Here is a 72089-nt window from a genome sequence, read left to right on the forward strand (position 1 = left end):
TACCTTGTTTAGTATCTACCTTTAGACCCAAAGCTTCCATGGCTTTAAAAGGCATGATGGTGTTAAATGCTCCTAAATCTATCATGTAGTTCTTTAGGGTTTTTCCTTTTATAATCAAACTAAGAAAAAATGGGTCAATATCTTCTATGTAGGCTATTGATGAATCATCCAAAAACATTTGTGGGATTTGGGATATAATACCATTATCTTCTACCATTACTAGAGTTTTCTGAATATTACTTGGTTCAACCATACTACTATTATTTCCTATCCCACCCAACCATGATAAGGACTTACTCTTATGCTCCTCAATTCTAAATAATTCAAACAAAGGTACTTTGACAGTAATTTGTGACAACATAGATATCATATCAATAGGTTCTGACACAATGGGCTCACAAGCATACCTAGAGTGGAAGTCCTTTGAATAGTAGGCACTATAATCTACTTGGCTAAATCAAATGCTAAATTCTTTTCTTGCACTATTGTTCAACGGGTATCACTTGTTTGAAATTGCACTTTCTTTTTAGGCTCCCACTTCATGATTTTATTGTCTTTCACCTTTTTTGTCTCAGCATGAGTTTTGCTACTTTCATCCTTCATCTTGGGTGAAATATCCTTGATGAATATACCAGAATATTTGCCAGCATCACTTCCAGTTGTCCTATTCCTCAGGTTATAGTTACTGTACACTTGAGAAATCATTTTTGCAGTGATTTTGTTAATCTCTTCCTTTGAAGGCATTCTCAAGTTTATATTATCAACATTTGAAGATACATTACATACCTTGTCTTTATCGTAATTTTCATCATTTGAGAATACTTGTTGATGATGTAGCTAGTAAGAAATTCTCTAACTAGTAACATCATCCTCATGTTCCTCTAAAATTGAATCTACACAATCATCAAACATACCTACCATATTACTGCTCACCTCATAATGGCTCTTTTCTTCTTCTTCTTCATGTTGTGTACTTTGATCTAAAGAAAATGACTAAGCAACTACATAATAATCTGCATAGTGGGGTGATTGACATATGATGCACCATTGTACATCATCATTCATATTAATAGAACTTCTCTGTAGAGGATCCGGTGTACCCTTATCTTTTACATTCTAGGTTTGGTTGGGAATTGGTTTACCATCCTTCCATTGAGAGGTGTAGGGGTAATTCTGCATTCTTGGCTATCTATTGAAATGGTTATTATTTAACAAGGCCTTCTCACATAAAATGGGTTTTTTTGAATTGAAAGTTGATGGATTCATCTTTTTTAATAAATCCATTACTTGACCTATTGAGGATTCTTTAGGTTTCTTACCTACAGGAGTTTTATCAACTTCCCTTTTGTTGTTATTCTTGGGATTGAATAGCTTTGGATCATCTCTTCTCCCAAGCTTACCAGATGCTTTTCTATTATTTTCAATATTTACTACAATTTTGAAAGCATCCCTCAAAGTCTTAGGTTCCTTATCCCTCAACTGATAAGCCATCTTGCTATCAAAAGCATTAAAATATGTTGTAAGAAAACATCCTCATTCAATCTCATAACCTAAAACAACTTGTACATTCCTTTCTATAATCTTACATTGAAATCAAATGTAGATTCATTAGGGTTCTTCTTAATATTATTGAAATCATTCAACATAAAGCTAGCATTAGTATTGCCACCATATTGTTCTTTAAATGATTTTTCCATATCACTCCAGGAACTAATGCAATCATCTAGTAATCTCCTAAACCAATCCCTAACATCTTCTATTAATGAATGCACAAATAGTTTCATCACCACATCTTCATGCTCAACTTCAAAGTCATTCAACATGTCTACAAAGACTCTCAAGTGTTCCTCTCTAATGACATCATTATTCTCAGAGAACTTAACAACTTTATCTCTTAGATCCAAAGATATGGGATGAGGGAAACTAGGAATCCCCAGGAATGATATTTATCTAAATTTTTCCATATATATAGGCTTCTTCTAAAAACTAGTAGCATTTGATGTGCTCACTATATTGGCCTAATTTTGAGCAATATTGGCTTGAGATTGTTGTATTTCGATAGTAGGGAGCAGGATACTAGATGTGGATGAAGAGACAAGGGTAGAATGATACATAGCTTGACTAGATATTACTAGTCCACCAGTAAGCACAGAAGTTGTAGTTTGAGTAGACAAGCTGGGCCAAGCAGTTAAAGAAGAGTTAGAATTAATTAACTAAATCTTTCTCCTAGTTTCTACTACTTGGGCTTCATTCTCAACCTTCTCAAGTTCCTTTGCTAGATCCTCTTTCTCTTTTCTATCCTTTTCAAGATCAAGGTCCAGTTTAGACATGGGAGGATTTATAGATTTGCTTAATGCATCTTGGGGTTCATTTATTTGAATTCCTATAGATTTTCCCTTTCCTTTATTTGTAGATTTCATAGTAGGTTCTATAGGATCTACTTGGATAGGCTTGTAGGCTTGGACTTGAGAAATGACAGGTTCTTGCCTTTGGCTCATGAGCTTTTCTTGTTATAGAACCTTAGATCTTAAACTATCTACATCCCCAAACACATTATCATGAAGGACTGAGGTCCTTTCTTCCAACTTTTTATTTTGTTCTTTCAAGGTAGCCATCCTTCTAAGTAGGTTATCTCTTTCAATAATGGCATTTAAGGTGGCTTGATCTATTTCTTTCTCCAAATGGACACACTTGGCCTCCTCTTCTATGACCCATTTCTTCAAAACTTCTATCACTGAACATACTTCCTTAGGATCTATAGAAGTGGCCTCTGAATCAGTAGGGTCATAAAACATGATAAACTTGGTCTTCTTGCAGTGGAGTACTAAATATTTCCTCCAAAAGCCTTGTATTTTCTAACTCACAACTTAATGAATAAGACTCCCTTCCTTCCACTGGTTGATATTGAGGATATATTGATGTATTACTTCTAGGTTTCTAGGTGGGATTTGGATATGCCTTCTTTTTGCCTTGATTCTTTCTACTACCTTGGGGAAAATCAATAGATAAGGGTATATTAGGATTGGCCCTAGCATAAGCTCTTGTATTCTTCCTTTTATCAACCATTAAAGAGGATTTCTTATTACATATGCATTAGCTTCAAAACCTTGACTGAGTCGCCACCCTATTTAAGGGACAATATGACAGTAAAATAGCTTTTGATATCAAAAAAAAAATTATAGGAAAATACCAAATATCTTTATAACATAAGGGACCAATCACAAAAAACACATGACTGCAATTCTTGCTTGATAGATAAGACACTTCATAGAGGCTGTGTATGTCAATGTACACCTATGGCACAAGGGTTGTTTCTCTCCCTTTTTAAATTCTCAAGGTTTGTCACTGAAACAAGCCAACTATAACCACAAATAGTACTACAAAATTATTCGACACATACGTACACAACAGGATCAAATATATTGTCGTACACTTTACACACACATGTGTGTTAAGCAATTCCCTAGTAGAGTCACCATTTTGTTGGAGTTTTTCAACTATTAAGTAACAAGATACTTAATACCAAGATAATAAAAGCACAAACAATCTAAGGATCAACTACTTCCTATAAAGAATTGAATGTGTTTCTTATCTAGACCCAATTGCAACAAAATCTAGATAGATTTCCTACTCTTTAGGCTCTGCAGAACCAAGGTGGGTATACCTGAGGGATGATTCAAATGAATGCTACTAAATAAGAATCTCTTAGTTTCATTTCAATTCTCATCTTCTATCTTTGACATATACATAGTTTGTTCATTCCATGACACCTTAAGACAATAAACATCCCTTATAAGCATATTTGGTCACAATTCTTCTCAAATTTGCAAATATTTATAGCAATTGTAGCTAACTAAGGCTTATAAATCAAATGCAAAGAAGTGCTGACTAGCATTGAGATCTTTTGAACAGTGAAGTAAAAATTGATTTTGAGTTTGAGTTTGATGCTTGTTTATGATTTCTTCTCATATAGATTAGAAATAATAGATTAGTGCCTCATCCATTGGGATTCAAAGTCCATTCAATTGCTAGATCTGATTGAATGCTTTACAATCAACATTACCAACAATTCTCACTAAAAATCATACTTGCAGACATCCTTCCTATTATCATGGAGACCCTATCAATACTACTAAAGCATTTATTTAATTCATTGAACTAATAGCAATGGTGAATTGATATACAATTTCATTCAATTACATTCAATTGGACAAGCTTTGCTTATACAACTTCAAAATAATGAGGTAAAAGAAATGGAGACAAGATTTAGCCAGAAAAGATGTAGTGACAGTTCATCTTTGTATTGATTTCATTTTGAAAACAAATTTATACAATTGAACAAGACTCAGAATGACTCAAGACAAAACATCTAAATCCTATCATATTGATGCATTCTCATAAACCTATAGAGAAAATATATCATAAAGTATTCACATCAAGAAATTGGACCAAAAAGACTTAAAAGTAGACTTAACAGAAGCTAAAAATGATACAACTATTCAGACCCTTTCTCTAGCCCTGGAATCTCACTTATATAGTGTGAGATGCAACAAGCTTCAGGCACAAAGAACTGATAGTTGTCCTTTTGACAAAAGATATTTATATTTTGTAGCTATCACAAAAAGAAAAAATTGTGTGTAACAAAAAACCTTTACATCAAAATTTTCTTTAGGTGGGACACTTTTCTATTACATTTCCAAAGCTATGAATTCCATGATCTATTCTTTCGTTATTCTGACTCTTCAGAGTATGTGGCTATCAGGCTTGCTAATGATGTGTCTTATTTTGGTACCTGCAAGCTAACCTCAATTTGGGGATTTTCACTATCTTCATCATGAACTATTAAGGTAATAGTTACTTCTGCATCCTCATCTACCCCATCATCTTCTGCCACCTATTCTAAAGACACAAATTCTTCTTTCCACTTGTTCAAAAATAGTGTCATCAAGCCAATCAAAATTTAGGATTTTCTGTTGCACTTTTATTACAAAATTTCCAACTTTTTCTATTTCAACAAGATCTTTTTTGATAACATTGTAAAATAGTTGCACTTTGACTAGCTCTTCATTGGTCATTGCCCATAATATATGCCCCTTTTCATTTATAACATTATTCATTCTATGACATAGTAGTTCATCTAATTCCTTTGCCCATTCTTCTTTTTCTTTTCTCCTGTTAACCCTTTTAAGGGCACTAGGAAAAAGGTCAAACTTCTTTGTTATGTACTTGGAAAAACAAATTGTTATTCTCTTCTAAATAGAAATCTATTTCTCATCAAAGTCCTTCAAATTACTAAGTATATAAAAAATCTTCTCTATTTGATGGCAAGGTAATTGGATGATAGAAATACACATAACAGTAATATTCTCATTTCTTTCACTCCATTTCTGCACAATGGGCTTCAAGTTGTCTTCGTCCCTCTTTATTTCATCCATATATCTTGGATTCTTTCCAACTGGTCATAAAATGTTGGCCACTCAATTCTATCTACCAAGTATAAAATTGTTTGCCTAACCTTCTCTTCATACTGATTATTCAATTCAATATGCAATTCATATAACTTGGTTTTTTCTTCTTCAAACTCTTCAACAGTATAGAATTTAGGCCTCTGTGGGGTATCTGGTAACTCAATAATGGGGGTGGATTTAAATGGCTCAACTAGGGGGTGAGGATATGCAATTCTTGGCCTACTGGATTCTCCTACTTTATTCTTTCTAAGTTATTTGTCCATCTAAGATATTTGATTTTCCAATAATTGTATCTGTTTTCCTCTCTCCTCATATACTCTAAGTATTTCTTCAAACTTGGCATTGAGTTCTAAGAATCTACTTTGTTCTTTTCCTACCACCACATCCCCAAATTCTTATATTTCTTTGGCCATTCTTGTAACCTATTGACTACCCACTTCATTAGCCACGTATACTGTAAGAGCACTAGTGTGTTTTGCACTTGAAATTTCTTGCATTCTGGTCTTATTTCTTTTTTCAATTGACCATGACTAGGGCTTGATGATCATTACTAAATTTAATCCCCCTATGTGCTTGTGAGATCTCTTCCTCTATTTTATATTGCACATCCTTTTCTTTTCTAATATAATAAAAAATCATAGCATTAGTTATGTCCCACTTAGGAAAAACCAAGATTCCTGACTCCCTAACCAATTGCCTTCTAACCTCAAGTGTTAATTGGGAAAAATCCTTCAAAAATTTAGCCTTCACCTCTTCCTCAATGTCAGAGTTTGATTTATTTTGTTATTCTGCTTTTATTTTCTTACATTTTTCCTCAAAATTTCCTTTACTTTGTCTCCACAAAAATTATGCAAAAACCCTAGATTTAACAAAATTCTCATGATCTATGAACTTCTAAGAGGCTTGAGCAATAATAGGATCTATCTCCTCACCTCTGTAATCAGAAATAGTGAGGTTAAAGGAGGGCATAAGAAGCTCCTGCAACACTCCTCTTTCCATATCAATAGTAGTAACAACGACATCTCCTTCCCCACTCATTTGTCTTAATTGTTCTCTTAAAGATGCTTTATCTTCTATTCAGAATGAGGTTTGAGTTGGTGAATATTCTTCCACACAAGAAGAGGATCCATGTTCTAGTTCTTGTCTTTTGGGTGCACTGGTGGTAGGTGGACTCTCTGGTCTTGGCCTTCTATGAGGGGAAAAGATATTTCTAATAACATCTTTAGGGAAGTATACATTTTGTGTAATAGTCTTAGCTTTAGTCCTCTCCCTTAGGAGGTCATAGAATCCTTCTAGATCAATGTATCTTGCATGGGATTTTTCCTTGTGATATCTATTCAAAAATAAATTGAGATTCCTCCAGCCTTTCTTAACAAAGACAAAATCATGAGCCACAGTGACAACAGGAAAGAAAGTGCCTTTACCTTTGTTGATCATATCCCTTTCTTTAATGGTTCCAATTCGACACAATAATTCTGCAATTCTTATCTTCAGAGGTACATGGAAAGGTAAAACATAAACCATAAACTCTAATCACAGTAGAAAAATTGTATGGGGTTATATCCCCCCAATTATGACTAACCAGAAGTCCCTTAACATGGTCCTTAGGTCTAATTAATTCTAGTAGAGGCTATGGAGTTCTTGGGCTATCCTCTCTCAGGAGCAATCTGAGCCTTGATGCAAAATATCTGTCAAATCTGACATAACTGGCATCCTTGGCTTCCCAAGTCATATCAACACTCCATAGCTAGACTAGTAGCTTCTCATCATTCTTTTCTAGCTCTAGCCCTATTCCTTTAGAGAAAAAGGTGACCCCCTTATAGAGACATATATGCATTAGCAAGGAGTACCAACAAAAAGGTCTATTTACCTTACCTTGAGATATTCCCACCAAACCATTATGAATTTCTTCTGCAAGGAAAGTGGCAAAATCAAGAATGGTGCTCATTCCAAACTACAATGTTTGAGCCATAATAAGAACAATAGCACCTTGGATGTATTCCTCCTCATCCATCCCAAATATCTTATAAAGAGTGATAAATAAAGCTTGGGCTCTAGGATTGAAGTATTTCTTCATCAATGGCTCTGGGGTGCTTGGTGTAACCAAGGGTAGTGACCCAATCTTAGCAATATGTTGTTGCAATGGACCTACTCTTAGATATACTTTTTGTGCATCATATCTTTCTTGAAGATCATACATATCAATTGGCTCATGAACTGCATGGTTAGGGTTGAGCTTAAAAACCTCACTAATCAATTCAGGCAAAACCCTGAAATGATTTTCTCCAGCATAATTCTTCACAAATCTAGTGATATGGTCATATTTTTTGGCTATATCATATAATAGATCACCATCAAAGAAAACATGTAGTGATATGGTCATATTTTTTGGCTATATCATATAATAGATCACCATCAAAGAAAACCCCAAGGACCACCAATTTATCGATATCAAATTCCCAAACATTACTCAGAGGGGTGTCTTGGTTGCATTTGGAAAACTATTTTTTAAACAATTCTAACCCTCCTATAGAAACTTGGGCATCTCTCAACCAATTAGCTTTATCATAAAAACCCTCACCCACAACCAACCTAGGGTTTTTTGAAATAAACTCCCTGCCTACTATTATTTCATGTATAGACATCAAGAATTGTTCAAGGGAACCATCATGAACAGATGTTTTAAGATAATCAGTGTGACTAGAGAATTCCTTTCTTGGAGGCATTTTTGAAAAAATTAACTTCACACAGTTCTAATTCCTTGATTTTCAATAGTTACAGACTAGTTACCTGCTGAATTGTCCTTCCTTTTCTTTGTAAATTGTATTGTAATTTGCTGAATTTTTTTTGGGCCCTAGCTCTGTAAACCCTTGTGCTCTAAGAATTCATTGCGATTGTGTGGTTCAATAATTGAAAATTTACAAATTATACCAGGGCATTAAGATCACATGAAGGAGTTTTGAGTAGTATTAATTTCCTTTAGCCATTAATTTTATGTTACGTTTCAAGTTTGAATTTAATCTGTCGATTTCACGATATCGGGTGGCTTTGTTTAAAAAGAAAAACTATTTTAAAGCTTTGAATATCTTGGACATGTGTCAAGTAGGCACTTCCTCGCTTTGCTTAAAGTTTGAGTATTTTGATAATGTGGGTAAGTGCCAGTCATCAATCTCCTAAAGATTGATGGTGATGAAAATGCACAACATATTACAAATAAGACATTTAATATTATGACCAAACTGACATTCCATATCAACACCTTTTTCCAACCTGGCATAAGTCAGCAATTGTTCATCATATTTGGTCTCACCTCGCCATATGGTAGAATACCACTTCCCCACATTATTTAAAATTCTTGCAACTTCATATTGTAGGTAAGTGCCAATCATCGATCCTGTGCAAATCGAGGATCACAAAAATTGCATCTTTGTTGAGCCAAATCAGTTAAATTGACCAATAGTATTTCATTTTTTTAGCCAACATGTTCTGATAATTTCCATGTTAGAGAATTCATTATTACCTTTGAAAAGGGTGGGTCCATGATGTCATTGTATGCTACATGTCTCAATGGTGCTTCCCCACATTATTTAAAAACCTTGCAACTTCATATTGTGGGTAAGCACCATTCGTAGATTTTACCAAGATCAATGACTGGCCAAAGATGATCATCTAAAGCTTAAAAAGGTTCACATTAATGGTTTTGAGATAGGACCATGGTTAAGGTAAGCTTGAAAAATAAAATTTCTATTCGTGGAAGAATAAAAATAAAGTAATCTTTCAAGAAAATTGAACTAGGGTTTTTCACTAAGGACTACCAATTTTTTTCAAATATGACCCTAGGTTTTTTTATTGTGAGGTTCAACATATGGCAAGGATGAAAAACTAGACCAACATATTCTACCTAGATCTAAGTGAAAGTTCATGTTTCATTGCTCAAGTAGAAGAAAGTTGGTTATGACATAAAAGGTTGTGTCATGTGAATTTTGATAACTTGATCAAAATGAGAAAGAACAAAAGAGTAAGAGGTATTCCTAGTTTGAGAAAACCTAATATGGGCATGTGCAAAAATTGTCAAATTGGAAAGATGGGAAATACTAGTTTCAAAAACAATAACTGTCATTATGAAGAAATTTTGGAGCTAGTTCATACAAACCTTTGTGGACCTATTGGCATAAAGAGCTATAGTGGAGATAAATATTTCATTGTATTTATTGATGATTACTCTATAATGATGACAGTGATGTATTTGAAAGATAAGTGTGAAGCTTTTCAAAAGTTTAAGTGGTATCTAGCTAAAGTTGAGAAAGAAACAAGAAATAAGAGAAGGTGAATTCATCTCAAATGAATTCTACACTAAAAGAGGAATCAAGAGACAAGTATTCGCCCCTAGTACACCTCAACATAATGGCATAGTAGAAAGAAGGAACATATCTATCATGGATTGTGCAAGAACCCTAATGATAGAAAAGAATGTTGGAATCAAATACTGAAAGGAAGCAATAAGTACAATAGTGTATACCTTGAATAGAGTACAGTTGAAGAAAGACTCAAATCAGACCCCCTATGAACTATGGTATGGCTACAAACCTAATGTAAGTTACTTCAAAGTATTTGGTAGAAAATGTTATATCTTGAAGGAAACTAGGAAAGGTAAATTTGATGTCAAAAGGGATGAAGGCATATTCCTAGGATACTCTAACAGAAGTAAATAATAAAAATGTTTGAATCTAACCACTCATGAGATCATAGAAAGTGCACATGTAAATATTGATGAGTTTGCAGAAAAGAGTGAAAAAGAAAGTAGCAAAGAACCTGAAGAATTTAGAAAGTTTGTTTACTTTGAACTTGATATGTTGCCTAATTCAATTGGAAGTCAACAAACTTCACCTCCTGAGTCCTCAAAATCTCTTGAAGTACCTGAGTTGCAGCTAGTGCAACCCGAGTCATAGTCTAAAGGACCTGAGTCACAATTAGAAGAAGTTGAGTTGCAATTAGAAGCAACTAAGTTGCAACAAGTGCAACCCGAGTCAGAGTCTGAAGGACCCAAGCATGATGTAGAAGATCATGGCGAGGCAAGTGGAACAAGCTCTAAATTGTAATGTCCCCACTTTAGTAGTTAAAATATTTTCTTATAAAGTCATTAAATAAATTAAAAATTAAAAGGTGACTTTATATTTAATTAATTTAATTAATTACTATATTACAAGGGAGAAGCTTCTGGAGTGTGTATTAATTATTGGAAAGGGGGAAGCCTCTAGTAATTTAATTTTCTAGAAGCACAATTAATTATTGTATTACCAGGGAGGAGTTTCTAGAGAATGCATTAATTATTGGAAGGGGGAAACCTCTAGTAAATGCAATTAATTAATGTTTTAGTTCCTTCTAGAAGGGTAAAGGAAAAGGATAAATAAGGGTGAGAGTCTCATTGTTGAGCATGGGATGATTGTATCGGATGATTGTGAATTGCATTTGATAAGAGCTTGGATGTGTCAGTCATATATCTTTCTTGGCATTAGAGGATGTTCATCCTCTCTTGTAACATTCTAGACATCATTCCCTTGGGGTTTGGCCTTTGGAATACATTGCTATGTACTTGATTTTATCATTGTGAGAACTAAAATTATTTTAGTAGCAATTCAATCTTCAATTTGCATAAATTCCTTCTTGCTCATGTTATGTGGATTGAAACCTATGCAAAGACATTAAAATCATTTTCAGCAATTGGTTAGTTCTTGGGCATTTCTAGGGTGCCCATTACAGTGGTATCAGAGCTATAAGTCTTGCCATCTTGTGGAGATCTTATAGGGAATTTGGGACAACCAGATAGAAGGAAAAGTGTTTGACAAAATGTATATTGGTTCAGATTAGGAAAATGTAATGTTCAGGTTATTGGGTACATTAGAGGAGTAGAATAGGTGAATGGATATGATGTTGCAGCTTATGGCTAGACAAATGGGCATCAACATTGACGATTTGTATGTTGCTCTAGTGTAGGAGGTAGTTGATTCCTCAGGTGGGTTTGAGACACATATAGAGCCACCCGACTATGATGTTCATGATAGTTAGGATCCCACATATGAAGCTTTGACAGGGGATGGCAATGCAACAATAGTTGGATTAGGAGAATGTGAGGATATTGTCATATCAACAGCTACTTTTGTGACAGTTGAACCATCCAATGAGGAGTTTAGCAGTATGCATGTAGTGGTTGATGTGTGTTCTAATGATGGTGCACATGTTGATTATGAGTTTTCATCAACTATAGACTTAGTTCAGTTTTCTGTTGCAGTAGTTAGTGTTGTTCCTATGTCCATATATTTCGATGTGGCTACACTTATTGTTGATACAGTTAGCATGAGTGCATATGGTTTTCCTATAGCTACATCTTTTTCAATGCATGTTGGTGATAATTACATTTTGACTTCTACATCATCAACACAAGTTTTGGGTGCTAAGTTGCAAGATATGTGGTTGGTCTTGATGATGCTGGTTTGTAGTTGGTTTAGTGTCCATAGGGATGTCACATACTACTTCATTTGGGATCTAGGTGGAGGTTGGAGTTCACTGTGTTGTTGGATTGCTTGAGGACAAGCAATTTCAAGGAGGGTAGACTGTAATGTCCCCACTTTAGTAGTTAAATTAATTTTTTATAAAGTCATTAAATAAATTAAAAATTAAAAGGTGACTTTATATTTAATTAATTTGATTAATTACTGTATTACAAGGGAGAAGCTTCTAGAGTGTGTATTAATTATTGGAAAGGGGGAAGCCTCTAGTAATTTAATTTTCTAGAAGCACAATTACTTATTGTATTGCCAGGGAGGAGTTTCTAGAGAATGCATTAATTATTGGAAGGGGGAAAACTCTAGTTCCTTCTAGAAGGGTGAAGGAAAAGGATAAATAGGGGTGAGAATCTTATTGTTGAGCATGGGATGATTGTATTAGATGATTGTGAATTGCATTTGATAAGAGCTTGGATGTGTGAGTCACATATCTTTCTTGGCATTAGAGGACATTCTTCCTCTATTGTAACATTCTAGACACCATTCCCTTGGGGTTTGGCCTTTGGAATACATTGCTATGTACTTGATTTTATCATTGTGAGAACTAATATTATTTCAGTAGTGGTTCAATTTTCAATTTGCATAAATTCATTCTTGCTCATGTTATGTGGATTGAAACCTATGCAAAGATATTAAAATCATTTTCAGCAATTGGTTAGTTCTTGGGCATTTCCAGGGCGCCCATTACATAAATCCAAAATACCTATACTTCCAAGATATGTCAAAAGGCACCATGCACCTGAGTAGATCATTGGAGACAAATCAGAAGTAACAATGACAAGGAACAAATTGGAAGGTACATGTTTTCTTACTGAATTTGAGCCTAGAACTATTAAAGATGCTTTGGATAATGACAATTGGATTGAAGCAATGAATGAAGAGATTTACCAAATAGAGAAGAACAAAACTTGGATTCTTGTTCCTAGACCCAAGGATAAGAATTTTAGTGGCACAAAATGGGTATTCAAAAATAAGTTGAATGGAGATGGAAAAGTTTCAAGGGACAAAGCAAGGTTAATATGCAAAGGTTATTCTCAAGAGGAAGGTATTGATTATGGTGAAACTTTTTCTTCTGTTGCAAGATTAGAAGGTGTTAGGACTCTACTTGCTTATGTTGCACACATAGGATTCAAAGTGTATCAAATGGATGTGAAATATGCATTCTTGAAAGGAATTCTAGAAGAAGAAGTCCACATTGAACAACCTAAAGGTTTTGTAGATCCTAACAAAAGGGATATAGTTTGTAAATTACATAAAGCTTTGTATAGTCTCAAACAAGCCCCTAGAGAATGGTATGAAAGATTGCATAATTATTTGATAAAGGTTAGTTTTCAAAGGACTAATGATAATAGCAACCTATACATCAAAAAAGGTCTAGAGAAGAAGATTGTGATGGTAGAAATATTTGTGGGTGATACACTGTTCACTAGAAATGATGATTTGTGCAAATATTTTTTAGAGAAACTGAGTAATGAATTTGAGGTGTAAATGTTTGGAGAGATCAAATTCTTTGTTTGCTTGTAGATTCAATAGAAGAATGATGGCATCTACATTACTCAATCTAATTATGTCAAGGAAATACTAAAGAAGTTTGGAATGGAGGATTCAAGACCAGTTGGAACACCTACATCTATTGGAAATAAGCTTTCCAAAAATGATGATTCCAAGGAGGTAGGTTAGGCCACATATAGATCCATGATTGGAAACTTCAATATGTAGTGCATACCAAACCTGACATTTTTCTAGGAGTTGCTATGGTAGTAAGATTTTTAGCTAATCCTAAAGAAAATCATATGATGGAAATAAAGAGAATCATGAGGTATCTTAAGGGTACTGAAAATATTATGGATTATGATACAAGAAAGGAGGCGACTTTGATTTGAATGCTTGCACTTATGCAAATTGGGTAGGAAGTATTGATGAAAGAAAAAGCACCAGTGGTGGAGAATTTTTTCTTGGAAATAGGTTGGCATCTTGGACAAACAAGAAGCATAATTGCATTTCTAAGTCTATAGTAGAGGTAGAGTATGTTGTAGCAACAACCAATTGTTCCAATATTGTTTGGTTCAAGCAACTATTTCCAGGTATGAAGGAAGAAATCAAGGATCCAATTATTATCTTCTGTGATAACACTAGTGCAATTAATATATCAAAGAATCTTGTGATGCATACCAAGACAAAGCACATTACAATAAAGTATCATTTTCTAAGAGAATTGGTGCAAGGCAAAGAGGTGAGATTAGAATATGTGAATACAAAAGAGAAACTTGCAGACATATTCAACAAGCCTTTACCTAAGGATGCATTTTGGTATCTAAGAGGTAAGCTAGGGGTCATTCCCCTATCTAAAGCTCACTAAAAAGAGTTTGAGCGATGCATTAAATGAGTATTCTAAAGATCAGTCAAGTTGATGTAGTAGTCAAAGGGAAGATTGCATATGAATCTATACACTAGGTACATTAAAAATCACTGAATGTTGTCTTTGGCATGAGACGCCAAAGAGGGAGAGTTTGTATACTGTCATAATACAAAAAAAATTGTATCTTTGAGATGTCAAAGAGGAAGAATGATTAAGATATGAAAAAGAAGAAGAACTTATGCATAAAATGCCAGAGTTTGTTGAGATACTAAAGTTAGAAATGCAAATAAATCATTCCAAAGGGAGAGATTGATGTAAGAGGGAGCTCACACTGATAGAGGGAGTTCTCATGGATGAGAATAAGAAAATTTCATTATAATATGCCATATTGTGTTTTCATCAATGCCAAAGAGGGATATTGTTGAAAAAAATTTATCAATTGTATATTATCTTTGATGTTACATGAAATGTCATATCTTCACCACTCAGTGTCTGTTGAGCTCACTCAAGTGATGAAGACAATTTTCAATATCTGCCAAGCATTCTAGTGTAAATCAAGTTTAGGAAGATAGTGTCTACCGAGTTCAATTGGGAGACAAAGAAAATATGACAAGTAATGAATGCTAATCCAGTTGACTCAGTTACCAAAGAGAATTCGTAGAAGACAGTCTCTACCGAATTCACTCAAGAAATTAAGGAAAGTTGGCATGGAACTAATGTTAACCGAGCTGACTCAGTTACCAAAGGAAATCAACTTAAGATGTAGTGTTAACTGAGCTCACTTAGTTAACACAGAAAAATCTATTTTAAGTTAGTGTCTACCGAGTAGGGTCAGCTAACAAAAGATTTTCTTGTTTTAACATATTGAGTTTAATGAATTAATTTGTTAGTTCTAGCCGACTGAAGGGATGCATATTAATTATTTTAAGTTGTATTCAATCCAACTTGACTATGTTTATGATATAAATATAAGGTCAAGTTGAGGATTGAAGCAACGTGTGAAAGTGAGGAAGATAAGAAAATGTTTAGAAGAAGCGAATTGGAAGGATAAACAAAATATACTTGTTGAGCCACAAAGATTTATTTGATCAAGAAGGATCAAGTATTTAAGCATGAATTGACATTTGAAATTAGAAAAGATAGTTGCATAATCCATTAGGTCAAGTCATTGCTACTCTCTAACCATTGTAGTAGTGAATCAAATCTCTTAACAGAGTTCGCTTAACAACTATTTGTAAATCCTCTAACAAGGTTGATTTTCTAGATTGAAGTACCTAAATACCTGTAACAAGGCCACTCCTAAAAAAGTGATTGAATCCTCTAACAAGGTAACACCTAATAGTGTGTTTTTTAACCTCTAATAGAGTTGGCTCCTAATAGGGATCACTTTAGAAGAGTGAAAAATAGTAACTAGTTGCAATTGATGGTTTTCCCAAATTGGTGTCTATTGTGTTCATACTATTTTCTTTCTGTGTATGCAACTAAGTTAATTAAGGATAATCACACCTAATATCTTAAGATATGTACATTTAGTATTTACCAAGTTACAATTGATATTTCAGTGTTTGCTGAGTGACAGTAAATTGCTAGTGTTAACCGTGTGCCTATGTGTTAACTGAGTTACTGCAGTAAACTTGTTTCAACAAATTTTTCATTTTGATTTGTATTGACACCTAAGGGATCTAGGTTTTATTTTAGTGGTAACTAATTCACACCCCCCCCCCCGCCCCCCCCCTCTTAGTTACTCCTCTTATATTTCCAACAATTTTATAATATTTTTGTAGTTTTTTAGGATCATAATGTATGTAGAAAGCTAGGTAGCAAGCACTAAGCATAGAACTTTTTAAGGGGAAATATGTTGATGGGTTTAGGAAGTTATTCCCCCTTAGGTGTAGAGAGATGATATACACTAGATCTAAAGGTAGTAGTAACAATATAAGGTCCTAGCCACTTAGGTTTGAATTTACCCTTTTGTTCTCTACCTTGTTGATTCTTAGGATTCTCTCTAAAGACTAGATCTCCAACCTGAAACTCTCTAGGATGAACTTTCTTAGTATAGCTGGTAGACATACATTTTTGATAGGCCCTCCTATGGTCAAAAGAAGCCTTATGATGTTCATCTAAGACCTCAAGCTCATATTTTCTCATAGCCCTATAATCTTCATCAGTGATCAACCCTTTCAAGGAGACTCGTAAGTATGGAATATCAACCTCAACTAGTAAAATAGCTTCAGAACCATAGACTAGAAAAAAATGGGGTAGATAAAGTGGGAGTGTGTATGCTAGTTTGATAAGCCCAAAGTAAAGGATTAACCTATAGATTCCAATCTCTTCATGATTTGTGTACAATCCTATGCAAGATTTTCAGAAGTGTTTTATTTGATGCCTCATCTTTCCCATTCCCTTGGGGTTAATAAATAGAGGTCCAATGTTGTTTGATCTTGAAATTCATATGAAGCTGTCTAAGGTCCTTATTTTTGAATTGTCCCCCACATGAGTAACTATGGATGAGGGAATGCCATAACGACAGATGATGTGATTTAGAATAAATAAAGAAACATGCTTCCTAGTAGTAGTAGAAAGAGGCACAAGTTCAACCCATTTTGTAAAATATTCTATATCCATAATGATAAACTTGTGTCCACTTGAAGAACTAAGGTGAATATTGCCAACAAAATCAAAGACCACTGAAAAGGCCAATGTTCGATGGATGGAATCAATTCTTCTTCAAGAGCATGAATTAGGTTTCCATGTAGATGTCATTCCTTACAAGATTTAGCATAGCGCATGACATCTTCCTACATAGTAGACCAATAACAACTAGCCCTAAGAAGATTTTGAGCAAGCGCAAGGCCATAAGAGTGAGATCCACAAATGTCTTCATGGAATTCAATTAGTGCTATTTTAGACTCATTTATTTCTAGAAACCTAACAAGCGTTCCATCTAGGCCCTTCCTATGAAAATCACTAGAGATGAGGATATAGTGGGAAGCATTGTGGATCTAAGTTTGCATTTTCATTGTAGATGATATTTTCAAGAAAAAATTGATCACAAAGGTAAGAATAAATGGTGGCATGGCGAGAGGAATTGTGACCAACAATAGTGTAGATAACTCCATCAGGGGAATCATAGGAAGTGTAATATAGATCTTCCACCACAAATTCAAACTAGGATTCATGCTCTTGTAACAATAGTATAGATGCCAAAGTAGCCATAGCATCCATAACCTTACTCTCAGCCCTAGGAATTTGTTATAATATGACAAAAGTGACATAGTTTCTTATGGCATCAATCAATTTATTTTATGGTACCAAATTTTCATCCTTTATTTAATAATCATTAATAATCAAATTTATAACAAGTTGAGAATTTCCATAAATATGTATCTCATTCATCCTCCATTCAATAGCTAGCTTGGTATCATTAGTAAGAGCCTCATATTATGCTATATTGTTGGTGCAATGAGATAAAAAATTTGTATGACTAAAGAATTGTGTAACCATGAGGTGTAATGAACAAGATACTAGCACTAGCCCTATTTTGAGTGTGGGTTCCATCGAAGAACATTTTCCAAGTTCTCTCTATCACATACATAATCGAGGAATTTGGAAAATCTATCTTCATGGGATCATTATCATGGAGTGGAAAATTAGCTAGTTGATCAGTAATGGCTTGCCCTTTGATATCTTTACATTCAACATTCTAAATGTCAAATTTCAATAGAATCATCATATATTTAGCTAGTCTTCTTGTAAGAACAACTTTATTTAAAAGGTACTTTAGAGGATCAATCTTAGCAACTAGTTGTGTAGAATGTGTTAGCATATAGTGACAAATATTTTTTGATGCAAATATCATAGAAAGAAAAGATTTTTCAATGCTACAGTAGTTGATCTCATAAGAAACTAATATTTGGCTGATATAGTAGTTAGTCCACTTTTTTCCATTATCATCATGTTGTGCTAGGAAAGCCCCTAGAGAAGTGTTCGTAGATGAGATGTATAGTATCAAAGGTGTTGGAATTCTTTAGAATAATTGAGAGGGGGGTGAATTAATTATCCAAGTTCTAGATGTACAATTAAAACTTTTCACAACTTAGTGAACCCATAAAAAAATTATCATCATGCATGCATCCATAAGATTATACAATCACTGAAAACTTGTAGGTTACTAGCAAATCAATTTGTAGAAATGTAAACATGAAACATAATAGATTCAATAACACACTTGACACAATGATTTATGTAGAAACCCAATTTGAGAAAAACCACCAGTAACATGCTACTCTTTCTCACTCTTTTGAAGTGATGCCCTATGAAAGGCCAACCCTGTTAAAGGTTACAATGCACACTCTTAAATGTGACCTAGTTAAAGGATTTTAATCACCCTATTAGGAGTGAGCCTTGTTAAAGGACTTTAGAACATTCACTTGGAATGTCACCTGGTTAAAAGATTTACAAATGATTGTTAGGTCAACCTTAATTCAAAGGATTTACCCTAGACTAATTACAATTATTAGAGAGTAATAGTTAGGCTTGATTAGATAAAAACTTACAACTCCATTTGTAGATTACATATCTTTGTTTTAGTTCTCCATTCTTCTTGGCTTACACACACTTCAACTATGACAGCTTGTTCACCCTTCAAGCATCCATACCCTTAAGCCTTCTTTCTTAACATGCCAATGCAAATTCTTCACTTAGGTCACTAAACGGAGCAATACCCTAGACTCTTTGTCTTCGTTAGGTTTTCACACATGAAAACCTTTGCTTCTGATCAACCATCCCTATAAATAGAGAATTAAGATATTTTATCATTCATTCTTCATTGTCCAATTTAGGGTTAGGATAGATTAGGTAGGATTCAATGAATCTACCCCTCATTCCATTTCATCCCTTTCTAGAAAATTCTCTTTCAATCCTCTTTGAATTTACCTCAAACCAATTTATCATGAATTTTGTGCCACCAGCTCATCAACCTTATCTTCTACTTGGCTAACAATTCAAAAAAACAAACTTGTCAACTCAGATCCATCAAATTCACACTCAGCATTAACTTGCTTCTAATGCTCAGCACACATTGCATTGCTTGACATCCTCTATAAAATCACTCGGCATGAACTAAAGTTTACTAGTGCTTGGCATCAACTAAACTTTACTCATCATCAACTGTTTTACTTGGCATACACTAAAATAGACTTTTACTTGGCTCCAACTAATTTTATGCTCGACATGTACTAACTTTTCTCAGCACCTATTTTCCACTCAATCAATCTTTGCAGACAAACTTTGTTTAACTTGTTCTTCTAAACTCACTTAGCATAACCAACCTTTTGAAAATCTTAAGTAGATTGTCAATGCATTATGATATCATTGTCTGAGTTGATTCTTGTACTCTTTTTCATATCATAACTCAACCTTTCCTCTAGGTGCTATTGTTACATCTTTTGATCAAATCCTCTTCATCAATAAAATAAGTGATAGTAATTAAATCATGTAAGTAGATGCCTTACCAAAAAAAAGTAGGTTTGACATCAGTGACAAAAAAATGATTGAAACACATTTATCATACTCGTATCTATATGTTATCAACAATCTCCCTCTTTGGCATTGATGGCAAACCATACTGATCAACAAAATTGAATAGGTTAAAATAGTAAGACCAAAAAAATACCAAAAAGAAAATAATTCCTTGCATTGAAATCTCTCCCTCTATCAACAACTTTCATCTTTTGAATAGGTTACAAAATTCTATTATGTTCGGATTAACAGAAAATCAACTCATCCTTATGACTCCTTCTAAATTACTTCTTATATCTCCATCTACATTATCATCCTCTTACTAGGTAGATATAATCAAAATTTCTCCCTCATTCTTTGAGTTATGATTTCTCCCTCTTTTTTTAGTGTCTATCTTCCATATCTCTTTTAGTTTTGCTATTGTATTCTCCCTCTTTGATAACAATGCTAAAGACTTGTCATCTTAATATGCACATATGAACTTTTTTAGTTTCTCCCTCTGTCACCTTTCTTGTGACTGATTTGTAGTTTTAGCTCTTTAATTACTTTAGATAGCTCCTAAAGTAAGATCCACTGCATCAATTTTTAACATATGGCAGTCAACTTGTTTGATGCATGGAACTCCTTTTGTTACTTAGATAGCCTTTGATAGGGGTATCACCCCTAGTTTACCTCTTAGATACTCATGAGCATCCTTAGGTAATGTCTTTGTGAAGATGTCAACAATTTTCTCTTTTGTGTTAACATATTCCATCTTCACCTCTTTATTTTGAACTAATTCTCTTAAGTAATGATACTTGATTGCGATGTGCTTAGTCTTTGTGTGCATCATAGAATTTTTTGATATATTTATAGCACTTGCATTATCACAATAAAGTATCACTGGTTTATTAATTTCTTCCTTCATACCTTTGAGTAGTTGTTTGATCCATACAATATTTGTACAATTAATAGCAGCAACAACCTATTCCATTTCAACAATAGATTATGAAGTGCAATTTTATTTTTTGCTAGTCCATGTGACCAACCTCTTACCTAAGAAAAATACTCCTCCAATGGTGCTCTTTCTGTCATCAATATTTCCAGCCCAATCATTATTAGTATAGGTTCTTAATTCAAATTTCTCATTTTTTTTATAGTATAGACCATATTCCTCTATTCCTTTCATATATCTCATTATTATTTTTACAACTATCAAATGATTCTCCCTGGGATTAGCAGAGAATCTTGCAACTATCCCTACATATACATCAATATCAGGTCTGCTATGTACTACATATTGCAATTTTCCAATCATAGACCTGTATAGTGTTTGATTCACCTTAGTTGAATCATCATTCTTTGACAACTTATGTCCTATCACCATAGGTGTACTTACTAGCTTGGAATCTTCCAATCCAAAAGTTTTTAGTATTTCCTTGACATGCTTTGACTGAGTGATGTATATACCATATTTCATTTGGTGTACTTGCAAACCCATAAAGAACTCCATTATTTCAAAGCAATATTTTTCTCCATCATGAGTGTCCCAGCACAGTTCATTATAGACCTATTCCTCCTTTCAACAATTCCATTTTGTGGAGGGGTTCTGGGAGAAGATGGTTTCTTTTGATTCTTTTATCATTACAAAACATCTCAAACTCATTTAATGTAAATTCTCCTCCTTTGTCAGATCTCAAACATTTCAAACTTTTACCTGTTTCTTTTTCAACTCTTGCTAAGTACCACTTAAACATTTGGAAAGCATTAGATTTATGTTTTAGAAACATAACTATCATCATTCTAGAATAATCATCAATATGCATCATAATGTACTTATCTCCTTTGTAGCTTTGCACTTCAATTGGTCCACACAAGTCAATATGAACAATCTTTAGTATTCCTTTAGAGGTATGAGTTTTACTATTAAAACTTGACTTTGTCATCTTGCCTAACTGACATTGTTTGCACATTATATTGTTAGGCTTCTTCAACTTAGGCACACCTCTAACTCTTCTCATGTTACTGATTCTAACCAAGTTATCAAAATTAACATGACACAACCTCTTGTGCCATAGACACACATCATCAAATTCTACAACTAAACTATTGAAATTTACAAGTGGGAAGAATACTTCTAAGAGGGGGGTGGGGGGGGTGGGGGGGTGGGGGTGAATCAGAAGTACCAAACTTTAAGCCATAAAACTTTTAACTGAAATAAATACATGCATGAAACATTTCTAATTAACATGAAAGTAAAGGCATGCATGAAAATATACAACACAATATTTGATCACTCAGAAACCCTCCAAAATGAGAAGGTAAAATTGGGGTGGGGATGACACCCGCAACTTATCACTGCAGCAATATGTAACTTGTCCAGATTACAAAGTTTGACCATCATCAATGTTCTTCCCTATGAGAGGCCTACCCTATTAAAGGCTCCAACACTTTGTTAAAAGTGTACCTGTCTAAAGGATTTACAAAACATTCACTTGGAATGTCCCCCTATTAAAGGATTTACAAAATGGTTGTTAAACCAACCTATCTTCATAGGATTTTCATTCTCTTAATACAATGGCTAGAAAGTATAGTAGAATGTGTTGACCTAATAACTTACAATCTTCAATTGCTGATTTTAGATTGATGTTTAGTCCATTCTGATCCTTACTGATCTGGTATGAAACTATTGTGATCTTGATTCATTGTTCTGCTAACTGATACTGCAATGTTGTCCTTCTTCTAAATCTTTTCACCCCTTTCACTTCCTTCAAACTTTGCTAGTATTGTCTCCTTGCATGCATTCTTTTCTCGCATACTCTCTTGTACATTATTAAATTATGGGGTTTTGACCTCCTTAAAAAGTTTTCATGACTTAGGGTTAGGTATGAATCTACGATTGAGATTTATCCATCTTTCCCACTCAATTATTTCCATTTTTCTAATTGGTTGCATGTCGATTTCATAGGGAATCAAATAAATTTGATCTTATCTTTTAATCCTTCGAGATTCACCATATGTTAGCTCAAAAATGGTTTACATCTTAGTTTGTGAGGGAACAAAATCTTATGTTGATTCTGTGTTACTTGACACTTACTAATTACTGATGCTCGACACATATAGAAATTTTGTCTTGCTCAGCACCTATAGTTTACTCTGCACATATACTAGCTCAACATCTATATTATGCTTGACATCAACTTAAAAAATTTCTTAAGTGTGTTGACACTCAATTGTCAAAACCTTTCTGAGATCAACAATCTCCCTCTTTGACATGAGTGTCAAAAACACTTAACTATACATGATGAATCTAATTTCTTTGAGTATAATATACATTTTTTTCGGCATATATACAAAATTTTAAAATTGTTCTAAATTTTGTGAAGGACTTTATACCTCAAAATTTTTAACTCCCCTTGAGTTGATGTACCTTTGCTGTATCCAAAACTTCTCATGTTGGATTTGTCTCGTGCTGATTTTGATACTCTTTATCTCTACCTTTCCTTGTCATTCTTTCTCTATCTACCTTGTACTGACTCCCCCTTTCACACATCTTCCCTTGCAGTTATTGTTTCCTTTTGGCTTTTCTATTTCTCCCCCTCAAAATTTATTTCCCCCTTTTTGATACTTATGTCAAAGGGATCTATACATTAACTGAATATTTTGTCAAAAAGGATTTGTTTACCTCCATTACTATCTTGAGAGCAACATTAGCATCCCAGTTTTCTAGTGCAATTTCTAGTGATTTAAGTTGGATGGCTGACTCTATTGCAAGGTGAACTAGGCCTTCCAATGTAGAAAGATTGGGGTCTTTCTTTAACACATTTTCAGCATAGGCCATTTCTTTCTACAAAATTTTCATGTGTGGGGTTATGGCAGATTGAATCTGTATCAATTTGGCCTTTGTATTTTCCTCATCTGCTATTAACACAACTAATTCCTTTTGTGTGTGAAGCGTAATGTTAAAATACTTCTCACTCTAAGCTGGATCTTTGGGTAGTTGCATGCTTGATATCTTTAAATTCCTCTCCAAGCTCATTATTCGTTGGCTGGTTTCCTGTGTAAAAATTGATGGGTCACAAAATTTTGAGTACAATGAGAATATGTTCTCAAGTACTACCTTTACCTTTTCAATCTTCTTGGCCAGCTCCACCTATGATAGTGCTATTTCACTTGATATTCTTTCATTCACCTTTGTTTGAAACTTCTTTTCAGACCATTCTAACAATTTTGCATTTGTATCAAGGTCTTCATTTTGTACCTGGTCCACTATACTGGATAGTTGTTACGTAATGGGCTTAGTTTCATTAGGTACCTACAAGCTAAATGCATCTAGAAAAATCTCTTTTATCTCAATTAATACTTGCCTTTTTTTATACTCATTTTTGAGTATCTCCTGCTTCTTTTTCTTGTCTAGTGCTTCTTGCACTTCATTTATCTGTTCAATGTTCATAGTTTCATAGTCATACTTGGGAATGACTATGTCCTCATCTAATGTAGGGTCTCCATAGTGAAGTACCCTTGTAACCTTTATAGAGCTCAATCTTGGTGCTTAAATTTGAAGTGGTATTGCTTCAGTGTTGGGCTTTTGAGATGTTCAAGTTGGAGTCCCTATTGTAGGCAAATGTATCAATGTTTGTATTGCCTCTTGCTCCTTCTCCTTAGGACTTTCCTTGTCCTCTTCAGATCTTTCCTTATCAATTACTGTGATCTTTGGGAGTGTACCTTGTTCTTGTGCTATAGAGGCAGAGGTATCCATCTATCCTCTTTGATCCTTTATAGGCTCCTCGACAATTATAGTGACTAGTACTATGGAGTTAACCTTAGCTGATGTATCTTGTGTAACTTGCTCTTGGGGTTGTCCACTTGTATCTAAAAGGATGTGAGAAGGTGGTTCTTGTGGATTCACCTTATCCCTTATTATATCTGCTATAGCCTTTTGTAATTCTTCCACACTCACCAAGATTGGATTTGTACACAATTGTGCTTGTAGTGTAGTCTGGTAAAGAATCTTTTTGAGATCCTCTGTAGTCAACGGACTAATGTTCTGACCAAATTTGTTAGGGAAATCCTTTACAGTTACTGTATCTGTAGGTGTGGTGGTATCATGTGGAGGGCTCAAGGGCGGCAATTGCGTGTCTTGCACACTCTGTTCTTGTTGCTGCTCCTTAGTAGTTGCCACTTTATTTGTCTTTTGTTGTGTCTCCTCTACTGTATCATCTGCCTTTTCTTTTTCACCTTCTTCTTCCTTATCATTTTCCTCTTCTTCTTCATTGTTTCTTCCCTCAAAGGGATCTACCTCTCCATCTTTCACAATTCTGAGGCCATAAATTAATTCCCACATTTGAGTGGACTATTTGACAACATCTTCAATTTTATTCTAAAGTATACTAAATGCTCTATATTTGGGTTTAAATTTTCTCCCATGCTTCTTATTTTCCTTGGTAATTTTCCCTTTAGTGAGTTCAGGCATTACTCGAGCCAATGTTGACTCTCTTATTTCTTTTTCCATATTAAGGCAATAATGCCATTTATTTTCTACAATGGAATATAACTCCTTAGGCATTGAATTGTCAAGTTCAAGTGGAGTGTACTTGAACTTGGCCATCATAGTGTAGACTGACTCTTCAACTATGTTCTATTCTTCTCTAGTCAACTTATTAAAATCAATGCTTTTTAAGCCAGATAAGTCCACATTGTCTCGAATGTTATCACATATATTTTCCAAATTAGACTTGCTGGTGTGACTTACCACTCTAAATTGGCTTATGTCCTCAGACTTTGTTCTTTCTTCATTTGATTCAGGAGGTACAACATACTTTCTTCTCAGCTTCTTCTTGGTTGGACCTTCTTGTTCAGTAGCCTTCTTCTTTTCCTGCTCCTTGGCCTCCTTTGTTGTAGCTCTTGTATTTGCCCTTGTAGTAGGCTTTGTTGGGCTTGGCTTAGCTATTTTCTTACCTTTAGGCTAAGTTGTAGGCTATTTTTGAGCTTTTCCCTTCTTTGGCTCAGGCTTGGTAGGTGCTTCCTTGGCTTGCTCTTCCTCCTTGGCACCTTCTACCTCTTCTGCATCTTCTCGCATGCCTTGGGTCAATGCAAGTGGCTCTTGGCCCTATTCTTCTTCTTCTTCATCTTCTTCATCTTCATCTTCTTCTTCTTCTGTTGTCCCTTCTCCAAATCTAATCTTAAGATTTTCACCAATCTATCCTTTTTCTTTAGGGTAGAGGTAGATTTCAACTCCATTTCCACTTTAGACTTAACAACATCAAAAGTGCCAAAAGGATTTGCACTTTTATCAATATCTTCTGCAAGTAAAGCTGTTATTATTGTAGAAGCTTCATCAATATTGATTTCATATCCAAGTGGCCTTAGCCATCTCACCCTTGATACTACTGCTTGGATATATGTGAAATCAATGTCCACTAAGAAACAAATGTCATTGATGTGCTACTCAACAAGAGAGACACGTATTATGAGTCTCTATTTCATTGACTTCCTAAAGTCTTCGAAGTAGCTGGTCATTATAGTTTCAAAATTTGCCCCATCTGCTCTATGTATTCATTGACCTATATGCTATTGACCTATTTGTTTTCCAGCTTACCTTTCCAAAAGAGGGAAATTCATTCTGAACATAGAAAAATAAACATATCAAAATTGATCCAAATTTACATTGAGCACCCTTGGATCTCCTTATTGCTCCCAAATTCTCCATAATATGTTGCAATTTTAGTTTAGCTAGATCATATGTATGATCCTTCTTGACAATTTTATATCCAATGTCAACAATAATGCAGGGTACATAGTTCAGTTGGCTTGACTATTAGAATTTATGGGATATGACCCTAATAGAAAATTCTACAAGAGAATATATGATTATGTCAATTTTCATCCCTCTTTTATTCCACTTAGTCTGAATGTTCTTCTCTATGGCTTCTTCTAAATCACTCCTTAAGGTTTTTGGTTGTTCTAGTGTTGGATACTTGGTGACTCGGTGAATGATTCTCTTGGTTATCTTCACTGGTTCTCCTTCTAACCATAAGCAACCATCATGAATTCTGCTTAGAACAAGTTTGATCCATTCTGATTTAAAGACAATAGGAAAGTCTAGGGCACGGGTAAGTCCCTTCCTTTCAACAATTTGAAATTCTTCCTTCAATACCCCATTCTCACAAAGTTTATTATATGCTTCCCTAATCTCCATGTCTCCTATCCCACCTACTTTGCAATTATAACATTTTTGGACATCTTGAACCATCACTACTTTAGGGGGAATGATGGATAGGGCACCGACTGGATCATTCTTGTAGGCTACCTCAGGGATTGGTCTGAATTTTGGATGTCTTACATCCCTACTAACTAGTTGAACTTAAAATGGTTCCTTGTCATTGGGGTTTCTAGAGCTAGATGCCATTTTTACAAACTAGGGTTTAACAAATTCAAATATTGCATAGCTCAGCACTCAAATAAATACGTTAAATCAATGAAATGATATTGAATCTTGGCTGGAATCTTTGCAAAAGCTTCAATCTCTGCTTGGAAATCATTTATGTGCTCTTCTTGCTCTTGCTTTGTGTTCACAATGATGAAAATGATAGAAAACTCAACCTTATACCTTTCATTCCATAGCATTAAATGCTTAGTGCTCATATAGTTGTCCACTTGGTTTGTATGCATTTTCCTGTATTACTTGGCAGCTAAAGGATTTACCCTTACTCAACATCTACTAGCACAGTTTTACTCAGCAACAACTAATCACTTAGCTTCCACTAGTTCTGTCCAACAACTCGACACATACTATGATTTCTCTTGGAAACTGAAGATAACTTTTGAGGATAAACTTGCATCTTTATTCATGCTATTTATATCCTTTGCAGTACTAACTTGTCTTGGAATTGATGTATGATAAAGCATTGTATATCAATTCCTCATACCTACTTTTGCTTAGTTGGATGAAGTGTGACCACTTGACCTTTTAGGTGAAGTGATCCCTCCATTGGATGTGCTACTTCCATCTCTTTTCTTCCATATCTTATTCATCTCTCCGCCGATGTGTTCAACATCAACTTTCCCTTTTCCTTTGTTAAACTTAGAGTTGGGTGCCTTTGACCTAGTTGGGCAATACTTTTTGATGTGTAATGTCTTTAGATAGCTGAAACAAGAGGTTTGACTCAGCAACCTATTGTATTTGCCACTAAATTGTGCTCTTATGCAATTCTCAAGAATGTGTCCATATTCTTGACAGTAGTGACAACTCTGCCTAGTGTTGTAGTCCCAATTGTAGTGATGTCCATGACTATTTGTCTTTGCTGCTTGGTTTGGTATCCACATAAGCTTGGATCTACATTCAAAGGCTCTATGTCCATACTTCTTGCAATTCTAGTAGTATCCTTCAAATCTTGGTGTCTTGGTGGTTCTATTCCTACAGTCATGTGCCTGATGACCTTGCTTATTGCACTTGTGATAGTGACCCATGTTTTTAGGTTTGTCATGTCGATTGGCATTCTTGCTCTTGCATACATTAGAGGTATGTCCCTTTTTACCACAAAAATGACAAGTGGGTTTAGTATTCTTACCTTTTTCACTTCTTTCTTCTACAGTCTTAGATGACTCTCCTTCTTCAATGTTGGTGTATCCTAGTCCTGAAGTGTCATTGATGGATCTTGGTGATTTTAGTAGTTGTTCAAAGTACTTATTGACTTCATTAGGTTTGTTGAAGCTTTCTACAATTTCTTTTTCTCTTCTCAAGTCATTTTGCAGTTGTTCATTTTGCATCTTTAGTGTGGAGATCTCAATGTCCTTGACATTCAACTCATGATGGGCATTCATCATTTGGCTTAGGGTGTCTAGCTGCATATTGGAAACTCTTGCAAGCTTAGTTGACTTCTCCTCCAATCTGTTGGCTAGGTTTCTCTTGTCATCTTCTATCATAGCTTTATCTTCAATGACTCTGTTCTTCTGTTCAGTCACTTCACAAAGCATCATGGCTTGAGATTCTTACTCAATCTTGAGAGTTCTGATCTCTTCTAGTTGAGTTTTGATCTTCTCCATTAGGTCTACAATTTTTGCATCAAACTCCTTAGAATCTTCATTGGTAAACACCTTTGAGGTGTCAATCTCCTTGTACTATGTATCATTCTCAGCTCTGGTGATTTCTTTTCTTCTCTTTAGGGATTTCCTCAATTTTCCCCTAGCTTCTTCCAGAGAATATAGAATGAGATGTATTTCAATCTCCTAATTCTCTATAATCTTCCCAGGCTTGTAGACCTCCATTTCTAGATCTTTTCTTCAAGTTTTAAGGCTTCTCCTTGTAAGAACTTGACTCTAATACCAATTGTTGGAATTTACAAGTGGGAAGAATACTTTTGAGAGGGGGGGTGAGTGAGAAGTACCAAACTTTAAGCCATAATTTTTTTAACTAAAATCAATACATGCATGAAACATTTCTAATTAACATGAAAGTAAAGGCATGCATGAAAATAGACAACACAATATTTGATCACCCAGAAACCCCCCAAAATGAGAAGGTAAAACTGGGGTGGGGATGACACCCACAAATTATCATTGCAGTAATATGTAACTTGTCAAGGTTGCAAAGTTTGACCATCATCAATGTTCTACCCTATGAGAGGCCTACCCTATTAAAGGCTCCAACACTCTATTAAAAGTGTACCTATCTAAAGGATTTACAAAAAATTCACTTGGAATGTCCCCCTATTAAAGGATTTACAAAATGGTTGTTAAACCAACCTATCTTCATAGGATTTTCTTTCTCCTAATACAATGGCTAGAAAGTATAGTAGAATGTGTTGACCTGATAACTTACAATATTCAATTACTGATTTTAGATCGATGTTCAATCCATTCTGATCCTTACATATCTGGTATGAAACTGTTGTGATCTTGATTCACTATTCTACTAACTAATATTGCAATGTTGTCCTTTTAAATCTTTTCACCCCTTTCACTTCCTTCAAACTTCACTAGTATTATTCTCTCCTTACATGCATTCTCTTCTCGCATACTCTCTTGTACATTACTGAATTATAAGGTTTTGACCTCCTTAAAAAGGTTTCATGACTTAGGGTTAGGTATGAATCTACGATTGAGATTTATCCATCTTTCCTACTCAATTCTTTCCATTTTTTTGATTGGTTGCATGTTGATTTCATAGGGAATCAAATAGATTCAATCTTATCTTTTAATCCTTCAAGATTCATCATATGTTAGCTAAAAAATGGTTTACATCTTAGTTTGTGAAAGCACAAACTCTTATGTTGGTTATGTGTTACTCATCACTTACTGATTACTGATGCTTGACACATATAGAAATTCTATCTTTCTTGGCACCTATAGTTTGCTTGGCACCTATATTGGCTCGACATCTATTAGTCACTCAGTAGTTGAAACTTGCTCGACACTATCTATCTACTCGGCATCTGAATGACTCGACACTTGATGAATTTTTGGCTCAGCATCTATATTATACTCTGCATCAACTTAAAAAATGTCTTAAGTGTGTTGACACTCAATTGTCAAAACCATTCTAAGATCAACACTAAACAAGTAGCATTCTCTATATCAAGGTAGAATAGATTACTCCTAGTTTGATCACCCTTTCCAATCAATTTTCCATCAGTATCATATATCTTAGCAATATTTTTTTCAAACTCAACCTTACATCCTAAATTATTTGGTTGTGACACACTCAATAGATTATAGTTAAGTCCTTCAACATAGTAAGCATTGTCACATAAAATCTTTTCTATGAATTTGATAGAAACTTTTCCTTATCAAACATGGTGCATCATTACCAAATCTTACACTATTTCCATAATAAAAATTCAAGGTAATGAACTTACTTTTATCTCCAATCATGTAAGGTGAACACCCACCGCCAATGATCCATCTTTCATTCTTGTTCACACAAGTCACAAGTATAGTTGCATCATCTTCATCAAATTCATCCTTCATTGCAACATACGCCACTTCATCATAATGTTCATCAGATTCATCTCTTATTTCTTTTTTAGCAATGTAGCAAGACTTGTTACCTTTGTCTTTTTAATCCTTGATGTCTTCATCTCTTCTACTTTTGTACTTGTCACCACCTTTGTAGTTCTTCTTCTTTGGACACTTAGCAACAATATGACCAACCTCATTACAATTGAAATAAATGATAGGTAATTTATCTTTAAACTTTCCTTTACCTCTATGAAATATTCTTGCCAATAGTGCTTCAAGTTGATCTACATCCTCCTCATCTGTGTCACTATTACTAGACACATATTTTGTCTTTTTCTTCTTCTTCTCATCAAGTTCCTTCAATGACAACTTAGCTTTGAAAGTAGATTCAATATTTTTAGGTTTATAATTATCAAAGTTAGATAACTCACAAGTAGTGAGCCTACCTACCAGACCTTCAAGTGTTAGATAATTCCCTGGTACACATCTTAGTTCTTGTATTGCAAAAACTCTAATATCATAGATGGGTAGCAATGTTCTTGCTTAGTATAGTATGATCATCTATTTTACCAGTAGCTCCTCTTATTGTATTAACAAAATCTTTTTATCCTAGAGCAATACTGAGCAATATTTTCACCTTCTTGCATTCTCATATCATCAAACTTACCTCTGAGACTTTTAGCTTTGGCTCTTAGAACATTCTTGTCTCCTCCATAGATGGTGTATAGAGAATCCCACATTTTCTTTGCACTGTCAAGACTTTTGATATCATCAAACTCAACATAGATTAGGGTAGAGGCAACCTCCAACATTTCCTGGTTGTGTTCTTTTTTCTTTTTTAAATCCTTAGCAGTTTGTTGGAATATTCAAATGGGAAGAATACTTCTGAGAGGGGGGCGAATCAAAAGTAATGCATTTTATCCATTAAAACTTTTAACTAAAAGTAAACTGCATGTATGTAAACATATCAAATAAACATGAAGTAAACAAATGCATCAACAACACATAACACCAGAATTTTGGTAACCCAGAAACCCTCCAGGAATAAGAAGATAAAATTGGGGTGGGGATGATACCCACAAAATCACTGCAGCAATAATGTTTGACCACTTCTGATAGTTTTCCCTGTTAAAGGCTTTACACTATGTCAATAGTGACCTGGTTAAAGAATTTAAAACACTTTACATGAAGTGTCACCCTGTTAAAGGATTTAGTCACCTCTTTAAAGGACCTACAAAGTAGTTGTTAAGCTAACCTATCATCATAAGATTTTCACTATCTAATACAATTGCTAGAGAGTATTAGAAATCTTTGACCTGATTGCTTAAAATCTTCAATTGCTAATTTCAAGCACTTTTTTTGCTCATTTGTATGTTATCCTTGCTTGATCTGATATTTGTTTGTATCCCTTGCTCTGTTTTGATCAACTGGATATGCAATTGCTACTCTATTCCTCTAAGTCTTTCACACTTCCCACTAAATTTTGCTATAGTTTACCCATATACTACTCTCATCCACTCATACAATGGGGTTTTTATTCTCCTTTTAAAGATTACGAAGACTTAGGGTTAGGTATGGATCTACGATCCATATTGAATCTTTAATTCCCCCTCATTCCTTGCACTTTTCTCATTGGTTGCAAGCCTTCTCCATTTTTCTTATTGGCTACATGCTAATTGCATAGGAAATATAAAAGATTCATTCTTATCCTTATTATCCTTCCAAATCCTTATATCTCAGCTCAAAAAATGGTTTACATATGAGTTTGTGAAGCCACAAACTCATATGTTGATTCTGTGTTACTTGGTACATACTAGATTACTGGTGCTCAGCACATGTTTGATCCTAGTTTGCTTGGCACCTATTACATTTTGTCTTGCTCGACACTTATATTGTTCTGGCTCACTCAACACATGAAGCATTCTAACTTGCTCGGCATCAATTGTGACTCAGCACCTATATATCACTCGACACCTATATAATGCTCGACACCTGAAGTCACTCAGCACCTGTTGGAATTCTAGCTTGGCACATACTATGGCTCGACTTCTATGTGAAAAGTGATTAAGTGTGTTGACACTCAAATGTCAAAACCATTCTAAGACCAACAATCTCCCCCTTTGACATGAGTGTCAAAAACACTTAACTAAACATTATTGATCTGACCTTATGAGTACATCAATCATTCTGCTCTGCATATGTACAAAATTTCAAAATTTGTTCAAAATGCCTTATAACTCCCCTTGAGCTGATTGTACCTTGTCTTCTCTTGTAACCAAAATTCTATGCTGAATGTACCTGATATTCTTTGCCTTTGCCCTATTTGTGTAATCTGTACCTGTGTGCTGAGTTGTTTTGTCTTTTGGCTATCTATAATCTTTCCCCCCTTTATTCTTCAAAGGAATGAATGAAAGAATGTAATCAAAATGCTTAGTATTCTCCCCCTTAGTTATATCTTCCTTATTATTTCTTCCCCAAAACATTTTAAATATATATATATATATATATATATATCTTATCTCCCTTATTGTTATTTCTCCCCCTTTTTGACACTTATGTAAAAGGGTTCTAAGGAGTAATAGCATATTTAGCCAAAAATGTACTATTTACCTCCATTATCATTTTTAGAGTTGCATCTCAATTTTCCAAAGCAATTTCAAGTGACTTATGCTGAATGGCAGTCTCTGTAGTAAGATGTACAAGTCCATCAAATGTAGAAAGATTGGGATCTTTCTTTAAAATAGTTTCAGCAAAAACTTTCTCTTTGTGGAGGACCTCTAGATGTGGGGTAATGGAGGACTGTATCTGCATCAATTTGGCCTTTATAGTGGCCTCTTCACTTGCTAGTGTAGCTAATTCTCTTTGAGTGTGAAGTGATTGAGCAAAATGCTTCTCACTTTGAGTTGGATTAGTGGGTAGTTGTATGCTAGAAATCTTAAGATTTCTATCCAAGCTCAATATTCATTGGCTGGTCTCCTGTGTGAAGAATGTGAAATCACACAACTTTTTGTACAATGAAAAAATATTTTCAAGTATAGTTTTGACCTTTTCAATTTTCTTGGCCAATTCTACCTGTGCAAGTGCTATTTGATTTGATATTTTCTCATTTACCTTTCCCTGAAATTTTCTTTTAGACCTCCATAAGTTTAAAATTTGTGTCCTGGTCTTCGCTTGTCACTTGGTCAACTATATCTGATAATTGTTCCATTATAGGCTTTGACTCATCTGGTGGCTGCAAGATGAAGGCAACCATAAAGATGTCCTTTATCTCAAGTAGTGCTTGCTTGTGCTTATACTCCTTTCTGAGTATTTCTTGTCTTCTCCTTCTACTTAATGCATCTTTCATTTCTATAATCTGTTAAATGGTGATAGTCTTTGAGTTTTTGGCAGGTATGAGTATCTCTTCATCTAACTTAGGGTCTCCATAGTGAAGTACCCTAGTCACTTTAGTTGAGCTCTAGCCTGGTGTAGAGATTTGCAAGGGTATGGCTTCAATGCTCGACTTCTGAAGAGTTTTTGTAAGAGTGCTTGTTTTTGGTAATTCTATCAATGTTTGAATGACAGTCTACTCCTCATCTTTTGATTTATCCTCCTTTTCCTCATCAAACTTCCCTTGACCAATCTGTCTTGTTTTCTCTATGTCTTTCTCTACTTCTACACTTGGCTTTTGCTGCACTGTGGTGTTAACTATTGCAGATGTATCAACAATTGGAAAAGGTGGTGGAAGCATTAGGATTTTAGTGCTAGTAGTTGTAAAGATGGAAGGTGGTTCTTGTGGTTTCACCTTGTCTCTTATTGGTGCTAGTACTGCCTTTTTCAACTCATCCACACTCACCAATACATGTTTTGTACATAATTGTGCCTATAAAGTTGATTGGTGAAGGATCTTGGAGAGATCCTCTGTAGTTAGGGGATTGATGTTCTGAGTTGAAGTGTCAGGAACATCCTTGATAGTTGTTGTGTCTTGCACACTTTTTTCTTCTTGCTGCTACTGCTCAGCTATTGCCATATCTTCTCCTTTTTGTGTCTCCTCCTCCTCTTTTTCCTTATCCTCTTCCTCTTTCTTCTCTTCTCCTTTTGTTTTTTTCTCCTCTTCTTCCTTCTCTTTTGTTTTCTTTTCCTCCTCGACTGCTTTGGCTTCCTTTTCTGTCTCATTGGCTTTAGCCTTATTTGCTTCTTCATCCTTGTCATTAGTCAATTTGTATATTGACTTCCACAATTGTGTGGACTTATTCACTACATCTTCAATGTTATTTTGCAGAATATTGAAGGCTCTATATTTTGGTGCAAATTTTCCACCATGTTTCTTAGCAGCCTTAGGAATTTGACCTCTTGTCAGGTCAAGCATCACTTGTGCTAAGGTAGATTCTCTAATCTCCTTCTCCATTTTGAGAAAATAATGCCATTTGTTTTCAAATATCTCATATAACTCCCTAGGCATGGTATTGTCTAGCTCTAGAGGTGTGTTCTTAAATTCAGCCATCATGGCATATACAGATTCCTCTATTTTGTTTTGATCCTCTTTACTTAACTTGTTAAATTCAAGGCTTTTCAAATTAGTCAAATCAACATTCTTAATATTTTCACAAATTTTATCTATGGAAGATTTGGGAGGATGGCTTACCACTCAGAATTGGCTGATATCCTCTGATTCTGTTCTCTCCTCATCATCAGAATCTGGTTGTGCAACATACTTTCTTCTTTTCTTTTGCGCTTCATCAGTCTGTTCAGTGGCCTTTTTCTTCTCTTCTGCTTGCTCCTTGGCCTTTTGAGTAGAGGCCCTTGTGGTAGCTCTTGTTACTAGTGCTAGCTTGGATTGGGTTGTTTCTGTAGCCTTCTTTTTCTCTTTTGGCTTGGCTGGAGGCTAAGTTTTAGCCTTTCTCTTCTTTGACTCAGCTTGTGTAGGTGCTTCCTTAGCTTCTTCTTCCTTGGCACCTTCCTCCTTATCTTCTCCTAAGCCCTAGGTCAATTCCATTGGGCCTTGCCCTTGTTCTTCTTCTTCACTCTCACCTTCTTCTTCTTCTTCCTCTTCAACACCTGCTACCCCTTCAATATCTGCACCAAATTTCTTCTTTATTTTCTTCACCAGTTTATCCTTCTTCTTTAAGGTGGAGGTTGTTTTTAGTTCCATATCTACCTTGGAATGCACAAAATCATATGTTCAAAAGTGAGGTGCCTCTTTATCAATCTCTTCTACAAGCAATGTTGTGATTGCTACCGAGGCTTCATACACATCAAGTTCATAACCAAATGGCCTTAGCCATCTCACCCTTGGAACTGATGCTTGTATGTAAGTGTAGTCAATGTCTACCAAGAAGCATATGTCCTTGATATGTTCTTCCACTAGGGAAACTAGTATTCTCACTCTTTGTTTCATGGATTTCTTAAAATTCTCAAAATATCTTGTCATTTGGGCTTCAAAGTTGTCAACCATCTATTCAATGTACTCATTGATTTGAGTGATTGCAATTTTTTTTGGATTCCAATTCACCTTTCCAATTGAAGGAAACTCTTCCATGACATAGAAAAATATGCAGACAAGAACTAAACCAAACTTGCATTGAGCACCTTTTGGCCTTCTTATTGCTCCTAAGTTCTCATTTATTTGTTGCAACATCAGTTCTGCTAGATCATATGTATGATCTTTCTTTATAAGCTTATAGGCTACATCAACAACAATACATGGTACACTGTTTAATCTATTGGATTGGTAAAATTTGTGAGATATCACTCTCACTACAAAATCTAGAAGAGGATCTGTTACAGTATCAATTGTCATACCCCTCTTATTCCCCTTGTATTCCTTTCAATGACCTCTTTTGAATCACTTCTCAACATCTTAGGTCGACCTAGGGTTGGGAAACCTGTAACCCTATGTACTATCCTCTTTGTTATCTTCACCAGTCTTATTTCCAGCCATAGACAACCATTATGTATTCTATTGAGAACAATCCGTATCCATTCTGTTTTCAATCCTGTGGGATAAACTAGGGCATGGGTTAAACTCTTCTTCTCAACTGTCTAAAACTCATCCTTAAGAATCCTATTGTCACACAGCTTGTCATAGGCTTGGAATATCTCAAGGTCACATATAACCCCTATCTTGTATTTGTAACACTTCCTTACATCCTACACCATGACAACCTTGGGTGGAATTATGGACAATGCGTTGGCAGGGTTGTTCTTATAGTCTACCTGGGGAATGGGTCTAAACTCAGGTTGTTTTACTTCATTACTAACTAGTTGGACCTCATGACTTTCCTTTCCCTTGGGGTTCTTAGAACTAGAAGCCATTATACCTATCTAGAGTTTCAATATTTTAAAACTTTAACACTGTGTAGCTCGACACTTGATAAATACCTTAGATTGACAAATTTTATGTTGAATCTTTGTTGAAATCAATGCAAAAGGCTTCAAGGTTGTTGTTTGATTGCTTCTACACTCTTCTTATCTTTTATCTACGTTCGAATGGTGTCAAAATGATCAAAATTTGACCTTATACCTCTTAAAACCTAGCATTAAATGCATAATGCATACAACTGTAAACTTGGCACTTGAAGGTTTCAACATGACTCGGCTTCCATTTGAGTTTGTTCACTCGGCTTCCACTAGATTTCTACTTCACTCGGCTTCCATTGACATTTCTCAACTCGACATCAACCATCAACTTGGTTGCTACTGACTACTCGACATCTGAGGACAATTTGGCAGTATTTGCAAAAAGTTCAAATTTTGACTTGGCATCTTTGCTCATGCTGATTTCTTCTTTGCAGTACTTCTTTGTCTTGGGATTGATGTATGATATAACTTTGTATATTAGTCCCATACACCTATTCATGCTTAGTTGGATGAGGTGTGATCACTTGACCTCTTGGGTGAAGTGATTTGTTCATTTGATGTGCTGCACTCATCTTTCTTCTTCCAAGTCTTGTTCATTTTCCCTCTAATTTGTTCAACATCTACCTTCTCTTTTCCCTTGTTGACTTCTAACTTGGGTGCCTTTAAATTTTTTGGCCAATTCCTGCTGATATGACCAGTCTTCAAGAAATTGAAACATGTGGTTTAGCTTAACCACCTACTGTAGTTCCCTCTAAAATGTGCTCTTATGCAATTTTCAAGAATGTGTCCATATTCCTGACAGTAGTGACAGCTATACCTAGTGTTATAGTCTCAATTGTAGTGATGACCATGGTTACCCTCTCTGGTTGACTGGTTAGGTGTCCACATATGCTTTAATCTGCACTCAAATGCTCTATGTCCATACTTCTTGCAATTATAGCAGTGACCATCAAATCTTGGTGTTCTGATAGTCCTAGTCCTGCATCCATGTGCTTGATGTCCTTGCTTCTTGCACTTGTGATAGTAGCTTGCATTCTTAGGCTTATCATGTTGATTGTTCTTCTTACTCCTACATACATTAGTAGTGTGTCCCTTTTTACCATAGAAATGACAAGTAGGTTTAGTGTTCTTACCTTTGCTACTCCTTTTTTTTGCCATCTTGGATGATTCTCCTTGTTCAATGCTGGTGTAACCAAGTCCTAAAGTATCATTAATGGCCCTTGGCGATTTCAATAGCTGATCAAAGTACTTAATAGCCTCATTGGGTTTGTTGAAACTTTTTGCAACTTCCTTCTCTCTTTTCAGGTCATTTTGCAGTTGTTCATTCTATATCTTTAGTGTAGAGATCTCAATATCTTTCATATTCAGCTCATGATGTGCATTCATCATCTAGCTTAAGGTATCAAGCTGCATGTTTGAGATTCTTTCAAACTCAATTGTCTTCTCCTCTAGTCTATTGGTAAGATTTCTCTTGTCATCTTCTATCATAGCCTTGTCTTCAATGGCTTTCTTCTTCTGTTCAGTTACTTCACAAAGCATTATGACTTGTGATTCTTGTTCAAGCTTGACTATTCTGATTTCTTCTACTTAAGCTCTATTCTTCTCCATCAATTATGTTATTGCTGCATAAAACTCTTTGGAATATCCATTGGAAAACACTTGTGTGGTGTCAATCTCCTTGTAGTGTGTGTCATTTTTAGCTATGGCTATATCCTTCCTTCTTTTCAAGGACTTTCTCAATTCCTCTCTTGCTTCCTCCAATTTTTGTAGGGTGAGGTGCACATCAATCACTTGATTGTTTATGATCTTCCCAAGTTTGAAGACTTCCATCTTCAGATCTTTTCTCTAAGTTGTTAGGCTTTTCCTTGTGAGTACAAGGCTCTGAAACCAATTGTTGGAATATTCAAATGGGAAGAATACTTTTGAGAGGGAGGGTGAATTAGAAGTAATGCATTTTATCCATTAAAACTTTTAACTGAAAGTAAACTGCATGTATGTAAACATATCAAACAAACATGAAGTAAACACATGCATCAACAACACATAATGCCAAAATTTTGGTAACCTAGAAACCCTCCAGGAATAAGAAGGTAAAACTAGGGTGGGGATGATACCCACAAAATCACTGTAGCAATAATGTTTGACCACTTCTGATGGTCTACCTTGTTAAAGGCTTTACAGTTTGTCAATTATGACCTGGTTAAAGGATTTTAAACACTTTACATGAAGTGTCACCCTATTAAAGGATTTAGTCACCTCTTCAAAGGATCTACAAAATAGCTATTAAGCTAACCTATCATCATAGGATTTTCACTATCTAATACAATTGCTAGAGAGTATTAGAAATCTTTGACCTGATTGCTTACAATCTTCAATTGCTGATTTTAGACACTTGATCTGCTCATTCTGATGTGATCCTAAACTTGATGTTTCATGTTTACATTTAGGGTGACACTTCATGTAAAGTGTTTAAAATCCTTTAACAAATTGATGAGCAGATCACTAAAAACTTGTAGGTTACTGTCAAATCAATTTGCAAAAATGTAAACATGAAACATAATAGATTCAATAACACACTTGACACAATGATTTACATGGAAACCCAATTTGTGAAAAACCACTAGTAATATGCTACTCTTTCTCACTCTTCTGAAGTAATGCCCTATGAAAGGCCAACCCTATTAAAGGTTACAATGCACATTGTCAAATGTGACCTAGTTAAAGGATTTTAATCACCCTGTTAGGAGTGACCATTATTAGACAAATTTAGACCATTCACTTGAAATGTCACCTGGTTAAAAGATTTACAAATGATTTTTAGGTCAACCTTAATCCAAAGGATTTACCCTAGACTAATTACAATTATTAGAGAGCAATTGTAAGGCTTGATCTGATAACAAATAAAAACTCCATTTGTAGATTACAGATCTCTATTTTAGTCCTCCATTCAACTTGGCTTACACATACTTCAACTTTGATGTCTTGTTCACCCTTCAAGCATCCATACCCTTAAGCCTTCTTGCTTAACATGCCAATGCAAACTCTAAATACAGAATTAAGATATTTTTCCATTCATTCTCCATCATCCAATTTAGGGTTAGGACAGATTAGGTAGGATTCAATGAATCTACCCCTCATTCCATTTCATCCCTTCCTAGAAACTTCTCTTTCAATCCTCTTTGAATTTGCCCCAAATTTTTTTATCACAAATTCTATGCCACCAGCTCATTAACCTTATCTTCTACCTAGTTCACACAATCCAAGAAAACAAACTTGTTAGATCAAATCGATCAAATTCATGATCTTTAAGATAATGCTGACACTTGGCATTAACTTGCTTCTGATGCTCGAAACACACTGCATTGCTCAACATCCTCTGTAAAATCACTGGGCATGAACTAAAGTTTATTGGTGCTCAACATCAACTAAACTTTACTCAACATCAATTGTTTTACTCAGCATACACTAGAAAAGACTTTTACTCAGCTCCAACTAATTTTTTGCTCAGCTTGTACTGACTTTTCTCAACACCTACTATCCACTCGATCAAGCTTTGTAGACAAACTTTGTTTAACTTGTTCTTTGGAACTCACTTAGTGTAACCAACCTTTTGCAACCTTAAGTAGATTGTCAATGCATTATGATATCACTGTCTTAGCTAACTCTTGTACTCCTTTTCATTTCATAACTCAACTTTTCCTCTAGGTGCTATTGTTACATCTTTTGATCAAATCATCTTCATCAATCAAATAAGTGATAGTACTTAAATCATGTAAGCATTTGTCTTACTAGAAAAAGGCAAGTTTGACATCAGTGACAAAACAATGATTGAAACACATTTATCATACTTGTGTCAATATGCTTTCAACAAAGGGTTTCCCAGGAATAAGAGGCATGAGAATAGGTGGTTTAGCAAGACACTCTTTGATTTGAATAAGGCTCTTCTCACATTCCTTGTTCCATACACATGTAGACCCTTTATGTAGATTCTTGTTGAATGATTGAGACCTATCAACTAGCTAAGAGATGAACCTCCTAATAGAGTGCAAATGTCCTTGTAGACTTCTTAATTGACTGATGTTCCTAGGAGGTGGCATTTCCATTATTTCTTGCACCTTTTCGGGGTCAACTTCTATGCATTTAGTTGATATTATGTAGCCTAAGAGTTTTCCTAAAGTGACACCAAAAGAACACTTCTTAGGATTGAGCCGAAGTCAAAATTGTTCCATGCAGTGCAATATCATACTCAACTCATTTAAGTGAGTTCTTCTTCTTTTAGATTTAGCAAGGGTTTCATCAACATAGTCTTTCATATTCTTGTGCATCATGTCATGAAAGATAGTTGTCATAGCCTTTTGATAAGTAGCTACTGCATTCTTAAGACCAAAAGGCATAACGTTCCAACAAAAGGTACCCCAAGCTCAAGTGAAGGTTGTCTTCTTTTAATCCCTAGGAGCCATTTTTATATGATTATAACTTGACAACCCATCCATTAAGGAGTACATTTCATAACTCACGATCATATCCACTATCATGTCAATATTTGGAAGTGGAAATTTATTCTTTGGGAAAGCCTTGTTAAGATCTCGAAAATCATTACAAAATTGAATGGATTTGTCATGTTTAGAAATAGGGACAATATTGGATATCCATTCAACATAGTCAATAGATTTGATGAAAATTAACTTAGGATTTTTTCTAACTTAGCTTTTACGAGTAGGGTTACACATGGATGCATTTTCCTTAGCTTTTGTTTAATGGGATTGATACCAGGGGCTATAGAAATATGGTGCATAATAAGATCCATATCAAGGCTAGGCATATCTATGTATGTCCAAGAAAAAGTGATTTTATTTTCTTTGAATAATTGAGTGAAATGTTCTTTCTCTTCAGCTAATCCATACTTCAAGGTAGATATCCTATCAATACATTTTTTATTTTCTTCAGTATGGATGCTATAATTGCATGTCTATTTGATTATAAATTTTCCTATTGTAGGATTGTGTAGGAGCAATTGATGGAACTCATATTCCAGTCACTGTTGATGTTGACACTCAAGCTCCATATCGTTATAGAAAAGGTAACTTGTCACAAAACGTTTTGGGTGTGTCTTCACTTGACTATAAATTTCAATACATCCTTGCTGGATGGAAAGGGTCTGCTATAGACAGTCGTGTTCTAGCATCGACTCTTGCTAGATCCAATCCATTGGTGGTTCCCCCAGTTATGTCAAATGTGTTTATATAGTGATGCATACAACAATTAGTACATAGTTATATTAATATACTTTTAATTGAATGTAGGTAAATATTATTTGGTCGATGTTGGATATCACAATGTACCTGGGTTCCTTGCACCTTACCATTGCACCCGTTACCACCTAAAAGAGTTCTCAAGAGAAAACCCCATAAACACTCCTGAAGAGTTGTTTAACCACCACCACTCCTCGCTCAGGAATGCAATAGAACACACATTTGGCATTTTGAAGCAATGCTTTCCTATCCTAAGGCAATCAACGTCATATCAAATCATGACCCAAATGAAGATTGTTGGGCATGTTGCATATTACATAACTTCATTACCATAGAAGATGGTATTCCTTTTGAAATAGACATTGACAAGGAAGATGATTGCGAGGGGATACATGTACCAATACTTGAGATATATGGGATGACTCAACGTGATAGAGAGGATTGGGGGAAGTTTAGAGATGACATAGCAAAAAGGATGTGGGATGATTATAGATCTCGATGATGTTACACTTTTATTACTAGCTTGTGATTTTTGTTACATATATTTTCTGCTGCTCAAACTCTCACTCAATAAACAAATATTTAGACTTTAGCATGAAACATGAATGTTGAGGAGTTCACATTGACATGTTGCTGATGTCATGGAATTTGTTTACATGAAATGTGTTTTCACTATAGGTGTACCATATGTCATTTCCTATACTTTGTCCAGAATAATACTACCTTTCTAGTTTGGTCAGATTTTCATATCAGCAAAGATGACTGTTGGCTGGGTTAAATACTACATTAGTTGCATAATATACAAAACATGATCTTATTAAGTTTCCTCTAGGATTTTACGGCCAGTATCTATTAATGATTTATATGTGTGGATAAGAATAGAGTTTTGTTTATCCTAACAAGTCCAGATGAGAAAAATGCTATATGCTTTCTGTAGGATTTTACTATGGTAAGAGTTTAGATTGTGAAGGTGGGATCCCCTCAAAACTGATTGTGTGATGTTGCTTGAGTCCTAGCTCCCTTTGTGAGATCCATAGCAATGCTCCTCTATATTTCAAACCTTGCTGAACAAGATCTGGTTTTGCATTCCAACTGATGTCTTCCAAATGATTTTATGTTATGTACGAGTTTTTTTTTGCTATTCAATATAAAAGCATGAGATTGTACTAATGATTCTTCATAAAAGAGTTAAAGACTGAGAGATGTCCTTTCAGAACATGATGCAGCCTCATCCCTTATATCATACCTCTATTGAAAAACATAATCAGATAAATAAACTATCACCAATTGAATTATAACACTATTATCATCACTTCAAATTGAATTGATAGACTCTTTCAATATTTCACCAAATATGTTAACGCTTCATCCACTTTGTAATACCATTGCAAACTCTTCTTACTTTCCAGATGGCATGCTCTGTAATCACATTCATTGTTATCGCTGCTAGGTCTGGAATGTTGCATGTTATTTCATTTATCTTTTATTGGGACTCATTGTTATGTAATGCCACCAAGACTTCTATCACAACCGCTGATTATATGTAGTTATTCTTGTGGTTACTCCAAAACTTATTCTCTTTAAATCAGACACGTGTGTTCATTCCAATCCATCTTTTTATGGATCGCTACATGTTGATACATCTCTTAATTATTGCCTTAAATTCCAATGCATGGCTCAAATTATATGAAAGAAGATTTACTCGGCTAGTTAGCCACTCACACTCAACAAGGCCTGACACTCTCTTAATTCTTTGACTACGTATCATGTGTGCTTCTTTGATTGGCACTGGCACTGCAATGCTTTTTTAATTCTCCCCTAGAGAAGACATCAAACTTATTACCAAATGTTGTTAATGCATCACTCAATATTCTTTTTAATGCACAATGTCTTTATTTCAGTGGCAACGATTCTTCTCTCCAGTCATATCCTTCAACACTGATTATCACTATCGTTAATCTTCATGAAATGGTTGCACAAATTCTAGCATTACGGTTGGGGTTTATAATCTCCATCGTACTTATGTTCTAAATGTTGTCCATATATTTCTAATCTTTTCCCAGCTTCACTATAGACCCAAATTGTTATGAATTACCGACGTCAGTTGCATATATAATTGTTACTTACATATTTACTCTTCTTTTTATTAGTTATAGAATTCAATCTCTAATATGCAACCGCATATGCTATTTATTCTTAGTCAGTCTGAGGAACTCTATATACATATCATTATTCTTTTATTACGAGATTAGTTTCTCCTTACAAGCTTAGTTATGATTGGTGTATTCATACATATTTTCAATGCTCAAGTTCAAAGTAATGTATATGAGGACCTCGATATGAATTTTCTAGAAGAACAAATAACTGTTCGCCTAATAATTCATTCGTTGCAAGGCACACCTAATCTCTTTTGAAAGAATCAAACAAAAGGCAAATGCCAATTATTTAATCATCTCCACTAACCTAAGTCTTGCTTTGAGAGATCCTCATCAGCAATTAACTAATCGATCTCTCATTGACTTAATGTTCCAAAAGCTATTATGTTGAATCATTGGAGGTAGAATTTACACACGAAGAACTTTTTTTGACCACAGGGAATGAGATAAGATTTCATCATCGTCATAATCCCTTCCTAGTATAATTAATGAAAAAAGGTCTCTTTTTTCTTTTTTTCCTCTATAGAGCATTGAACAACTAAAGCAGTTGTTAGTGCACGTGGACGCAACAAGATACAAATTAGAGCTATAGATTTTTGTTCTTCTTTCTCAGATTTTTCACATGTATGAATAGGAATACAGTAAATATGAGAGAAACTTTAAAATCTCTTTTTAGAAACATATGATTAATAATCAACTTAAGATGCATATATATGATTACCAAATCTACAAATAGCTGATGGTAACAAGTACAATAGCTAGTGAAATTTTGAAAAATGATCAAGTTGTATTAATTCTTCAAGTTGAAGTCATCTTCCTCTTGTTGGATCTGGTACGCATTCCCTGGCCAGCATAGTCATCCTGATTTTTATCTGCATCAATAAGCATAGCATGCCTCTCCATCCTCCTCTCTTGTCTTTGAATGAGGCTTTCATACATTTAAGACTATGCTCCAAGATCTTTCTTGGTGTGTCCTCTATCATCTAGGAACCTCCTTTTATGATTTTTAGCAGTGTTACCCTGACATGGGGGTGTGGCGATGCGGGGGGATGTCGGGACAAGTTTTGGGTGCGAAAAAAAAATAGCCTCAATTTGGGGACAGTGGAGGGACGACGGGGGTGTGGTGGGGGGGGAACAACGGGGGTGGGGATGTGGGGGCGAGGGGGAGGAAGGGGAGTAGGGGGAGGGGGTTGCATGGTATATATATAATATATATGACTGAAAATGCTAATTATGAAATGATACTTCAATATATTATATAACATTAACATACCAAATATAGTTAAATACAATGAATAGAGAAAATTGAAATGTGCTTCCCAAACAATAAGTTCAAACTTGAAACTTCATAACCATTACTAATGACCATTTAACAAATTAACTTAGTTCAAGATGCAAGATTCAAAATTAATTGTTCAAATATGATTCTATGAATATCATACATCATAAAGATGCTCATGATGAAAATGAGCCTAATAGTATGAAACAGTGAAATAATAATAATGTATCATAGCCATATCAAAGTGAGTACCTAGGAAGCACCCCATGAGCACCCGAGAAGCACCCAGGAAGCACCCTACGAGCACCTAGGAAGCACCCCGTGAGCACCCGGGCACTCAGGAAGCACCCAAGCACCGTGTCCCCCTCGGGTGCTTGACCGGTGCAGCGGCAAAAAAACTCCCGATGGGGGTACTCGAGTGCGTGACACACCTGCGCCAGGTGCTTACGTGCATCGGGTGTGCTGATTTTTAGTAATGTATATCAATGTTTAGAAATGTGTGGTGCCATTGATTGGTTTTACTATTACATAGTATTTTTTGGTTGGTAGTAAATATGAATAATGGGGTATCATTCATTGAGTAATAGACTAGGTATTTCATAAGAGATTTTTCAATTGGATTGTATTATTAATTACTTCTTCACAACTTTTTACCTTTGGATCCTAGAGATCTGTCGGTCTGATATGTAAAGAAGCATGGTGTGATATGGGAGATTTATCTAGCCGGGATGCACCTAATGTGAGCATATAATAAATTTCTGGGTTGATGGTCCAATTTAAATGCATTGTTGTGAACAATGTGAGGATTGATAGGTTTTCTGTTTGAGATTTATTAGCTTGGATGCTGTAAATGTCAAGTTTTCTGGGTTGTTCCAATTTAGGTGCACTGTTGTGAACAATGCAAGGATTGCTAGATTTGTCTGAGAGATTTATCATAGCTTGGATGCTCCAAATGTGAAAATTTCCAAGAAATGTGTAAAAAATGTGAAAATGGGAGTGTATGCCTTTACTTCTAGCATAATATATTTTCATAATATGCATTTTCAAGCAGAGTGAGTAGTATAGCTTTAGCATGGCTTTACATAATACATTTTCATAGGGGTTTTAGTGATGTCCATAGGTATTGACTGTGTGAAGCCATTGGTATGTTTTCAAAATGATTGCTGGAGCATTTGGAACATTGGAAATGTAGCCTATTTTGAGAGATTTTTAATTTGGTGTATTGTTTCTTGAGATCTGTGCTCTGAAACATTACAGAATAATACTACCTTTTTAGTTTGGACCCATTGTGAGACAGTCACATCTATCTTATTTATTTATTTGCTGATATGAATAATCTATGTTCTCAACCATATTGAATGCTAGTTCTGATTAACCTAATTGATGGAATATAACTACTTTATCTATTTTCTTCAGCATTATTCACGTCATACACAGTACTGCTGACGAGCATGGAAAATAATGATGTTGAAGTTGCTCAAAAACCTTTGAATTCTTCCAAGAAAGTGTTTTGGAAGCCGCACATGGAGCAAAGGTTTTTGGACTTGCTCCATGAAAAAATCACTCTCAAACGAAAAGGTGAGGGTGGATTTAAAAAAGAGGCATGGACTGCCTTTGAACGCAAGTTCAATGTAGAGTTGAACATGAACTTTTCCAATGATAATTTCAAGAACAAGTTGAAAACCTGGAAGCAAGGCTACAAAATAATGAAAGAGCTGAAAGGTACTAGTGGCTTTTCTTGGAATGAGTCAACACATTCTATGGATGCGGATGATAGTGTTTGGGAAGAACTCTTGAAGGTAACATGCTCATTCAAATATTTTTACCTTATTTAAAACCAAATTATTTTCAATGAAGGTCAAATAAGTAATTCAATCTTTATACCAACATGCAAAGGAGGGAATTTAAAAATGCTAGAGTCTTCAAAAGGTAGTCTTTCCAATACTACAATGATTTATCCTTGATTATGGGTAATGATATAGCTGAGGGTGCAATAGCTACCACAACACAAGAAATCGAAGAAGGACAAAATATGGATGAGACTATAGATCTTGACGATGATTATGGGGATATGCATACACCTGTTAGTACTAATGCTAGTTTGGATGATGTGGATATGAATATTCCTATGTCCAATCAAGGTAGTGTAGGAAATGGAAAACATGCTCATTCAACATCATCGTCAAATAGGCCTAAGAGGAAGAAGGCCAATATGGCTAGTTCTATGGATGGGATGTCTCATTCGATAGATAAGCTAAATGAGACCCTCCTTTAGCCTCAACTTATTGAATTAGTTGAAGAGCATAAGCTCAAAGACTTGCAAGATGTCTATGTTGCACTCAAAGCCACTGGTGAACTTTGTATTAGTTCTTTGATTGCAGCATTTGACACCTTCGTGGCTGATCCTGATAGAGCCAAAGGGTTCTTAATCATGAATGAAGAGGAGAGAGTGGAATATGTTTGCATAAAGTTTTGAGGGCTATAGTACCTTTTAGTTCACATACTTTTATGATTCGTTTTATAATTTTTTAATGTTGCAACTTTGGTGATTAACATTCTATTTGATGGTTATAAAACCTATGTTTTTGGCAACTATTTGTTAGTAATTTTGGATCTGGATATATAATATATATTTTTGAAGCTTCTTTTAAATTGGATTTGGATTATACTCGCATTGAAATGAGATGTTAGCCTCCATTGAAGAGTGCGAATGTTAGCAGCCTGTTTATGCATATATTGGAATCAATTTGTTAGATGCTAACCCTAGATTTATGTTGTGCTACTTTATTGGTCATGGTTCTGTAACTTTTCAATTTATATGAGTGATGGTGACCTTCTGTTGATAAATTTCACTTGGTGATTGTAAGTGTTAGCTGTGATAGACCTATTAAATGTATTAAGATTTAGTGTTGTGCTACTTTGTTGGTCATAGTTCTGTAACTTCTCAATTTATATGACTGATGGTGACCCTATGTTGATAAATTTTGCTCAGTGAGTTGTAAGTATTAGTTGTGATAGAGCTATTCAATATATTAAGATTTAGTGTTGTGCTACTTTGCTGGTCATAGTTATGTAACTTCTTGATTTATATGAGTGATGCTAACACTATGTTGATAAATTTCGCTCAATGAGTTGTAAGTATTAGCTGTGATAGACCTATTAAATGTAATTAAGATTAATGTTGTGCTACTTTGCTAGTCATAGTTTTGTAACTTCTCAATTTATATGAGTGATGTTGATCTTATTCACATTCCATTTGATGGTTATAGAAGCTTTAAGACTGTCATGACAGAAGCAAGATTGCTTTATTCATCTCAAATTCTATCATTATAGAATGGAGCAGACTCTAATATTTTTGTTATAAAAGTGCTAGTGCTATTTTTGCTGTCCAATCTTGGTGTAAGTTGTAGATGTTGTATTAAATAAACTTTGTTATTTCTTCTGGCCATAGCTATTGTTTTGATGGATCTTCCATGAATTTGAAGCCACTTCTAGGTTGTTTGAACCTGAAAGAAACTTGTGTTCACCCTTTTGTTGAATACATGTCGCCATGAGAGTCGATTTTCTTAGAGTTTTTTGGATTCAAACATTGTACTTCTCTTGCATTTTTGGCTTTGGTTATCATTCATGAGCACTTTTGCTATTTTTCTAGAAAAACAAATGAAAAGATTTTTTTAAATCAAAATTTTGAAGTGATCCCATGCATATAATTACTCCTTTGTCTTTATAGTTGCATGAAACTTTTTTGATCTTACCAATTTATTGATACAAGATACATGGTTGTGTGTGATGTGCCAATTTATGAATGCCCATGTGGTGTTGGGCCGTGTCTAGTAAAAGTATCGCACATGAAAAAAAATCCAGGGCGTCAATTTTTGAGTTGCCCTAACAAAAAGAAGGTTATTAATGACATGCTATATATTATATCTTTCAAATTAATGACGTGCAATCTCTTTGATATGAACTAATGTTGATTTTGTATTGTAGGGGAATGATGGTTGTGGATATTTCGAATGGGTTGATGTTCTATGTGCAATTTCACATGATGAAGGAACTGAGGGCAAAATGTGTAAGGCGCGAGAGGTGGGCAAGGTTGGCATTGCTTCAGCAAAAGCTGAAAAACAAGATCAAGGAAACGAGTGCAGAATGTGTAAGGCCCATGAGGCTGAAATAATCTTTTTACATAGCCTTCTATGTGTAGTTATTGGCCTTGTATGTTGGAACAATATGTGACAATGACCTTGTATACAGATAGTTGGCAAATTATTTGTAATGTAACGATAATTTATAAAATTTATTTTGTTTTGTATGGAGTTAGTATTTTCATTATCACGTTTTCAATCAAGCAAAAATGATATATTGAAATACATTTCATTCTTGTTAAAAAACTTAATAATTTGGTTTTATATCTTCTATTTGCTTGTGTGAAGGGAAAACTTTGCAGACTATTCAAGTATTGAATTTTCCTTTTTCTTTCAACTTTTTAGTAGCTCTCTCTTTTGGTTAGTTGGGGCAGTTCAATTTCAAAAAGCAATAAAAGCAATATACAACAACCATGATTCAAACTTTATAACTGTTGCCTACAATAGATGTTGTATATAAAAGAAAATATTGGAAAATTATTTATAATGTAACGATTTATGTAATATATTTTTTTGGTATGGAGTTAGTATTTTTGTTGTGTAACATGGTTTTAATACGATAAATTAAATCACATTTTGTGAAAATGATAAATTATGAATATATTTCATATGTTAAAAAACTTAATAAAAAAGATAATGCTTATTTTGGCTAGTATTCCAATTCCACAATGTGCAACCAAACGGAAGAAATGCGTATTCTCATTAGGAATTCCTGGTCAACCAAATGGTCCCAAATCGAATTCCCTAATCATAATCTGGATTCCAAATTTCAGAATCCCAAAGTCAACATTCTAAATGTCAATGCTTAGTTTATATTCTAGCAACCAAATGGGCTCTTAATGCAACAAAGCCTGGTGCCATTTCTTACAACGATATCCTTGTTGCAGATCTTTTTTCCGCTTAACTGAAAATCCACAATCCCAAAAAAAATAGGTCACTTTAAATCTTATTGCAAGGCCCAAACCCTATTTAACAAATAGCCATGGAAATCAACATCTTACATGCCATAGTTTTTCAATGTGAACTATCACTATTGTCTTTTGCATTACAATCCATTCCTACTTCATCTAAGCTTTTCGATATTAACGAAAGTTTATATTATTTTATTTTAAGATTAAAATAAAATGCACAAAATTTAATTCACCCATTCATAGAAGAAATAGAAAAAGGGCAAAAACCAGTGAGAGTTAATCAGAAAAGTTGACAATTTTTTTGTCAAATATTAAATTTCTCACAAATAGCCCATCAACTAAAATATATTATATTGAATTATTTTAAATACAATAAATATGATAACTTTACAACTCAACAAATAATTGAATAATAAAGTGTTCTAATTGGACAAACAAATTAAAAAGTAAAAGTGCATTGAGCATTGGTGATTCGTTCGTGGTATGGATATAGGTTGCTTTACATGTGGTGCTAGGAGCAACCATCTAAGCTTATAAAAAGTGCAAAGAGCTTTACGATTTCAGACGTCTTAGGTAGGGGTCCCATGGGAGGGGCTTGGGCTCTATTTTTGTGAAGCAGGGGATTCCATGGTAATATTTTAGAAGGGGCTTAAGCTTTAATTGGAATCTTTCTTACAAAATAGGAGCCCCATATTTTTAGCCATCCCAATTTTAACGGGTGAAAATGGGGTGGGGCTAGATTTAGCCCCACCAACTTATTTGTCAATCCTACGCTTCATTTTCCCACCAAAAATGAAATATTATTTGTCAATCCTACGCTTCATTTTCCCACCAAAAATGAAATAATCCCACTAAACAAAATTATGAAGAAATATTTTTTTTTAAATTTTCAAAATTCATGAGACAATCATCTTTCTTGAATTTGGGAGCTAATTTAAAGCATATTCACATATAAATTCATAGGACCACTTCCTTTTTTACATATGCATTAAAAAAAATCTTAGCAGCACCCGCTCTACTTTTAAGGAAGCAGGTGCCCATGGAACCCCAACCTTATCCTTGCCTCACAGCATTGCATGGAGAGACATTTGGGTTTACACCATCAGCTGTCTTACTCACCATGGTTCATTTTGATGTGACCTTAGAAATCTTAATAAAGGCTATGCATAAACAAATAAATAAAACGACATAGGATGAAAAATAAAATAGAAAACCCTCATGAATAATAGAAAAAGCATTGGCGATTTCACACGTCTTATCCTCGCCTCACAGTGTTGCATGGAATAGCATACACAATATAAACTTTATATTTATATTCACGTCCCATGGCAGATATGGGAACAATCTAAATTTTCCTTCCCTATTATAACCAAACTATATCAACCCTCAATAGAGACATCAATCAAGGGGTATCTGGTCAAGCATAACATTTGATTCCCAAAAAAGAGGAAATTTCACCAATTTCCCAAACAAAAACCAAAAGAAACAAGCACAAAATGCCACCAATTCCCCAAAAGAAGCACAGAATGTGAGCAAGGCCAAACTCTCCTCCATCACCGCACTTTCTAAAAAAAGGTGTTGCCGAAATCTACTCCATCAGATCCATTCATGAGAGCGTCAACAAACATTCCCAAGTGTAGTGCACTCAGCCCAGTGCGTGCCAATTCCAGCATCGACCTATTCGGCTGTTGCTGGGGGTAGTGAGGATAATCCTGGTTGTGGAGAGGGTGACCATGGCAGGGAGGATAAGTGTAACCAGGGTAGTGAGGGTAAACAACTTGGTTGAAGGCGGGTACGGGGGGGTTAATAAGGTAACCCTGGGGTCTCGAAGGGCATGGGACACAGGTGTAGGGAGCAAAGCCAGGGTGAGGGGGCAAACCACTGATGCAAGGCTGTTGCAGATCGGTAAACGGGAGGCCATGTACACCTGGTGGTATCGCCGAGAAAGCGGCGGGTGACTCGTAGACTGGGTAGGCCCTGATTCGCTTCCATCCATTCAGGAGCTCTGGCACCATATGCCGCAATTTCCAAGGCATTCGACTCCACACCATCCGCCGCAAAGGCATTTGGCTTTACACCATTGGCTGTCTTGCTCACCTTGACACAGACCTTGACCATTATGTCAGAGGTCTTACACGAGTGGAATATTCGAGAATATTCGACGGTGCCGCTCTTCTGGTGGAGCAATCCCTCCACTGGGACTAGAAATTCCTCCAGCGGGAGGAATTCCTCGCCGCTGCTTGCCTTGATGCAGATCTCCATAATTAACAAGGGGCATCCCCGCTGAAGCAACTTTTCGTCCACCTGGAAGTACATGCGGCTCCCTTTGCCAGCGCTCAGAGGCAACTGCACAAACCCTCTATTAGGGGGTCCGCCTTCCATATGCACCCTCGCCTACAACTCTGATTCGGCCATACCACGGACGACTATCAAAGTCACTTCTATGGTCTGAAAACCCATTGTAAGAAAGCTTATGCTAAATTGGGAGAAGATTTCGAAAAGGGCGTAATATGCAAAGGATGCAAGAAATGAACTAATTTGCTAAAGGTAAGAAAGCTTGGTTGTGAACTTGTTCATTAAGTGGCTCTCGCTTTTATAGTTTTCTGGGAGCATCGTAGCACCGCTTTGTTTGTCTTTGGACATGGAAATACATGAGGATTTGTTTCTTCCAGCAACCGCCTAATATTATACACACAATCTTTATCTCCCGACACATGGAAAATTTCGAAAGGAATAATAATCTTCGCTATTTCTCAGTTCACGGAGCCCTTCGCCATTTCTGAGATATTTCTGCAAGAAGACTTCAATTTTCAATATCAAAATATTAATAATAATAACAAGAGCTCTTTGCGAGTTGGAGTCCCTACCTTTTGGGGCCATCTTGAAATGTTTAAGTGGAAGTCTAGTGATCTACAATGCTTATCGTGTCTAATGTATCAAAAGAGAAGTTATAAATTTTAACAAATTTAAGCTAGAGCTTTAGTAGTTATCAATATTTCAACTTTCAGATTTGAGAAGATTTGAATTTAAAATTTAAAAAATAGATTTTATTTTTATAATTATGTCAATATTATATCAAGTATATATCATAATTCATATTATTTTACTTTTTAATACAATAGAATAAAAAAATTAATGCCAATTATATATTTTACTAGCTTATATATATTTTATATATATAAAATAAGTCGAGAGATATCCTTCTCGAGGAGTCTATTTTTGATCACATATTTATGTAAGTTTAAGAAGTGTGAGGAAATGATTCGAGACTCTTGATCTGCCTCAGTTTTACTTCCATTTCCTCTCTGTAATTTTCACGATTTTAATTATAATTATATTTAGTTTATTTCTATTTTATTTTTTTGACATCTAAATCAACGTCAATTTTTTTTCAAAATAAAAAATGTTTATATTGAAGATTGCTGCCACTGTAGAAAGCCTCTCGGCTTAATAAACACCCAAATTTAATCATTTAATAATGATTATTAATTATATTTAGATAAATATGAAATTGTTTTTAATTTTTTAAAACTATTTTCAAAATTAAAAATTATTTAAAATGTAGTAAATTACTCGTTATGTAGTTTTTATAATATGATAATAATGATATATGATCATACAGAATAATGATTTATGACTTAATTGAATGTCTATTCCAAAAAAAAATGATGATATGTAAAGTAGATTGGACTATTGATTAGCAGTAGAAACTATGTAAATCGAATGAATTATAAATTGATTATTGACTATAATGTGAGATAAAGAATATAGTATAAATAAATTAGAAATATTTAAATCTTATCAATATTTGAAACATAATCCTTTTTTCAAGATTAAAAATTGAAATGGTGTTTTTTGAAGTATTATTTTGTTAATACAAATGAATATAAACGAATAATTAGTATAAAATTGATAAATATAAATTTAATAATTGAAAGTTCAAACTTAAATATTAAAATAAAATCTGTAAACTTAAGAAATTAATTTTTATTTATGAAAATATGATATCTTTTAATTATATTTAAAAAAACAACCTACAAAAATTTAGATCCTATTATATCCTTTTGAAACGTCAACCAATGAATAGAACCGAATCCACTGAACCTGGATATGGCAAATGGATCGGATGCTGGACCCAGGTCATAATGGGATGTCCGGCTCCTATTTCCGGCCGCTGCTCCAGTCAAGATCCTGATCCATAGCCCCCACATAATGAACTGGCGCCGACTCTGCTGATGCCGCTGGTTACGTCTGATTGGTACGTGTGCGTTAATTTGCCCAATGTTCTTATGGACACGTAGTTAAAGATATAAAATGAAATCTGACAAAAAAATATTAAATGTATAATTATCCTTTGTAATTTTCTATATTTTTCAATTCGAAAAATAGGAATTAACCCCAGAAAAATAGTTCTCCTAAAAAAGTTTTTTAACTCTAATAGATAAATTAAAAAATAAACAATCTAAAACTTTGGAGAAATGATACATGCTGCAAAAAATAAATTAGGCTTAGGGGGTTTACCCTGCCTTTACATAAGGCAGGGACTAATAATAATAAAACGGTGATAAGGCAACGATGGGACAAAAGAGTCTCACATGGAGAGGTTTTAATAACTTCGTCATATAGATACTGGCCCATAAATAATTAGACTGATCGACTACCAACAGAATACCAATTCCTCTGTTTTGCTGTTCTCTGTGCTCTGTTCTTATTAGATTGTTTATCAAATTAACAAAAGTAGGGACACAAGAAAGAAAATCTGCGACGTGCCGACAAGGCTTTAGCTAAAAAATGTAGTATGTTTACGCCGTAGGCATTTTTATATGAAGTGAAGGCCCTTTTTAAAAAAATCGACGGTAAAAAAAATTCTGAAGAAGGCTGGATGACCATTGAATAAATAATTAAACACTTAACTCGAAAGTTTGAAGCATCATATTCTAAAGTTGGAAAGTTAGATTAGAAAAATAAAATTGTGATATGCTAATATCAATTTTTGATTGGCTAAAACAGTTTTTTCTGGGGTTTATTATATTAATAATAATAATAGAAGATAATAATAAAGATCTGTGGATGCATTAAATGCAGACAAGACAAGAGGGTGAAAAAGAATGTAATTAAACTGAAGACCTCCAACTAAATATGGTGCTAGAAATTCACCAAAAATCTCAATCTCTCCATAGTCGATGTGAAGGATTTCATTTGATGAAGTTTATAAAATTATTTCTACAATCTCTTTTTAGATCTCTCAAGATGAGGAAGAGGTTTGAATTCTTTGTGATTTTGTGCCACAATGTATAATAATATATGAGTTTCGGCTTGCTGTGCAAAGTGGAGAAAATAAATTGTTTGAAACAAAACAAAACTGATCAGCATTGCTTATTTTGAGAGGCACTTTTTGTCAGATTGTGTGGAATCTGGATGTTATCTTATGTGCATAGTTAAAAGCCTACATGCTCCCCATATTTTGGGTGCCGCTCAATTCCATTTCAATGTATTTCCCTCGGCTCAATTAAATCAAGATTTATCAGTGCCACCTACTTTATTCCATTGTTAACATTGCATTTATTATATAATTTTGAAATTACAAATCAAACTAATAATAAGATTTATCAGTGCCACCTACTTTATTCCAGTGTTAACATTGCATTTATTATATAATTTTGAAATTACAAATCAAACTAATAATTTTCAAATCAAAATTTTCAGAGCATTTACTAAAATACAACATGTCTCCAAGATCTCCATACTTTGCTACCACTAGTTGTTTTTAAAATTTTAAGCAATGTTTTCAAAATTCTTCTTTTTAAAATTTTAAGTAACGTTTTCAAAATTCTTTCTAAATTAAATTTTTAGGTATAAAAAAAATTTAAAATTTTTAGAAAAAACAAATCATTTTTAAAAAAAAGTACTTGTAATTTACTTTTATACTTTTTTATTTTTGAAAAAAAAAATCGAAACAAAAACTTATATTCTATCTTGAAATTTGCTTTCGAAAATATTAAAAAAATAATTATCCTTCAGCGTTCCTAAAATTGTTTACCTAAAATAAATCTGAAATACTTTAAACTAATCATCTTCTAAGCTTGTCTCATAATTATTTTCCTAAGACCATTAAATTTCAATTAATACACGATTTTTTCTTTCTATCCACTATAATATTTTAATACTTAAACAACAGATGTAAATTCTATTCACGTCATTTTTTTCTAAAAGAAAAATGAAATCTAGATTTTTAAAATTTAAAAAAAAAAGCTTATTTGCTAGCATGATTGTTAGTCCTTGCATTTTTTGAATACTAGATGGTTGACTCCAAAAAGTAGGGACTCCACCTCCCAAAGAGTTCTTGTTTTATAAATTAATTTATGTTCTAATAAATGATAATTATTGATTATAGTGGCTTTAGCTCATCTTAGGATTTTCTTCAAGCTTTCTTGAGTGGTTGTAGTGACATTCACTTGATCTTATAATTTCTTATTCATTTTTATTTTCAAGAATTCAAAATATATTTTTGAGTTAGTACATTAATATTTTAATTAGTAGGTTTAATTTAAATATTTTGAAAAGTGATTTGCAAGCTAGTAGAAAATATTAGTTGGGATTTAATGCAAAGGAAGATATTTAAGTTTTGAGAGCCATAAGAGATAAGGATTATTTGATAGATGGGTGTTACCACAAATAAACTAAAAGTTATCAGTCCAAAATTGGTGGCATGATAGACAGATGGAACGAGCGTGTGCTCCTTTGGTGGGATGTCATGCATGCTACAAATCTCTCCCACTATGTATTGGAAGAGAAAGAGAGAGGGAGGACATTGCAAGTTGTACAAGCAAGAAAAAAAGGGGGTGGTTCATTTAAACAAAGGGAAGGGAAAAAATAACTACAATATTGATCGGTAAGTGAAACATCCAGGGTCTTTAGTTTTGTTTATTCCTTACCTAGACTTATGTAGCAGTTAATAAATAAGAAAGGGTTTAAAATTTTATATTTTTGGGTTTAGTTTCTAATGTCCTTTAACGAATATAGAACATGTTCACATTCTTTATAGATGATCAATATCTCCATAGGAAAATATGTTAGAGTTTCTCTATGTCATCATTTCTATTCTAGACATGTTGCATGTTTTTCCTCTATTTTTTTAATCCAATTTTTTCTTTTCATTCTAATCGATTTTCTCGTCAATAAGATCAATATTTAATGGTAGGTTTGTACAAAAATAAAAACTTAGAAGGAATGTGAAAAACGCTAGTGTCTCATGTTTTTATTTGTATTTAACTATTTTTTTAATAGAACACTCTCGTTAAACTTGTGTTCATCTTAATAGTAAAACAATGAACGTTTGTCAAAAAAAAATTTTAATGCAAATTTGGGGATTTTTTAAGTAAAAAATTTCAATCTAATTAAAAATGCCAAAAGTTCTTGAAGGTTGTGAAACTAGACACTAATTCTTTTGGTTTAACACCACTCCTTTGCTAGAAATGTTTCAACACTTTCTTTTGACATTAGATTTTGGTTATTTTTTTCTTCTTCTCATGTGCAATTTAATTCTAGTGAATCTTTCTATGTAATTGGGAAGAACCATTACTCGGAGCTTGACTATTAAGTATCTAAGTCACATTCTTTTGATCAATGGATTTTGGCCAGGATGATTTTGGCTAGGAAGCCATTGAGTAAAGAAGGTAAGTCTGCTACAGGTGTTTGGTATTTGTGTCATTCAATCAGTAAATTCCTAGCAAACAATCCCCAAAAAAATAATAAACAACCCAATTGTTTTCCTATAAAAAAAAACTCTGAAATAAATCAAAACGGAACTGACCTAATATGTGAAACGCCTATCGGGAAAAAAGGCAGAGTGCAAAGAACTTTGAACACGCGTGTTGTAACTCCCTCAACCGAAGAAGTAACACACTTGCAAATTGCAAGCTCGATTTCTAGCAGGCTACTTCAAAACTGTCTATTTGCTAGCAATTCTGGATGCTAAAACACGAGAAGGATTTTTATGAGTCTCTGGATGTGAACGGTTTTTCAAAACTATTTTGAATAAAATTTTTTAAGAAACCCACTTGGAATTTAAAGAGAAGCTGGTGATTCACACACTTTGTCTACTGTCTTCAGCTTCCGATCTTCTTATACTGTATTCTAGATCTTTTTCTCTTTCACTGGAAACCCACAATCTTAAACGTTAGAAGTTGTCAATCATACAACAGAAAAATAAAACAATTTTGGAAGTTAAAGAAAACCCAGTATTTGGAAAACTCACTTGGAATTTAAAGAAACCCTAGGCGTCTAAAGCTTCCAATGTTCTTATCTCGATCTCCAAAATTTTGAAGGTTGGAAAAACATGTCAAAACATAGTAACTCGGTCAAAATCATTGAAAGGGAAGATAACCCGCAGCTACAACATATAAAACCAAACCCCAAAAAATACTTAACGCAACCATATGAAAAAGAAAGTTCGGTGCCATTTCTTACAACGATATCCTTGTTGCAGATTTTTTTCTGCTTAATTGAAAATCCACATTCCCAAAAGTAATAGGTCACTTTAAATCTTATTGCAAGGCACAAACCCTATTTAACAAATAGCCATGGAAATCAACATCTTACATGCCATAGTTCTCAATGCAAACTATCACTCTATTGTCTTCTGCATTACAACCCACTCCTACTTCATCTAAATATTATCGAAAGTTTATATTATTAGTTCCTGCTTATCTATAGGCAGGGAACTAATGTTTTCACTAAGGTTGACAATTAATTTTTATAAATCAAAACTAACTACTTTCTAAAGTTAAAATCACTTTATTTTTTAATTCATTTTCATCTAACAATTCCTAATTTATGATTAGCTAATAACATTTTTCCTAGGGGTAAAATTAATTTTTTATTTCAAGAATTAGAAAAAATTCTAAGCTCTGGAGAATTCCAGAACAATTTCGACCCTTCCTACCGATACAGTTCCAATACCACCAATCTTGTAGGTGTCCTAGAGGGGCAACCGTAGGGTGTTTGTTAGAGGGAATGAAGCTTGAGTAGAATTGAGAATGGAAGCTATTAATATAGTTTTTAATGTCGGCATGATATACTTATTAGTGTTTAAGTTTAATCGACAGCCATACATTAGGAAACATGTTCAAAATTTGTTTCATATTCTTTCACAAATGCACAGTATCTTTCGGTGAGCTCATATTTGTTTGAGAATTTGGAAATTTATTTTTCATTTATATTTAACTTTTTTCCAATATCTTCAATTCGCTCGTCTTTCCTTTTCCTTTCACAAATCTCTTTGTGTTACAAAATCTGGCCTAGTGGCAAATGGCGCCCTCACATAGTGGTTTGAATCTTCGGATTTTCAATTGTTCCTTAATTTGTATATTTATTTTGAAAATTGAAATATGAATAATAATATGTGAGTTAAAATTGAATATATAATAATAGTTACATTAATAATATTTTTACAATTTCTTCTAACTTGAATTCAATATTTAAAATTATTTATCCAATATTATTTGAAAATGATAATGTAAAAGTATTTAAATAACTTGTTTTAACTAATTTGTGTTCATGAAAGATTTTAGTTTTGCAAATTTTATTGTAAATCATAAATGTTTTTTAAATTTATATAAAATGACTATTAAATGTTAGTAAAAATGTTTTGTTATTTTTTCTATTAGATATAAGAATTTCAAAAAATACAAAGCAACCAAAGTACCACCTCGAATATCAACGAGGAGGCCAAGCCTCACCACGAAAGAACAGTATTAGCTGTACAACATAACAAAAAGAGGAGAAGAAGGACTATCTAACTAAGAACATCATAGTAATTGACCACCCAAGCAGTCCAACCTAAGGGACCCTCCATCCAAATGATACTTTTATATTCTTGAATTTGCATCAACCTAAATAATTCTTCTTTTCTAGCATTCAATTTCTTTCTGATTTCTCTATTTAGCCTATTGCAAGCTTGCTCAAAAGCTTGTAGATCATCCAGGGTTCTACGCCATTAGTATCCATGCTTCAACTCATAGTAGAAAAAAGTAGCATGCCCATCATGAAGGAACCTTCTCATCTTGTCCCACTCGATCAACATTGTAGCCTGCACCTACAAAGAAATTTTAAAATAAGCGAGTTTTCAAAAAAACTCAGTAAGATCCCTCGGCTTACCTTGGTACCTTTCCTCATTCCTGCAGTTCTAGATCTGCCAGAGAATGTTAGATGACAATATATTCCAAAATTAATTGGTATCTCTAGGAAGACCATTAATATGACCAGTGATAATATCAAGAATATTAACATCAATAAGATAAACAATGCCTAAAATTCTCCATATTTCTTTAGCAAAAGTATGTAATCTAAAAGAATGTCTACTAGTTTCAGGAACTCTGCATAAATTACAAATATCAGAATTAGATAAATCTCTCTTAATAGGCAACTTGTCCAAGATGACTAACCACCTGAAGCATCTAATTTTAGGCTCAACAGAATTCTTCCACAAGATATCAAAGTATTTTTCCCAAACATCAGCATCATAAGAAGAGTACCAAATAGCATTAACATGATCAGTAATATTAGTATTACAATCAAGGATTTTGTATATATTCTTGGCCTAAAGCAGATTCGTGACAATTCCACCAAGCCAGTTACATTTAAGGTACCTATGAGAATCAACATGGCATATAATGGGAAAACCATTAACAACTTGCACAATCATGTCATAAGTTCTTTTATGGGAATCAGGGATATCATATTTATTTTTAAGCTCATCCCAAGGAGTGATTTGATTCTGCTCAAAGAGGTCTATGAACTGTTTAATACCTTTCTTAGCCCACAGTCTGGCAGAACACCCTTGGGTAAGGGCCAAAGGTTTACCATTTAGATGAAGATTCCACCAAATAGATCTTTCACCATGGAGTTGATTATTACAATGAAAATCCTTGTTAGTGATGAATTTCCTAACATGGTCCCAAGCCTTCCAAATAGATCTGAAAACTACGGAACCTTGGACCATGATAGGAAAATTACCAATAATGAGGTCGCAAAAGGGGAGATTAGTCCAAGATTTGGATTTCTTAGGCACACCCCTCTCAATGTTGTTTCTAACCAACACTTTCCAAGGACAGTCACCCTCCATGGATTGAAAAATCCATTTGGCAGACAGGGTTGTACCCTAAATTCTTAATTCCTTCAGCCCAAGTCCCCCAAGGGCCTTGTCAATGTGGCACCAAGCCCACTTAATAGAATGAATTTTATTATTACCTTTGCCATTAGACCAATGAAATTATCTGATGCACTTCTGAATTTCAACAATTTGATAGTTGTTAAAAAACCAGGTAGAAGAATAATAAATGGTGTAAGAGGAAAACATCTTTTGGAAAACTTGAAATTTGCCTGCCAGAGATAACACCCTATTATGCTATTTGTTAAGCTTCTTATCAATCTTCTCTTTAACCCGTGACCACATGTCTTTGAGGGCAGTTTCCACTGAGAAAGGGATACCAACATATCTAGTGATCTTATTAGGGCCTCCCCATTGAAAATTGTATTGAGAAAACCAATCTGGGGGCTGCACATCCCACCCAAAACAAACTGATTTGGCTTAAGATATTTTAGCCCCAGATATAGAACAAAAAAAACTAAGTTTATCTTGCAAAGCCTTAAAATTACTTTCTGAAAGCTCAAAGAACAACACGGTATCATCTGCAAACTGGCAATTGATGAGCTCTTCATCATTAGGAAAATAGATACCTCTGACATTAGGAGATAAGGAATTATCTCTGAGAATATAGTAAAGAGCCTTTGAAGAAATCACAAAAAGAGATGGTGCTAGAGGGCACCCTTGTCTAATGGATCTCCCTAGAATAAAAGGAGCAGAGAGAACACCATTAACTTCAACCTAAGTAGATGCATCGCTAAGAAGCACATGCACAGTATTACAAAAGGAGGGAGGGAAACCGAAGACCTCTAACATCATAAGAATAAACCTCCATTCAACCCTGTCATAAGCCTTCTCAAAATCCAAAAGAAGCATGGTTGAGTTTTGTTGTGAACATTTAGACCACTCCATGGCTTCCCAACTAGTTATGAGATTCTTGAGAATATATCTACCCTTGATGAAACTAGTTTGGGTAGAGTTAACAAATTTAGGAAGAATATCGACTAATCTAATAGCCATAATTTTAGCCAAGGTCTTATATGACACATTAAGAAGGGTAATCAGCCTCCAATTCTTATGAGAGTCTTATCTTCATCCTTGGGGAGGAGCTTAATGATCCCTCTATTAACATCTTGTCCCAAGGAGCCAATAGACAAAGCTTCAGAGTATAAGTCATGGAGATCCTTACATATCCAACTGATATTGGATTTATAGAACTCAACAGGAAAACCATCAGGGCCCGGGGCCTTATCATTATTGAGAGCCTTGATAGCTCCCTCAATCTCCTCAATAGAGATATCTTTAGCAAGCACAACAATATCATCTGAGTCCTACTTTTTAGGAATAAGCACTTTGCATTTATTTCTTATAGACTCAGCCTCAGAGTAGTCCTCTAAAGTAAAAAGAGTCTTGTAATAGTCTGCTAAAGCTTGAATAATAATCTCAAGGTCTGAAATGTCTTGATTATCAATCGAGAGTCTATCAATGAACTCTTTAATATGTTTATGTTTAAGAAGATTGAAGAAAAAATTTGAGCCTTTGTCCCCATGTTGGAGCCAGTGGGCTCTAGATCTGATCCTGGCTCCATGAATCCTAACCTACTGATGCTTCCTAAGAGCATCTTTGGTAGCCATAACCTGGGAGAGAAGATCCATATTGGAGGAATCTCTTTGAATGTTGTTCTCCACTATTTGCAATTCAGAAGATAATTGTTTTTCAACAAACCTGTAATCCTTAGCCTTTTTTTGACCATTGGTTTGAAGAAAAATCCTCCACGAAGAAAGGTTAGTTTTCCATCTAGCAAGATGGGACAAGTGTTGAAGGTTAATTTTATTGATACCTCTAATAATTTGCACAGCAACAAGAACATCCTCATCCATGAGGAGACTGGTGTTTAAGATGAATTTACTGCTTATAGACTTGTGCTGAAGGGGACTACTATTAAAATTAACCTTAGTCAAAATAGGGTGATGATCAGACAAAGTGGTTGCAATAACCCGAACAATATTTCCAGAGATGTTGGGAGGGAAAGAGAAAAAATACTTATTGGCATAAAATCTGCCAAGCCTGTAATAAATCCTAGCATTGCCTTGCTGAAAGTTGCACTAGGTGTGCCATAATCTAGGGTTGGTTTTCATGTTACCAGTAGTAGGATAAAAAAGATAGTTAGAATTTAAAAATCTATTCCAATAATTTTTTCATTATCCTTCCAATGAAAGGGAATGCCCCCCAAATTGTCATCTTGAGATTCAATCATGTTGAAATCTCCACCGAAAAGCCAAGGCATATCTGGGAGGTCTATAAGCCATTTCCAGAGCTCAATTCTTTCCTTAGGGTCATTTGAAGCATAAATAGCACAGACCCCGAAGGTCTTGTCATCATACTGCAAAGTAACCCACATTGCTCTCTGACAAGGAGAACATCCATGATTAGTAATATGTTTTTCCCATTTATTACTAATAAGTAGGGTGATTCCTCCTCTACCTCTCTCATGGTTAGTGCAAAACTTAATAGCATCTTTTCAAATAAAATTGAGATTGGAATCCAAAATGAATCCCACAACCTTAACTTCTTGCATCATAAAGAAGTCTATAAAATGTAGAGAATTTAACAATCACTTGATAACAAATTTTCTATCAAGGGACTCTAAACCCCTCACATTCCAAGATAGGCAATTCATTGAGACAAAATGTTAGAGGTGGAGCACACATTACCCTCTTGATTAACTAGGGCTAAAAATTTATTTGAGGACTCCCTTGGTTTAGGCACATATGGATTGTTTTTTGAACTAGGTGGTCTTCCTCTTTTCTTGGCAGCAAGAGAGTTGGTGTTAACATCATCTTCGATTTTCGCAAGATAATACACATCCATGGATTGCCCATTATTAGAATTCGTGGGAACGGGGGCAGCCAGAATAATTTCAAATTCATAATCATCCCCAATCTCTTGGAAGATTTTATGGGGGATTTTTTGAGAGGACTCCCTAGTTTGGGGCTTACAATTGATATCAACATTCTGATTGATAGTATTCACGTTAGTCAAAGCAGGACCAGTTAACAATTTAATATGTTGATTATTACTAGAGTTAGGGCAAAATTTTTTAGGCACGAAGTTACTATTTCCCTTTTTTCTTTTTTTATTATCCCGAAGAATAGTAAAACCATCATCCATATTAAGATCAATAGCTAAATCAAGATTTGGGAGCATTTGAAGACCTCAAGACGTAGGAGTTGTATCACATAAAACATTCTTAGGCTGAACAATAATAGCAGAGAGAGGGTTAGGCACAATTTTAGTTGAAACATTTCTGGCCGAACAATAGTAGCAGAGAGAGGGTTAGGAACAACTTTAGTTGAAACATTAGTGGGGTTAGGGGTTCGGTGGGAGGCGATGGGGATGAAGAAGAAGCAGGGGTTGTACGATATAGAGCATTCTCAAGGGGAGGATTACTGGTGACAGGAGGATTAACCATATTTTTAGTTGAATCATTGGAGGGATTAGGTTTTTTCTTAATGACCAGACAATCCTTATGAAGGTGACCTTCTTTGTGGCAGAGAAAACAGGTATTCAACACCCCCAAAATCTCTATAGGACAGATATAAGCATCATTAAGGATGTTAATTGAAATATCGATAGGAAGGTCCTTACCAGGCAAGAGAGAGATAAGAATTCTAGCATCCATATGCGAGACAAGTCTCACAATTTCATCCATTTGAATAATTTTACCAATAGGCTCAAGCAAATGTAGCAAAAAATGCCACAAAAAAGGGGGAATGTTTTTTACCAGTATCCATCTTGGAGTCGAAAGTGCAAGAACCTTCTCATGGACGGCCTCTAGAGACCAAGCAATAGCCCTAAAAGATGTTGAACCCACATTCCAATATATTTTTTTAAGAACCTCTTTTTGAGCATCACGATTCACAAAGAAAATCATATATAAACCCTTCTGTATTTGCCTACAAAATGAAATATGCAACCCAAGTTTGATCTTTCAATAATGATGGAACCAGTCATACATAAATTTCCTTGGCGGACATTCATCAATTTCAATAGCCAAGAAAAAAATTGCAATACCCCTTAATCTATCTTTTTCCTTAACAATTTCTTCTAACATTTTAGGATTAGGAACAATGGCAAAAGGAGACAGAGAATTTGAAGGGGTCTTACCAGTTTCAGAGGCTTCATTATTACCCGTACTTGCAAACTCAAACTTTTCCCTATTGTTAATGACCAACGATCGACCCACATCCTTAGAAAAAGACCTAGGTCGATCGCTACTATGGGAAACTGGATTACTAATGCCATTACCTGGAGCAAATTTAACCGCCGTCGAAAATGTTTTACCTAGCACTTGCTTGGCAGTCTTGCCATTACCACTCACCTCAAACATTTTAATGTCTTTAATGTTGGATGTAGTAAGGGATATGCTCGAATCGAGGAGCTGTACAGAAGTGCTTCGTTGTCCCTCGCCTTCAGCATTGGCATTGTCGAAGGTCGCCACTTTGGCAAAACCCTAGGTCGCTGAAAAGATAGAGACAAAAGAAAAAGAATAAAGTTCACAAAAATTCATCGAAAAAATGTAGAGCCAAGCCTTTTCGCTGTCTCTTATCATTTATCTTTTAAAAAAAAAATTTTGTTATTTGATTAAAAATTTAAAATAATTAAAATATAGAAGAATAATTTTTCAAACATTATAGATTAATATTTTTAATTTTTTTTTTAAAAAAGGTAGATTTTAATAAAAGCTCATAAATTACTATTGTATTTAAGTTGTTGCCTTCAAATATAATATATATTAACTATATATAAAAAATATTGCTCGGCGTACAAAGCATAAATCAAGCATTATTCATTACGTTTTAAAGGGAAAAATGAATACCACATTCAATAGAGCCCCATAAACAAGAAATCAAAGAGGCCCATTACATAGCCTAAGCTCTCAATGTTAGAACCTCTATATTAGATATAATGAATTCGCTAAAGAGTAATGCAAAGAAAACAAAAAATACAACCTAATTTGGAACCTGGTCATACAAAACACCTGACCTATAATATTTAACACTTATTTGAATTCATATTTTATAATGTATATAAATACTTTATTAAAAAATTATAAAGCAAAAAATTTCACAAATTGCATAGATAGGGACTCAAGCTCTTTGCACAAAGCTCTTGTTTTATTTTAAGATTAAAATAATACGTCAATGGGCCCTTGGTCTACTGGTGAAGTTGAAGTGCAAGGTCTAAAGACATCATAAGGGATGAGGCCAAGATCGTGCTTCGGGCTAATTTGGTAGCGTGGATGCTCTTTAATCCTTGGCTCTTAGCCGAAGAGGTTTCAAGCATGTGTGAGCCTGTATCGGGTACCTAAAACTTGTTTGTGGATGACCTCCATAAAAAAAAATATATATATATATATATATATTTCCCACAAATAGCCTATCAACTAAAATATAATGTATTGAATTATTTTAAATACAATAAATATGATAATTTTATATTTCAACAAGTAATTAAATAATAAAGTGAATTCAAATTAAAAAGTAGAAGTAAAAGTGTTCTAATTGGAGCAACCATCAAAGCTTATAAAAAGGCAAAGAGCTTTACGATTTCACGTCTTATCCTCGCCTCACAGCGTTGCATGGAATAGCATACACACTATAAACTTTATATTCAAGTCCCTTTGCAGAAATAGGAACAATCTAAATTTTCCTTGCCTATTACAACCAAGCTATGTCAAGAGGTATCTGTTCAAGTATAGCATCTTATTCCCACAGAAGAGTAAATTTCACCAATTTCCCAGACAAAAACCAAAAGAAATAAACACAAAATGCCACCAATTCCCCATAAGAAGCAAGGCCAAACTCTCCTCCATCGCCGCACTTTCTAAAAAAGGGTGCCGCCGAAATCCACTCCATCAGATCCATTCATGAGAGCGTCAGCAAACAATCCCAAGCGTAGTGCACTCAGCCCAGTGCGTGCCAATTCCAGCATCGACCTATTCGGCTGCTGCTGGGGGTAGGGAGGATAACTCTGGTTGTGGAGAGGGTAACCATGGCAGGGAGGATAAGCGTAATCAGGGTAAACAACTTGGTTGAAGGGGAGTACGGGGGGGTTAATAAGGTAACCCTGGGGTCCCGGAGGGCATGGGGCACGGGTGTAGGGAGCAAAGCCAGGGTGAGGGGGTAAACCACTGATGTAAGGCTGTTGCAGATCAGTAAACGGGAGGCCATGTACACGCGGCGGCCCCGCCGAGAAAGCGGCGGTTGTCTGCGAGACTGGGTAGGCGGTCATCGGCCCCTGATTCGCTTCCATCCATTCTGGAGCTCTGGCACCATATGCCGCAATTTCCAAGGCATTCGGCTCCACACCATCCGCCGCAAAGGCATTTTCCTTTATACCGTCAGCCGCAAAGGCATTTGGCTTTACACCATCGGCCGTCTCGCTCACCTTGACACAGACCTTGAGCGTTACCTCAGAGGTCTTGCGCGGGTGGAATATTCCAGAATATTCGGCGGTGCCGCTCTTCTGGCGGAGCAATCCCTCCACTGGGACTAGAAATTCCTCCAGCGGGAGGAATTCCTGGCCGCTGCTCGCCTTCATGCAGATCTCCACAATTAAAAAGGGGCATCCCCGCTGAAGCAACTTCTCGTCCACCCGGAAGTACACGCGGCTCCCTTTGCCAGCTCTCAGAGGCAGCTGCACAAACCCTCCATTAGGGGGTCCGCCTTCCATACGCACCCTCGCGTACAACTCCGATTCGGCCATACCACGAACAGACATCGAAGTCACTTCTATGTTCTGAGAACCCATTGTAAGAAAGCTTATGCTAAATTGGGAGAAGATTTCTGAAAGGGCGGAATATGCAGAGGATGAAAGAAATGAACTAAGGTAAGAAAGGCTGGTTGTAGATCTGGCTTTTATAGTGGCTTTTAAGATTTTCCTCCGTCACGAAAACAACAAATAAAAAAATAAAGTTGAAAGACTAAAGATTTGAATGTCACTATCTGGTGTATCGATGGAATGCAGGATTCTATAGGATTCTATAGCTTACAAACAATTAGCCTTTTGAAAGACTAAAAATTTGAATGTCACTATCTGGTGTGTCGATGGAATGCAGGATTCTATAGCTTACAAACAATTAGCCTTTTGAAAGACTAAAAATTTGAATGTCACTATCTGGTGTGTCGATGGAATGCAGGATTCTTTAGCTTTAAACAATTAGCCTTGCCATGAGATCTGAGATCGAAGCCTCTTTGACCCACAATGTATAATAAAAATTATGTTTACGCCGTAGGCGTTTTCTATATGAAGAAGCCAGGCTAACTTTTACAATCGACGGCCTACTCTTGCTAAGAGGCGTTGGACGACCATACATTGGATCATCACCGTTCATTATTTGAAAGGTAAAAGTCAGTTGAAAAAGACGTTGAAAAGAGACCCAGGAGAATCGCAATGGAGACCAAAAAATGCAAGAAAAGACTCCGATTTTAATTAGACAGTCAATGAATGTGAGCAGATTCTTATACTGATCCTCGTTACAATCGGCATTAGTACGTTTTGTACAAAACCCAAAAAGGACTTTTCTTTTACCGGCCTCAAATGACCAGTACGCCCTCAATGGATACTCTGCTTCAGTAGAAAACACTTTATGATCAAGAGTCTCCCCTTCACTGGTGGGCTGGACCAAAGACGCAGTTTGGGAGTAGGCTTCTGGTCCTCCGCCAATCACCGCATGTTTAACGTCACTCACTCCTCTCCAGTTAAGTCATTAGACGGTTTCTAGTTCTCCACACGAAGGTGGTCACACAGGGGACGCATTGCCTAGCAAAAGATGCGATTCACATTACTATAAATCAACACCCTCAATGCTATGCAGAACTCCATCACTCTAGATATTGAAATCAACAACGTTGGAATAAGCCACCACTCCCGTCGCCCAATCTCTGTCAAGTAACACATCGCAGGTGCCGACCAGTGTACAAGATCTTGCTTAACTTACGAAAGTGGAGCTTTTGCAGAGAATACACAACCAAAGAAAACACATATGGAAATATGGAATGAAAAATAACTCTCTAATAAATTGATGAAAGATTAAATAAATGAAACTACATATTATAACAAATAAAAGAACAGGTTATCGGCAGAGAAAAGTCCGGTAAAGATAGATGCTCAAGAGATTAAAAGCGAGTTTTTCTTAGACATGTGCAATTGCATAACAACCATTAATCATTCTTCATTTTAAATAGCTGGAATTGAAGGATAATAATGATATTAAAAACAGAGTATAAACCTCAATCACAGATCAGATGGAGGTAGAATGGATGGAATTAACAAGGACTAGATCACCGTTGCATTTTTGCATATGCTTCCACATTTTGCGTATATGCCTATCTCATAAGATCAGCTTTCAATGAAATATAACATTTAGAATTTAATTTATTGATTCAATTTAATTTTAAGGTTTTTTTATTAAAAGAGTTTTGTAGAAAGAAAATTAAAAAATAGCGATCTAGTAGCATAATTATATTTAATTGTTTCAAAATTTTCAATTTGTTATATTCATCTAACTATATTATATTTTATTCATATCAATAATCAACAAATTTATGATTGTTTGATATCTACCATTAATTTTTGATTGGAGAGGGACAAATGTACAATGCCATAATCTTTCCCCCATTTTCTTGTCTATACTAGTACATAGGATATTAATATTAGATCATTGTAAATTATGATCTTCGGTGAGATGGATTAAGTTAATTTCAGTTACAAGGCCAACTCGTTAAGATCAACTTTTGTAAAAATTACACAACTTTTTATGACAATATCTTATAACATAAGTAGTTCATAGTAGGAATGATTTTGATTCTAATATTACTTAGTATAAATTTGAGTGATTATTTTTATACTAACTTCATTGCAAGATAAGATATCATAGCATCATAAATTGCATCTTCATCCAATTTATTTCTTTTAATGGCCCTATTTCAAAATTTACAGTCTGTCTAATTTGCTTGATCCACCTCAATCATATTTGATTTCAACATCTCTCCTTTTAGGACCTAGTGTCCTAATTTGGAACCACGCTAAGGGGAACAAGATGACTTGGGCAACCCACTTCCAAAAGAAAACCAATCAGGGTGCCCCACTCCCTAATATTTGGGCCCAAATTCAAATTTCTTGATGATCAACGTGTTTGAGCAAGAATTTTAAACCTGGCACCTCCATGTGTTTCAAAGTTTACACCACAAAATTGTAGCAGAAATATATAAGCAATCTATCACTTGGCATTCTTATAAAACAATAAGTTAATCAAGATCCCAACTATAATTTTCCATTTCTTTCTATACAAAAAATATCAAGACATTGAAGAGTAGGAGTATTTTCATATTTATACATTTGTAAAGGTCTCCACGATCTTCTCTTTCTGAAGTAAAATACGGGTCAACACCAAGAATCTTCAAGAACATTTTGAAATCAAGGTGGTCATATAAGAACTCTATTTTTAGATATGCACTTTCAACTCAAGTTCAATTTATTTTTTATCAAGGATGATTGTACATCAAGGTGTGACCTAGTAAAACCTCTTTCTACATAAAATTTCACTTTTTTTTGTTACAGAAATAGGTGATGGATGTTCTTAAATAGTTACATATACAGAAGAAAGAGATTTATAATTTATAATGTTTCTAAGCTGTGTCAAAATGTTCCTTTTCATCATGATAATCTCTATGATGTGCAAATGTCTTAGGATGAGAATTTAAAATACACACTTAAGATATATAAAATTAGATATTTTACAGTTTTCTAACTAATGACTACACAAATATCAACTTTTTCCATTAGAATACTAAATGCATATATTATTATGTCTTAATTTTTTTGTCACTTGATAATCACAGTGTTGATATACTACACAAGAGATGGACAAGCTAAATTGAATGATCAAATATTAGTAGATCATCTATAAAGAGTGGATGGCCATACAAAATATCCTTACTATCCATTTTTTC

Source organism: Cupressus sempervirens, chromosome 5 (assembly GCF_028749045.1).
Source record: "Cupressus sempervirens isolate cs-2001-9-10 chromosome 5, ASM2874904v1, whole genome shotgun sequence".
Taxonomy (NCBI): Eukaryota; Viridiplantae; Streptophyta; class Pinopsida; order Cupressales; family Cupressaceae; genus Cupressus; species Cupressus sempervirens.